Raw genomic sequence first — 72,089 nt, forward strand, 5'->3', positions numbered from 1 at the left:
CAAAGTATTACTTTATTGTGATTCTTGAGGAAAGAGAATCAGCAGCTAGTGAAGATCTCATGGAACAGAAGTTTAGAGACATCCCATATAGCCCCAGAAACCAGTTGTATGTCGGCTGCATCTGCTCTCAACTAGAAAGATATGAAAGAACTGTCTTTGCTTTTGTTTCTATGACTGCATTCACTTGTCACCACAATTTAGATGTGTTTGTATTATCAACAGCTATGTATTATTTCTTCATAACCTTAAGTAAACTGGCTAGTGCATGAGTGAGACACACCCTCAAAGTACAGTATGACTCTCTATATCCATGTAGGTTATGTTTCAAGTCACCACAAGGATGCCTTAAACCAGTATGGTCCAACCTGCAGCTCGCAGACTACATGCTGGCCACAAATTCATTTTTGTTGGCCCTTGCCCTTCTTACTAGAAAATATTTTAATTTGACATTTGGAAAAAATTGTTTACCCTTCTTACTGCTTACAAATATGTAATTCGTTTTCTTTCTGGAATGTCTCTGGCCCTTACATTCCTATACTAAGGTTTTATTGGCCATCAGGTAACTAAAGGTTGGACCACATTGCCTTAAACTGTGGATAGTGGGTTGTAAATTTTAATTATTCTTCACCTATAAGCATACAATAGAATTGCACTGAAGGGTTTAGAGAGCCCACAAACTTTACTAAAATGTATTATTCAGAATAGGGTAAGTGAAACCATGGATATCAAATCCATGCCTAATGGTTGTCCTGAAGAGGCAAAAAGGGGATCGGCTACTCTTGATCTCATCCTAACAAATGTGGAGGACCAGATCAATGCAGTTGATGGGGTCAGATCCTTAGGGGCAAGTGACCATGTGCTCCTGCAGTTTGCGATACAAAGGAAGGCCGAAATGAAGACAAGTCAAACCCGCATTCTGGACTTTAGGAGAGCTGAATTCCAAAAAATGAAGGAAATACTGAGCGGCATTCCATGGACGCCAATGCTAAAAGACAAAAAAGTAGAAACAAATTCTGCCCAGGAATGAAAAACTGAATGGGAGTTTTTCAAAAGGTGAAATAGCCAAGGCACAAATGCAAACAGTGCCAACAAAGAATAAAATTAAGACAAGTGCAAAGAAGCCAGAATGGATGTCCAAAGAACTTATAACTAGTCTAAGACTCCAAAAAGACATGCACAAGAAGTGGAAAAAGGGAGAAATCACCAAAGAAGAATTTAAACAAATAGTCAACTCCTGTAGAGAAAAGGTTCACAAGGCTAAAAGAGCAAAAGGAGCTCAGGCTTGCCAGACACATTAAAAACAATAAAAAAGGCTTCTTTGCTTACATCAGTAGGAAAAGGAAGAACAAGGAGGCGATAGAGCCTCTGCAAGGAGAAGATGGGGAAATTCTGACAGGTGATAGGGAAAAGGCAGAACTATTTAATGCCTTCTTTACCTCAGTCTTTTCACAAAAAGAAAGCCAGCCTCAACATCAGCAACATGGAGTGGATGAAGAATTGGGGGAAATCCAACCCCAAATAGGGAAACAAGTCATTCAGGAATATCTGGCCGCTCTAAATGAATTCAAGTCTCCAGGGCCGGATCAACTACACCCAAGAGTATTGAAGGAACTAGCGGAAGTTATTTCGGAACCACTAGCAATTATTTTTGAGAGTTCTTGGAGAACGGGAGAAGTCCCAGCAGATTGGAGAAGGGAAAAAAGGACGACCCAAACAATTACCATCCGGTCAGCCTCACCTCGATACCAGGTAAGATTTTGGAAAAGATAGTTAAGGAAGTGGTCTGAAAACACTTAGAAACAAATGCGGTCATTGCTAATAGTCAACACGGATTTACCAAAAACAAATCATGCCAGACTAATCTGATCTCTTTTTTGATAGATGTGGGGAATGCCGTGGATGTAGCCTACCTGGATTTCAGTAAGGCCTTCAACAAGGTCCCCCATGACCTTCTGGCAAACAAGCTAGTCAAATGTGGGCTAGGCAAAACTACGGTTAGGTGGATCTGTAATTGGTTAAGCGAACGAACATAAAGGGTGCTCACCAATGCGTCTTCTTCATCTTGGAAAGAAGTCATGAGTGGAGTGCCACAGGGTTCCGTCCTGGGCCCAGCTCTGTTCAACATCTTTATTAACGACGTAGATGAAGAGTTAGAAGGCACAATCATCAAGTTTGCAGACGACACCAAACTGAGAGGGATAGCTAGCACTCCAAAAGACAGGAGCAGAAATCAAAATGATCTTGACAGATTAGCAAGATGGGCCGAAACTAACAAAATGAAGTTCAACAGGGATGAATGCAAGATCCTTCACTTAGGCAGAACAAAAAGGAATGCAAAGATTTAGAATGGGGAACACCTGGCTTGACAGCAGTACATGTGAAAAAGACCTCATGGACAACAAGTTAAACATGAGCCAACAATGTGATGTGGCTGCTAAAAAAGCCAATGGGATTTTGGCCTGCATCAATAGGGGTATAGTGTCTAGATCCAGGGAAGTCATGCTACCCCTCTATTCTGCCTTGGTCAGACCACACCTGGAATACTGTGTCCAATTCTAGGCACCTCAGTTGAAGGGAGATGTTGACAAGCTAGAATGTGTCCAGAGGAGCGCAACTAAAATGATCAAGGGTCTGGAGAACAAGCCCTATGAGGAGCAGCTTAAAGAGCTGGGCATGTTTAGCCTGCAGAAGAAAAGGCTGAGAGGAGACATGATAGCCATGTACAAATATGTGAGGGGAAGTCATAGGGAGGAAGGAACAAGCTTGTTTTCTGCTGTACTGCAGACTAGGACATGGAACAATGGCTTCAAACTACAGGAAAGGAGATTCCACCTGAACATCAGGAAGAACTTCTTCACTGTAAGAGCTGTTCGGCAGTGGAACTCTCTCCCCCAGACTGTGGTGGAGGCTCCTTCTTTGGAGGCTTTTAAACAGAGGCTGGATGGCCATCTGTTGGGGGTATTTTGAATGAGATTTCCCTGCTTCTTGGAGGGGGTTGGACTGGATGCCCCGTGAGGTTTCTTCCAACTCTATGATTCTGTGATTCTGTACTATAATGTTCTGTAGGGATTCTATATGGCTCCTCACCAGTTACTCACTTGTGATATACAAAGGAGCATGTGCAAGTCTTCAAATCATTGTCAGATATTTTTGCTTGCATTTGGGCTATGTATTTCATCTTTTAAATAAAGCAGATCATTTTATAACTCAATCATCCTTAAATCAATAAACTGATAGATGCTTATTAAAAATGCATGTAGCCAGTTGGTCAAGTTTCCCAGAGGACATTGTACATTGTCATCATTTTGATTGACAGCTTTTTCCATTGTTACATTGAAATTCTACTGTTACATAAACCACCCAGATGACAGCCTGTTTTTCTATAAGGCATTAATCTTCTCTTGTTAAAGAATACAGCTGCTAGTGTATTATGGCAGCAGTTCCTAACTCACAAAGATAAAGCTTATCAATTATAAAACTTCTATTTACATCATAACAATTATAGTAAAGAGTTCAATAAATCATACAGTTTTGTGAAACCATGGCTATAAAACAGCATGGACCAGATCCCAAAGTCTCTGTTCAGGTTTAACTAAGTAAATTGTCACATAATTCAATAAACTGGAGTTCAGAAAAATAACAGTGGCAAACAAAAGGCATTGCATTTCATTCTACTTATCAGTATGCATGAGGTAATAAAGCTACTGATTAGCATTAATTCTGGTCTTAGCAAGGGAGAATGAAAATATGTTGATTATTTTTTCATTAACAGAGATGGAGGGAGATCTGTCAGTTTCACTTTCTTATGCATTTGATATTTGTCAACCCCAATTTCTTTCCATCCTGAATATGAAGTGTACAAATGTGCATACATTCTTCAAAAGTAAAGCAAAAGAAAAATCTCCCTGGATTCCCTACTTCATTAGGTACAGCTGTATTCAACATGGTGCAAACCACATTTTACCAATTTACTATATTTGCTAGGCAGCTTCAAGTAATTTCCAACTTATGGTGACTCTACCGCTAACCTCTCACAGGTTTTTCTTGTTCAAAAGAGGTTTGTTATTCCCTTCCTCTGGGGAAGTGATTCTCAACCTGGAGTCCCCAGAAATTTTTGGCCTTCAACTACTAGAAATCCTAACAGCTGGTAAACTGGCTGGGATTTCTGGGAGTTGAGGGCCAAAAACATCTGGGGACCCCAGGTTGAGAACCACTGCTCTGGTCAGTGGTTTTTCATTTAAAATATTTTAACTTTATAATAGGTGTGCAGGGTTTGTGTTTGTCCTGTAGAGACTTGGAAGTCAAAAATGAAGTTGGGACAGCCTGTGTCCACATGGATCATACCCTTCCCACCTTTGCACTAGATAATATCAGGTTAAATGAACAAACAGTACTATTTCATATATATAGGAGTTGCTTAGCTTCAACCCCCAAACCTATCCAGCACTATGGATAGCTGTTTCAAAGACTAGATGGAACTCAATATGGCTACACTTTCCATTTAATATGGAATTCACTCTACTTTAATTGAATCCATGGCAAGATATGAGGCGCTTGAGGCCTGAGGGAATGTGACTGAAGCTAAGTAGCTATGTACCTGGTTAGTGCATGGATGGGAAATCACCTCAGAGCCATTGTGTAAATTGCCTTTGATCTCCATGACGGGAAAAAAGAGAGTGTGATGTCTCAGGGACCCTCGAGTCATGACCCCGCAGCCATTATGGATCAGACTGAAGAGGATATGGGGTTTGTGCCAACTCAGCAAGATTCTGCTCCTTTCCAGATGTCCCCTGTTGACAGTTTTAGCCCACAGTTAATTACGAAAGCCCTTGAAATGGAGCCTGGTTCCCCGGAGAGTGCTCCGTTTGATAGGAGATTGTTTTGGGAAACATCCCGCTCTGAGAAGCAGAATAGGAGGAAAAGAGCGAGATTAGCGGAGAGAGTGAACGCTAATTAAACCATTTCCCTTGAGAGTTTCCAGGTAGGTTTGCATCTGGCAAGTTGTTGTCTTCAGTCCGTTTTCCCTTGGGAAAAAGAGTTCAGGCACCTGGTTTGAGGGAGATTTGAAGTCCCATAAAAGTTCTGCGCGCAGGCTGGCCTTTGCGGTGTCAACGTGTCAGTTGGGAAACCAACACCGTCTCCAGTTCCTGCAGCCCGCTACTCTCTAGTAGACCGGGCATTGTGTCTCGTCTCCCTGCCAAGTCTGGACTGCATTTCAGTTCCACCACGACCAACTTTTCCTTGCCTTGTTATCCTAGCCTCGGACATTGAACCTGGGAATCCTTGAAAGACCTTATTAATTCCCCACTCAAACTGCTTGGAAGTTTGAGTGTGTTTCGGTTATTGGATTTAAAACTTTGAACTCTAATATTGGACATCTAACTTCATATTACTGGACTATATTTGACCTTTCCTAAAAGTACTATTGCTGGACTATATACTCTGCTTATTTTTGTTTGACTCTTTTATTTCTTTAATAAAGATATTAGATTGTTTATTGGCCTCCGTGTCTGGTTCCCTGTGCTCTCGCAGCCTAGAGGCGTCACAGAGAGACACAATGTACTACCAAAGTAAGAAATACTCAGGTGTCATATAGTAGACCAAGGTGTTTGATTATCAAACTTGATATTGTAGTGGTGGCTGGCTTTCATGTCAGTGTGATAGGTTTAGTGTGAACTGTCAAGGAGCTATCCAAAGTCCTTGATCTTTTTGAGGGTTGGATTCAGCATTTGGACAGATTTCAATTAACATTTATCCCACTGTCATAGAAGCTACCAACTAACACTACCAGCTGTGCATTTAAAAAAAGATTTTTCAAGATAAATACCTAAAAACTAAAAAAAAAGTAAAGAGGGGAAATACACCAACTGATGTATTGGATTGGCATGAATTGGGATCATCTGTTGGAGAGGGGAGGTTTGATTTTGGATCCAGTGAATTCACAACAAATGTCCTACTTGCCTTGATAACAGAATGTGGCATTTTCAGATATTCAGATTATAGCAAATCCATCTCAGACACTTCTGTCCACTGACTGAAGCATCACCATATTGTCCTTATTGTCATGGCTGGATATTCCAGAGCAACAAATTTACTCTGGATTTAATCAATCCTTAAAGGAGTAATACAAGGTGTCTGAACCTATTTTGGAGGATTAAGGTTGGCACTTTGGATAGCTCCTTTGAAGTATACTAGAACTTACTACCACTACCCCACCAGTTCCTAACTTCAAGAAGCCTTGATTGTAAGCAATTTTATGTTTGGAATGATAGTGCAAAATGCATATCCATTTAAGAAGTCAGCCTCAGTCTGAAATCAATTACATTCACATTCCCCACCCTCTTTCTTTTCTTAGCAATTTTCTACTTCCACGAATTCTGAGCTTGAGTGATTTCCTTTTATCCTTAAGTGCCTTGATTTACACAGGCTTATTGACAACCACACCTGTTATATACAACCAATGTTCAGAAATATTTATGTGAAAGGAACCTCTATAAATAATATGACAGTTATGTTTTCTGTGTTTACTAGTTAATTTTTATGGGTTTGGGTAATATAAGCACTGTTTATCATTGACTTCCTACATTTGGTTTTTTTGATTTCTATACTTCATTGTACCATTTTATGGCCTCCATTAATGAATCAAAATAAAATGGAGCAATATTATAAAATGCTTCAAATGAACCATCTGCTTTCCCTTAATTACTAAAAAAATTAATATGCATGCATCTGCATTAGGTTCTGAATACCAATATTCAGGCTTATTTATAATAACTAGCTGTTACCATACAAACAAAACAACCAAGGACACAAACAACAACAACAGCACCGACACATATCAAAATAAAGTCACAGGAAAAATTACAGTATCAAGACTGAACCCTTGCTCATGCAAGACAATGAAATCACAGATCTTCTAGATGCCATCATCTCAAAGCAGTCCCAGACTTTGAAGGTCTGGGGGTGTTGAACCCTATCCCCTAGAACTTTAAAATTCCCTTAAATACCCTAAGCTGTTTGGTATTCTTACATGAATATGTTTATTTGTACTATAGATCATGGGCCTATGAAAGTTAGGGGTACAGAGTATCAGAAATATATAGTGTTTGGAGAACTGGACAATGACTCTGGAGACCAGATTTGATTCACCACTTAGCCATGGAAACCCACTGGGTGACCTTGGGTATGTCACTCATTCTCAGCCGGAGAAAACTATAGTTGAAAGTAACTTGAAGGCACACCACAGCAAAAAATTAAAGCATAGTGGACCCTCTGGATGGGATAATAGAAAACCTGATTTTATGTCCTTAGGGAGTAGAACATGTGTCACTGCTGAAAGGTATAATATCCAGCCATCAACACTTACACTGAAGTCCTATCTATTCATAAGTAACTCCTATTAAGTTCACTGGGCCTTTCTTTTAACAAATAAGGGATTATAGGATTGTAGCATTATGCAGGAGAGATTAAAAATCAGCAAGCTGCCTAAATTTGCAGCACATCTACTATACCTTTCCCGTATAATAATACATTTTCCCAAGTTCTTAATATAAATTCATGTCAAGGGAAAAATATCTACATCAAGAGCACAGAGATACCATCAGAAGCAATTCATGAGATAGTGCTAATTTGGAAATTAATTGCAGATAGCAGAAATACCAACTTCATATTTGCATCATGGGAACTTACACAGTCATGGTACCACTCTATGCCTACTCATAATTGTATGCAAAACTACTCAGATTTGCCAATGTTTAGTATCCAAGTTAGTAATATTCTTCCTCCATGAGTGGCGAGATAATATCTTTCTACTGAGACTTTTTCATCTGCTCATATCCATTGGCATCCAATCCTTTGAATACTCCAATCCTATGCTACCACTCAATCCATTCTAAAGTCACAGCAACTGGGATCAGTGGGTGAATTAATTCAGTTTGGCACTGAATTGTCATGACTCAATGCTCTGGAATCATGGAAGTTGTCGTTTTATAAGGTCTTTAGCCCTTTCTGCCATAACATGCTGATGGCTCGTCCATGATTCCATAGAATTGAGCTATGGCAGTTTAAATTGTTGTCAAATGCATTAATTATACAGTGTAGATGCACCCAGTGTTTCTCTATATGTGATGAAGTATTCAATCAGACTCTGCGGAGCAGACACATGTAACAAAACTTGTGAGAAATGAGAACACAGAAAGAAGACAAGTATCATGGGTCTTAGATGTATATGCTTTTAACAGGTTCCAAAGAAAAAATAACCAGAATAATAGGTTCTTATTAAGAGACATTTCTGCTTCACAGCTGTCTTTGAAAATTCTGTCTCTGCTGGTTTTAATTCATTTTCTATTTCCATTCATGATGGTTTGGCTCCATGACCACCCTTAGTAAAAACAGCTAGCATAATTTTGCCAATCTTGCTGTTTTCTGATGGAAAGTTAGTTCTCTACAGGCATTAATCTGTAGACATTTAGATTTCTTCCTTTAGTGTAGTCCACTATTATCTTCCACAACAAAAACCATCTGGTCATGTTGCAATTAGTTCGCTTTTTCATTTGAGCTGTTTGAAGCAAGAAAATAAAGATAAGGTTGGTTTTGCAAAAGAATTATTAACACAGTTAAAAACCAGTGGACTGAATTATAAATTCTAAAAGATAGGGTGACTGCAGCTGAAACAAGATATGTTGACAAAAAGAAAGAAATCTTCTCCGAGGCCTTTAAAATAAGCACAGAGAAAATCAGAATGCTTTGCATTGCTAATCCTAATTTACACATCCAGAAACAATTCCGCAGCAATTTTGAGTAGGTCATACATATTCAGATGCTGTCCATTCCAAATGACAGAACAATTTGAATAATGTGTTTCAAGGAAACAGTTGATTAATGCCATCACAACTACAACAGATTTTTATTGGCCTTCCAAGCAAATCAATGCTCTTTTGGATATTATAGGAAATCTCAGCACAAAGACAACAGGTGTCAAAATCTGTCCCGAGAACAGGGATAAAACAGATTTATTTAAATCTTTTCAAAGCTATCAGTTCCATAGTTACCAGAAAGAACCAAAGCGTATTAAACACATGTCAGCGGGTTGGACATGATAGCCCTTGTAGTCTCATCCAACTCTACAATTCTATGATTATACAATGGGTTTTTAAAAAATGTTTATCTATCTAACTACCTATCTATCCATCAGGACAGCAAGATCTGGCATCAACTATATACGTAATTTGAAGTAATTTTGCCCACAGAAATAACTACTACATCTGGCCAGATTTTGGGCTGTCTGCAATTCTCCAAATTTTGTACTAGTTCTCCAAGATTTATGTTGAACTCAAAAAGCTTGCCACATGCTACAGCAGTCTACAAAGGGCAGTTTGGGGAATCCAGAAGTTTTAAGAGCTACAAAAACATACTATTAACTTTGAACTTCCTTCATTGTTTTCTGTGGATCTCTGGTGTATGGATCTTGCTCATTTTATTAAAACTAAGTCTCTGTTAACATTTCTCAACTAACTGGCCAAAGTAGGAACCTTCAAATTAATGCTGAAATGTTGTTTTAGCTGAAATATGCTTTGCTAGCCAAGTAAAGAAAGAAGGATTTTTACTGTCTTTAACAAACTGAATGGCAAAAACACCCCGAGACAATTAAGTGTAGCCTGTATCCCCCAGAGTAAGATACAAAAAGTAATTATCATGCAGAAAGCAGAAAGAATGTACTTGAATTTCTGTGTCTGCTTAGCCAAAGGCCAGAGCTACCTGGTTTCAATCTGGATTGCTCAGCGACTAGCCCTAATGAAGTGCTCCTGCGTTAAGCTCCACAAAGTGGATCCCTTGTTTTCATTCCAAAGCCATACTTTCCTTGTTGTTCTCATTGCTGTTTTCAGTGAACTGCCACAAACCCAAACCTTCATGCAAAGAAAGTTTCCAGCTGGCACAGTACTATCTGGCTTTTTAAAGGTCATTAATTTTCACTGCACACCATACTTTCCCTCATACTGATTAAGAATGCAAATTTCATTTCCTCTGCTAACAAAATTAAGTGGTCACTCCCATTTCACATTTAGTCAACTTCCTCTTCCATTATCCTCAGTGATAAATTGCCAAGCTGCTATTGTCATTTCTTTGCTTGCTGTGCTACTCACAACAGAAGTTCCTCTGCTATCATATTTGCTTTCTTCAGAGCACTGGAACTTTTCAATTATGACTCCCCTTCCATTAGTATATAATTTTACTTGTACAACAACTTTCTATATTAGACCCAGGTTGAAACAAGTACATATTTTCTATCCTTGTTCTTATGCATTTAGCATTGCACTTGTCCTGCTTTTAAGTGGTCTTATCAGTTTATGAACCTACTGTACACTTTTTCTGCTGAGCAAATGGGGTCTTTGGATCATAATAAAGATTGATTGATAATTCATCTTCTGTTGTCCTACTTTTTCATGTGCTTTAAAAATTTCCAAGTTTCTATCTCCTTTTACTTTCCCCTTCATCTTTGTCTTTCTTCAAATTTTCCAGTTTGTAAATATAACCGCAAACTGAGTACAAATTACAAACATGGTTTATATTCAAGTCATTCAGTAAAAGAAAGAGTAGAGAAGGGAACAGAATCTTGCCCTTTCTAGAAGACTTAGGCAAAAGCCATTTCTCCTAGCTTATGTGTTCTTCCACATTCATAACTTTTGCCATACTGACCACACTCTGATATTGCTTGTCTACACATGTTCCAGTTTTCATCTGTGAAATGGTGGAAGGCATGCAGTGCTTATATTAAGGTGAGGCTTGTTTCGTAATTATACAAATATTACATAAAAGAGTTGAAAAGATCAATTGTAAGCACTGAAATCTGAAAAAAGGTACTCATGTAGTGACTTAGTAGAAGCTAAAATAATAAGAGTCTTCAGTTCTTGCAGATCATAAAGTGGACTCCAAAAGCTGATAGAGAACATGAGTTACTTCAGATATTTATTTTTTATGGATGTCAACTCCCACCATCCCTCCCCACTGGCTCTGCTAGCTAGGAATAGTGGGAAATGAAATCCAAGAGCATGTAGACTACACATTTCCTATGCCTGTTTTGTGTGTGTGTACCTTCAAGTCATTTCCAACTGATGGTGACCCTAAGGTGAACCTGTCACAGGGGTTTCTTGGCAAGATTTGTACAGAGGTGGTTTGCCATTGCCTTCCTCTGAAGCTGTTCCTATAGTTGAGTGGGAAATTAAACTATGGTCTCTTGAACATTACTCAGCCATGCTCTAGGCCAGTGTGGTCCAACCTTTAGTTACCCGAGGGCCAATCAAACTTTAGTATAGGAATGTGAGGGCCAGAGGCATTCCAGAAAGAAAATATTTCTTAAAAACTTAAAGCAGGGTAAACGATTTTTTTTCAAATGTTAAATTAAAACATTTTTTCCAATAAAAAGGGCAAGGGCCAACAAAATTGAATTGGTGGGCCGCACTGCTCAAGGCAATGAAATATGATGGCAATGCATCATGAACACTTATGAGAAATGTTAACCATATAGGGAAGACATGTAGAATTAATGCAGTTTGACATCACTTTAATTGCCATGTTCATTGTCACAGAATCCTAGTTTTACAAGATCTTTAGCTTTCTCTGCCAGAGTGGTTACGTCTTACTAAATGACAATGCCCATGATTCCATAGTATTGAGTCATGACAGTTAAAAGTTCTGTCAAACTGCATTAATTCTACTGTGTAGATGCAGCTTTCGACGAATTTCAGGTCAGTTAGTGTATTCAACTCAGAAGTTCAGAACTTCTGGGGCAGAGTCTTCTTGTAAACATGAGGTCTGACATGATGTGGAAATGTTGCTGCAATAGCATGTCAAATAAATTGAGGTGTTCAGTTCAGGTGACAGGCAACTCTGAGCGTGCTTCTCATTTCTCAGTGGTACTCCTGTGTTTGGGTAATTGCCTGATGTGACAAGAAAGAAAACCATTCGTCATGTGATAAGGGATGATCCTGTTCCTTAAAGTCAAGTTAGTAAACAATGTGGCATGAGCACTGTGATTAATGTCATGTCAGCCTTATGACATATGCAGCCTTCAAGACACCTGTGTGAAATTGCATGTTTTCTATAGCAACGGTTGAAGCAGCTGTCATTAGAATGGCACATGCTGATTTTTTCAGAGGACTTACCACAGTTCTGATGAGACCATAGATAATGGGCAGAATGCTAGCTGCCCCAAATGTCCAATGGCTGGAAAACTTGAAGTATATGTTATACACCCTTCTACATAAAGAAATGTCAGCTCTCAATTCTTCAGGAAGGAGATTCATTTGGAGTTGGCACAGTTCAGGTGGAAAAATTCCTGACACTATGGTTTAAATCAGATTTTCAAGTCACATATTATTTTTTCAGAAAGAAACCAGGATAACAATCTTAACGTATAGAGCTAGAAGATGAAGGTGGCAGCAGCAAGGCCTGAACATTTGGAGCGGAAGTAAAGTAAACTTAAGGTCCATGACTGAAATATTTTATATAGCAAAGCAGGGAAGTAAATCTTCATACATTTCATTCTCAAAGGAAAGGATCAAAAATTACTTTCATATAGGTAAAATTAGCATTATAAGAGGAAAAATTAAATCATTTTGTAAGAATATCCAGGGTTTGTAGGAATGCAAACTGCTATAGTGAGAGTAAGAAAAGGACCCCCCTCCCATTAAAAAAAAGCAATGAGAATTGGATAGTTGACACAGAATTGTTACTGATTATATGAGTGGTTGGAAGAGTATCCTAGAGCAGGGATATCTAACTCAAAATTTTGTTGTAAGTGCATGTGTATATCTTCAAGTAATTTTCAATTTATGGTGACCCGAAAACAATCTGTCATGGGGTTTTGCTGCCAACATTTTTTCATAGAAGCTTTCTTTTATCTCCCTCTGAGGCCAAGAGAGTGTGTCTTTCGCTAGGTCACCCAGTGAGTTTCTATGGCCAAGTGGGTATTCAAATCTGGATTCCCAGTCCTAGTCAAACATTCAAACCACAACACCCATCCTGCCTGTATATAGTATATATAACTCTATATTTAAGTCCTACATATATAGACAGAAAACATTTTGAAATGGTCTCTTTCTAAAGAATGTTGTCTTCCTAAAGGGCACAGTCACCTTAATCCAGCTAAGGTCTTCCTTGTGGTTTGAAAAGTTTAAGTTTTGACTAGAAATCCCAGCCTTCCCTAGGGAGAATCCAAGATGCGATGCTTCTGGAAATAATGTCCATCAATTTAAGACATACTGATGTCAAGGCAATTTCAAAAATTGGAATGGAGCCCAGTAACACTGAAAGGCAAACAATATAATCCATTAATCCCAGAAAACAAAAAGGTGTGGTGATGGATTTCTTTCTTTCATCTGGCAGGCTGAAGTAACACTAATGTGACAAACAGGTCCCTCAGTTAGTTCAATATTATATAAACTGTCTGTATAGTTCTATGCGGCTTCTCTTCAAAGGAGCTAATCTTCAGCCAACACGTAATACATTTGCATAGTAAACGAAAATAAGTCTCACAAAAAGTGATCTAAAGGAGAAGATTTGTTCATGCAAGGAGGCAATTCAGGCGTCAGCAAGAGCACCTTGTACCAGCTCCACATGGTGCTTTAGATATGGCCCTAGCTCTTTGATGATCATAAATGCAAGGCTCTGTGCCAATACATTGCTGCAGAACATGCATTTAATCCATGTTAGTGTTTATTGGATGTATTGCTCATGCAAATGGCAAGCAGAGTTTAGATTGTTAGTCAGCTGACCTAGGAGGATCAGTTCTGGATTAGAAGTTGGTTTTTGTTTATTTCCTTTTTTCTGAGGATTTGCAAAATACAAAATGTCACCTGTAACACACATTTTCAAATACATTTTAAAGTTTGTAGCAGCCTATAGTTTGGCTGGTTAGTTGAAAATACTGCATGATAAGACCCAAAACAATTTCCCAGTTCTGCAATAGAGGTTTGCTCGTGAATTGTTTTCCCTGATGCTATTTGAACATATAATTATTTAAAATAATTTAGGATGCCATTCTTTAAATAGACAGTGACTTCTACAAGGTTGATTTATTCTAGTTCTTCTACAGCAGACATTCCAAAATACTAATCTTCCACATTTTTGGACTTCAGCTCTCAGGAACATTGAAGTCCATAGGTTGTTAAGCCTCCAACCATTGACGCTCATTGAACAAAAAGTGGCCTCTTCTAAGGTTACTTCTTATTCAAAACACTAGAGACTGCTTTTATGTTGAGAGTTGAAGGAGCAGAATAGTATTTCTGTTTTCTCCTTCATAGTTTATGCTTCACATTTTCTCACTTGTCCTGCTGTTTTCCTCTTTTCTGCATGCCTGTGGATCTGCAACCATAGGACCAGGTGTACCACAACATAAGTGAGGTTAGGTTAGGTCACAAGACTATTGAAGAGTGTAAAGTACACCTCCTTGCTCCTTTTTCCCCTTCTCATTCTGAAGGTTGACAAAGTTGTTTCTGGTATCAAGAAGCTTTATTTTTCATTTCCAGGTAAAGATGTTCAAGCTGCATATTTCTTTTGACAGGCAAGCCTCCAAATGCATTGCAAATAGATAGAGTCATGTTTATTTATTTATTTAAGATATTTCTATCCTGCCTTTGTCTACCTTGAAGGAGACTCAAGGCGGCTTTACATATAGGCAGCTATTCGATGTCTTAACAACAATACAAAATTAAAATGGACATTTAAAATAGAATAATATATAATTAAAACAATTACAGCCACTTAAAAACCATGCAATCACAACTGATAACATAATCCACAAGCATAAAGCATAGAATCATAAAATTGGAAGAAATCACAAGGGCCATTCAGTCAACCTCTGTTATGCAGGAACACATGATCAAAGCATAGTAATAATAATAACTTTATTCTTGTATCCCACCCCATCTCCCCGAGGCGGCTAACATGGGGACCAAGCCCAACAAAATACTGTAAAATATAACCATATAAAATACATATCAAGCACAACAAATTCAATACATCAGAGTTAAAAACACAACATCAGAAAAATAAAAGTGTAGCTAGTGACCACGAATGACATAATGGTACTTTAATCTTCAAACTTGGTGAAGAGGGATAAGATTGTAATTGTGCAATATATTTGGAGTACTAATCACATGGACCAGTGATAAAGTGCAAAGAGTAGGCCATAGGTAAAGTTAGGGACTCAGTCGACTGTTCTTTGTTTTCAAATCTTTTCAGAATGACATCAGTGTGGGAGCTAGTCTGATTTCTCTCAGAAGAGAGTTCCAGAGCCGGGGGGCCATGACCGAGAAGGACCTATCTCTTGTCCCCACCAATCGGGTTTGAGACAAAGGTAGAAACAAGAGAAGGGCCTCCCCGGTAGATTGTAAAGTATGTGCAGGTTTGTAATAGGAGATGCAATCACAAAGCATGTTGGACAGATGGCCATCCAGCCTTTGTCTTAAAACCTCCAGAGAAGAAGACTTCACCACAACTCCAATGTAGCACATTCTAATGTACCACATACATACTTTAAACTGTGTTAGCCACGGATATGCAACATGGTTCTCTCTAGATATTTTGGACCAAAACTCCCAAAATTCCTTATCATTGGCCACATTGGCTGAATGCTGATGGAACTTGTAGAAAGCCACCAGGTTATGTGTCTACTGGACTCTGCAGTAGGGCTGTACATAGATCTGTTTTTCAAAATGGGCTCTGGCTCGTACAACTCTTTCAGCCAGTCATAATGTCATGGGTGCTGCCATCCCCATTTGTTTTGGCTGCAACAGACCATGCAGCTGCAAACCACAGCTACATTTGGTTTCATTTGGCTACACGTGGAGCTCAGAGAGGATGCCACACACCCACACAGGGTTTCCTTGTAAGCCCTGCCTGTTGAGCCAATCAGAACTGAAGAAAGCCATGATCTTTCTTTTAGCCAAGCTGGGCCTCCACTTTTCTTTATAAGCGTTTACTTTCTACACACTTAAGAAACTGCAAGCAATGGTGCCCTTCACATGAAGCAAGCTTCAAATGTGGGATAGAGGTATCTTGCCATTTCTAAAGCTGCCATAAAATGAGGATGTAATTTATATGTTTTTTAAAGAATGGCTAATGCTGCTTCAGGTGGTGTGGCCCCCTCTGAAATAAGTGTTTAAAAAGAGTACCTTAGCTTCATTGAAAGGGAGTTGAGGAGAGAGGATGTCAGAAAAGGTAGTTCTTAAATCTGATGCATTAAATCCAGGTGTTATTGAAGGATATAATGGGAAAGAATCCCAGAAATGGTGGTTTCTAAAGTCTGATGCCTTAAACCCAAGTGTTATTGAAGGAGATCTGTTATGAGTCAGACGCCAGCCAATATAAAAAACTCAGTTTATTGCAAAACAACACAAAAGAGCCTAGAAAGTAACCAAAAAGGGCTCAAAACACTTTCTCTTCAGTGTGAAATAACAATGTCCAAAAAGAACTCAAAAAACCTCAACTTGGGATATAATCTGTATTATCCTGGAAAATAATCCGGATTAAAACAAACTATGCCGAAATGGCTGGAAACTCGCTCCACCTAGTTGTTGGAGCTTGTCAAACCCAGGAAAGCAACCAGCAACAACCCGCAGCGACCAGCGGCCACACAGTGCCCCAAAACGTCCTTGAAGCCAATCCGCGTCGTAAAGGAGAAGTCACAGGCATTGAATTCCAGTCCGCGTCGTTAGGAGGAAGTCACAGGCATCAAGTTCCAATCCTCATCGTTAGGGAGAAGTCACAGGCACCGAGTTCCAATCCGCGTTGTTAAGGAGAAGTCCCAATCACCGAATTCCAGTCTAAGGTCAATCACAAAGAGCCAAAGCAACGGAGGCAAGCCGGCAACTAATGCATAAAACCAACACAGGACAATCCAGCGCAAACCCACAGAATGCCATCCCCCGTTGCCACTAAAAAAACCCAAGTTAACACTTACGTCCCAAAGCAGTCTTCCAAACATGTCTTCTGAAACAGAGATCCTGAAAGCGCCCAACAAACACCTTGCCGATTGCAAGGTTACATTAGCAACAAACTTACTTTTATTTACAAGTCCTCCTCTGAGCTTGAGCCAGCTAACACCCTATCCACATCTGAACCCTGTTGCTGCAAATCCTCATCGGAGCTGGAGTCAACCAATGCCCCACCAACCCCTCCTCCAGCTGCTGCCCTTCTACGATCTCTCTAGCCAGTCTACCTTCTATCTAAACCCATAACTCCCCAGGATCCAGCTGTATCTTCGCTGTGCCATCCCTCAAATGTACCACTGCTTGAGGGTTCCTCAAAAATATCCCGGATCTCTTGAACCTTAGTCTAATCCATCTCTTCACTCCCAGAGTCCTGACTCCCATCCCCATAATCCCCTTCAAAACCCTCAAAAGATTCATCATCAGTGGGTTCCATAAGTATTTCCCAGATTCTCTTCCTTTGTTGCTCCTCATCAGAGTCTTGCTCACAAGCAGTCTTCCTGCCTCTTCTAACACAACTAGTAGTATCTCTACTCGAAGGCTCCATCACAACAATATCAGGGGAAAAGATACTAGAAAAGGTAGTTTCTAAAGTCTGATGTCTTAAACCCAGGTCTTATTGAATGATATAATGGGAAAGGATGCCAGAAAGGGTGGTTTCTTACATCTGATGCTTTAACCCAGGTCTAGTTGAAGGATATGAGGAGAAACGATCCTGGAAAAAGTGATGGAAAGGGGAGCCTGGGAAGTTCCCCCATTGCCACCAGTGGGCCAGATCTTCCCAGAGCAAAAAAAAAAAAAAAAAAAAGATTTATCAGCTGCCAGATCAAAAAACAGATTTTTGCCCGCACGAATTCAGGAAATTCCCGAAAAACAGAACTGGGTTTAACCAAATTGTACATCCCTACTATGCAGCCTCTTAACAAAAAAGGAAATTTGTAATAGCTACAAAAAATTCTTCCATACGAAATGTGTTGCAATCTGAAGAATCCTCTGAGAAAGCAATGGTTTGACCCATGTCAAACTGTTGGAAATCTGTAGTGTGTATACCTGCTAGAGTAGCAGTTCTCAACCTTTGATCCTCTATATGTTCAGGACTTCAAATCCCAGCAGTCCCAGCTAGCTTGGCTGACCGTTAGGAATTTTGGGACCTGAGCTCAAGAAATACCCCAAGGACCCAAACCACTGGGCTACAGAGTTAATTCTTTTCTGACAATATATAGGTTTATTGAGCCCTATATCTATTATCCCTTTATAAATAGTTTTGATATCCTGCCTGCCTGCCTGCCTTGTATGTGCTGCTGTGATTGTTAAAGGCACACTTGTTTAAAAAACAAAATCCAATCTGAAAAAGGATAGAAATGTACCAATGAGTTATAGCATTTCCCCCTGCCCTCAGATGAACATTTGTCCCCAACCTTGTCCCACAGTTTGCTTTGTGACAAATTTATTAGGCAAGCAAAAAACATGGAACAAAATTTAATTTAAGTGGCTCTGTTGGGTTGGTAAAGAATTTTGTGTGCACAGCAGAAATTGTTTGTTTGATGTTATTGTTGCAAGAATTTCTTGAGCCGTTTTCAGCATCTCATCGATTACTTGCAACAAACCTTCTGGGTAATTTTCCATCTGTCACAAATGACTCTCAAAAGAGTCAGCAGCTCCCATCCCCTGGTGGCCTTAATTTATTTCCTTTTTGTGGTTATGCATCCTCTCATGTAATTGAGTTGTCCAGATCTCCTTAATTTGCTACCTCCTTAGAAAAATGACATTTCATTTCGGTGCCTGAGCTATCCCAGCTGAGTCTCTGATACCAGTATAGAGATGATATTGATTCAAAGTCTCCTCTGGAGAAAAGGTTCTTCTTTACTTCTATATTTCATTTATATTGAATCTTTCTCTCAGGACTGAAATGCAAGATGATTTCCAACCAAATTAAAAGGAAATTTCATACTAAAATGCAAATTAGATTAATTATATTATTTAAAGACAAATTGAATCCGATTCATTAAAGCCACACTATTAATAAAGATGAAATGAAATCAATCAAATTAGAACTGAACTTGAATAACAAACAGAAACTTAGAAATGTCCAACACACCTTTTTTAAAACCATGGCAGATTTAAATAAAGGAAGTTGATTGTTACAGGCCTGTGTATATTCAAAAAGTTCCATGAATTGGTGAAAAAACAAGAATAGCATAACATACCTTGGAAGGAGTTTCACTGGGAGTGCCCACTGAGAAGGCCATCTCTTGTGTCTATCTCTGAATACAATTTCCACACATCTCGAAGCCAAGGTAGGCTTAAATGGGATCATACCATGCCTGAATGAAAGCTGCACAGGGCATTATGGATCACACAAAACTTTGACATGTACCTGAAAATATACAGGTAGCTAGTGTTGTGGTCACAGCATGAGACTTATAACCTTTCTTTAATCAATCCTGGTAAATGGTCTTGCTGCGACATTTTTGAATTTATTGCAGTTTTTGATCACACTTCAAAGGCAGCCCAATGCAATATATGTTCTGTAATCCAGACATGCTATAGCTAAGATCACTAGGAATGGGTTCAACTAGCGTTCAGGCTAAATGTACTGCTGCATTGTCCAAATGTACTCCTGGCTATTACCAAAACTTGGGAATCTTAAATTCAGGAGTAAATCCAGGAGTACTACCAAACCATATCTTCAGTAGGAGTGTAGTGCCACTCAACACAGACTGAATATCTATTCCCTTATTTGCATGTTGACTGACCAGGAGCACCTCAATCATGTAAAATAGAAGGCCTCATCACAAAGGCCAGACAAAGCATCCTGCTTTGCCTGGCATCTGGGAGAAAAGAGAGAGGCTCGACGTGCGCCTCTCTTTTGGCGACACTTTTGCCATCACATGGGAAAAGCATTGCCCTCCCAGCGAGGCCCTGTGCTGGCTCCACTGGAGCCAACACAACACAGGAAGCCTTTCATGTTGGGGGAAGAGCACCTGGTGATGCTTTCACCCTGGTTGGGAGAAGGGCCTCCACCAAAAGTCACACAACATTGTGTGATGTCCAGCATGGGGTTCCATCCATTAGACAGAGTGAAAGTGTCTTAGGATGCTAAATTCACCCCATCTTTTGAGGTCATAAGTTTAAAGTTGTTCACCATCATCCAATTCATTACTGAATCTGGTTAAGAACTAAAATAGAGTCTTTAGATTTAGTTGGAAAAAGGAAAATAGAGTCTGGTGTCCTTTGCCTGTTGGTGGAGCAGAATCCTAAAACATCAGACCACTGTTGGTTTCATGCCTATACTATTGGGAGATAAACTGAGAGCTGAAAGAATTAATAGGTTAACAACTGAGTTGATGAAAAGGGCTCCCTCAGCATCATCTTTTGAGCTTGCTATTCCAAGAAGGGACAGTGCCACTGTAAAACAATGCCCCTTTGCAGTCTCATCTCACAGAGACAGTCCAGAAGAGTATCATGGGTGTTAGTACTGACGACCATTTACAGAGTCAAAAGAACAAACCAGCTTTTATGAGTGTGCACTGGGAATTTCAAGATACCATTCTCTGTTCTCCCCTGGAGAATTGTCTTCCTCGGCTGAAGAAGACTTGCAGCAGACAAGTACTTCTCTTGCAGTTCAGTGTGATGAACAGTCAAGTCTTCCTTCAATTCTGCAGGAAGTATGGAGAGAGGCCTCCAAGTCCTTATGAGCAAAGATGGATTGTTTAATGTAAACTCTCAGACTGTGAAAGGCTGTGTGCTCACATCTGTATGTGCGCTCACATCTGTATGATGTGCTCCCTGAAAACAGGGAATGGGCTGAGCTGAGCTGAGCTGAGCTGAGCTGAGACTTGATAAAAGAAGGCTAGTGTCTCCCTGGCTGGCACTGAAAGCACGTTCAGTCCTCCTTATGACCTGCTGTTATACACCATAGATTTATGATTCTCAGAATTCTCATTGACTTCTCTACTTGAACATTTCTGATTTATGGTTTCTTGACTTCCATAGGTTGATTATTGTAGATTTCCTTCCTCAGCTTCTGATCTCTTGGTAAAGCTGGACACACAGATTTCTTTAATATCAGGGGCTTCTGTGGGAACGAGGGACAGAGCCTTCTCGGTAGTGGCTCCCCGGCTATGGAATGTTGTCCCCAGTAGTATCCAACAAGCCTCGACACTCCTAAGTTTTTGGAAAGCAGTCAAGACATGGCTGTGTACTCAAGCGTTTGAGGAATAAATATCTGAGATGATATGGCCGAATCAAGACGTATGCGAAAGGTGTCAGCGGATGAATCTAATTACTCATGCATTTTAATATTTTATAATTCATGTTTTAATAGAGTTAATATAACTTTTAATTGATTTTGGTATTGTTATTGTTTATTGAACTGCTGTTGTTTATTGAATGTGTTTTTGGGGCGATGGAATTGCTGACTATCGTAAGCCACCCTGTGTCCCTACGGGTGAGAAGGGCGGGGTAGAAATGATGTAAATAAAATAAATAAATAAATAAAATATGTTTTAATGTATTTTTACTATGATTTTTAATACTGTTTATATTTCATCCTGTTTTAATGTTTGCATATTTGTAAATTGTATGCTATACTTTTATGTCAAGCTGCTTTGAGTCTCCTCTGGGAGAGATAAAGCGGGGTATAATAATAATAATAATAATAATAATAATAATAATAATAATATGCTACCCGGTGGCGAAGTGCGTTAAACTGTTGAGCTGCTGACCTTGCAGACCAAAAGGTCCCAGGTTCAAACCCCAGGAGCGGCGTGAGCAGCCTCTGTTAGCTCCAGCTCCTGCCAACCTAGCAGTTTGAAAACATGCCAATGTGAGTAGATCAATAGGTACCGCTCCGGCGGGAAGGTAACGGTGCTCCATGCAGTCATGCCGGCCACATGACCTTGGAGGTGTCTACGGACAACGCCGGCTCTTCAGCTTAGAAATGGAGATGAGCACCAACCCCCAGAGTCAGACATGACTGGACTTAACTTTACCTATTTACCTCTGAATCAAATATGGAAACTTCAGTTACATGGCAGTCATATTGTCTACTGGTGTGTCTGGGAGTGATCATATTACACCTATATTCAAATCACCTCACTGGTTGCCAATTACATTTCAGGCCAGATACATTTCAGGCCAGATCTTCATCCTGTACATTTCGGTCTTCTGGGGAACATTTATTTCTGCCAGCCAGGACCAGGGTGGCAATTGTTAACCAAATGACTTTTTCTTTATCTACCACCAACTTGATTTGACAGCTGGATACACTGAGTTTTAAAACAGCATTAAATACCCATCTCTTCCAGCAGGCCTATCCAGATGGTTTTTAAATTATGAGTTCTTAAATTATGAATGGGTTGTTTTTAATGCATATGCTTTTTTAAACTGATGTTATGCTCATTTAACTGATTATATATTTTTAATTGGTGCTGTTTTTAATCGCGTTACATGTTTATTTGTTGCTGCATTTTAATCAATAGGGAGAACTGGGCAAGGAATAAGAGAAGGGGGAGATGTAGTGTGTATCCTTATGCCAGTATTATATATGTTTGCATACAATTATGTTTTGACGTGACTTCTGACTAGTGGAAAACCAAACTGTTTGCATATCCCATTTGTATGGTATATTCTCCAAATCCCTCTTAAATACAGCCCAGGAGCTTAACCAAATACTCTAGAAAGACATAACTGTATGCTTAAAAAGTCATCCTGACAGGGAATAAATTATTAGATTCTCAAAGCATTCTACTGGTGCAACATCACAGAAATCAATGGCACAACTACAAATGACACCACCTGGAGAGTCAAGATGTTGCATGCCTGCACTGTAAGATTAACAGATAGAACTTTAAAACAGCCATGTTTGCTACAAAGTTTGATAAAGCCTGTGACCTTAAATGATCTTATGTTGAGGAGAGTTGCATTAAACTTAAAAGAGACTTTCCAATAAAATGCACGTGCAATGAATATAAAACACCAAGTTCTAAATCCAGTTGGCTATCCCAACAAGAGAACAGTCACTGAATCAATGGATTTCATGAGATGACTTTCTAGAGTTCTGTGATTCAATGGATCCATTATGGTTGAGCTAAATAATGGACTGAGACTTTTTTGTTTTTCATTTAATTTTTGTTTCCAATTTAATTAAAGCAGCATAGTATAGTGGTTCGGACATTGGACTATGACTCTGAAGACAAGGTTTGAGTTAACTGTTTGGCTGGGAAACTCATTGGGTGACTAGTAACAACACTAAGTTTTCAGAAACATAAAATTTATGAATATTAACAAGATGGAAAGTCTATAATACAGAACAAGACAATGCATCATATTACAGAATGAGGGTATATGAGTCAAATCTCTCACTTTTTCTTCAATATGTCTTTCCACAATCAAAAAAATCCTGTGTTGCTATGAATAAAACAATACTTTACAGGATAGGATCTGGGGGGAAAGCAAAAACATGTGATACTGCTAAAATGTAATACTGCTAAATGCAAAGGTATACTTTTTGGATAAAATAAACCAATTATATAAATATCTTATTGGGATGTCATCCAGCCATTACTGCTTCAGAAATAAATTGGGCATCATTATGGGGAGTTCTTTCAAAACATGAATTCAATGCATTAGGATCAAATAAATGCAATACTGTGCATGAGGGATTTTTATGTAAGATGTATACATTGTTGTTTTTTCTTGAACAAACCTTAAAATGCCACAATTGGCTTGAATATGGTGTCTAGAAAGATGAAGGTAATGGCTGTTGTTGCTTTTGAAGATGATAATGATATTGACTGAGTATTAAAATAATATTTTGAAAATAATAATAATGCTTTCTTTAAATCCTGCTCCCTCTCCCCAAAGAGACTCGAAGCAGCTTACAACAAAGAAAATAGAAACACGTAATAATAAATGCAGACACTGTCAAAAATAACTCAATAACAATAAAATAAGCACAGCAAATAAAAAACATAGTACATATAACTAAAAAAGGGAAATGATAATCAAATAATTATAAAATATAGTGTAATTTAAAACAGTTTAAAACCCAGGACCTACTTTAGTTTGTAAAACGATAGGATCTAATTAGAGTTTGATCACTTAAGATCTCCATCAATGTATATTACACATTAGCCATTGTCGAAGACCTGTTTCCAGAGCCATGTCTTGAATTCTTTCCTGAAAATCGTCAGTGTGGGAGCCAGTCTGGCCGTTTATAGCCCATATTTTGAATCCACATGTCCATCACATTGGCTTTATGACAGATTATATGCATCAACATTTCCTGGCTTATTAGTTGAATACATATTAATACATTTCATAACAGTAGTGTTCTTCTCATTCAGCACTTTACTGAATAAGATCCTAAAATGAGTTCTGGCATTGCAAGCCATCTGGACCATCTACAAATGTCACTCTCAACTTTTGGAAAGATTCCATCATCACTGCCTTGGAAAAAATCCTGCAAATCTTTTGAAAAGACATGCAGACAAACATCAGCATTCTGGAAGAAGCAAAGACCACCAGCACTGAAGCTATGATCCTCCACCATCAACTTCGCTGGACCAGTCACATTGTTCAAATGTCTAATCACCGTCTCCCAAAGCAGTTACTATACTATCAAGGACAGCAAAAGAGATTGAAAGATGGGCTTAACGATAACCTTAAAAACTGTGGCATAGACATCAAGAACTGGGAAGCCCTGGTCCTCGAATGTTCTAACTGAAGGTCAACTGTTACCAACAGTGTTGTAGAATTCGAAGAGGCATTAATAGAGGGCAAAAGGGAGAAATGTGTCAAGAGAAAGGAACGTCAAGCCAATCCTTGTTGGGACTACCTTTCATCTGGAAATCAATGTCTTTATTGCAAAAGAACATATGGATCAAGAATAAGTCTCTACAGTCATCTATGGACCCACTGCCAGTACCCTACAATTGGAAGGCAATCATACTCGGCCATGAGTGATAGCCTATGATGATGATATTCAATGTATGGTCTTAGTAACATATCCACATGATCTAAAATTCTGGGCTCTAGATCACATAGGAAGGGTTCCAGGATGATGTTCTCATATTCCGATTATCATCACTCTGTGAAGAAAGCATTGAAGAAGTAGGCTGGGATATTATTATTATTATTATTATTATTATTATTAAACTTTATTTGTACCCTGCTAGCATCTCCCGAAGGACTCGATGCGGCTTACAAAGGCCAAGGCCTCAACACACAATATAACAATACAAAACAAAAGGCAAATTAAAAACAATTACAACAGTATAAACAACAAGCAATAAACAATACGCTAAAACACAATAAAACTGGGCCGGGCCAGAGTAATGGGTACAAGATTAAAAGTGCTGATGTGACAGGTGATATATAAGGCTTATAGGGCAAGTGCCGAGTGCTATATACGATCTTAGTTCTAATAAAGTGCTTATGGGACTTGGTGTTGGAGATTTCCTATTAATCTGGGAAGGCACATTGGAACAGCCAGGTCTTCAAGTTCTTTCTGAAGACTGCCAATGTAGGGGCCTGTCTGAGATCCTTGGGGAGGGTGTTCCAGAGTTGGGGGGCCACCACAAAGAAGGCCCTGTCTCGTGTCCCCACCAACCGCGCTTGCGACACAGGCGGGATCACGAGCAGGGCCTCTCCAGATGACCGAAGTGAACGCGTGGGTTCGTAGACGGAGATGTGGTCACGGAGGTAGGATGGTCCCAAACCGTTCAGGGCTTTGTAGGTAAGCACCTGCACCTTAAATTGGGCTCGGAAAGTAAATGGCAGCCAGTGGAGCTCCTTGAACAGGAGGGTTGACCTCTCTCTGTAAGGGGCCCCAGTTAACATCCTGGCTGCCGCTCGTTGGACCAGTTGGAACTTCCGAGCCGTTTTCAAGGGCAGCCCCACGTAGAGCACATTACAGTAGTCCAGTCTGGAGGTGACCAAGGCATGGACCACCCCGGCCAGATCAGCCTTCGCGAGGTACGGTCACAGTTGGCACACGAGTCTCAATTGTGCGAAGGCCCTCCCAGACACCGCCGACGCCTGGGCCTCGAGCATAAGCGATGAATCCAAGAGGACTCCCAAACTGCGGACCTGTGGCTTCAGGGGGAGTGTAACCCCGTCCAGCACAGGTTGCCACTCTATACCCCGGTCAGGTTTACGATCGACCAGGATGACCTCTGTCTTGTCGGGATTGATCTTCAGCTTGTTCCTCCTCATCCAGATGGACACAGCGGCCAGGCACTCGTCCAGCACCCGAGAGGCCTCCTTGGAATTAGGTGGAAAGGAGTAGTAGAGTTGTGCGTCATCTGCATAGAGGTGACACCCAACTCCAAAACTCTGGATGACCTCTCCCAGCGGTTTCATGTAGATGTTAAAGAGCATGGGAGACAGAATAGAGCCTTGCGGGACCCCACAGCTCAAAGGTCAGGGGTCCGAGCAGGCGTCTCCCAGCTTCACCATCTGGAATCGACCCTCCAGGAAGGATCGGAGCCATGACAAAACCGTGCCCCCGAGACCCATCCCAGAGAGTCGTCCCAGAAGGATACCATGATCGATGGTATCGAAAGCCGCTGAGATGTCCAAGAGAACCAACAGGGTCACACTCCCCCTGTCCAGCTCTCTACGGAGGTAATCCACCAAGGCGACCAAGGCTGTCTCGGTGCCGTGACCAGGCCTGAAACCAGACTGTGACTGATCTAGGTAGTTGATGTCATCTAGAAAGCCCAGGAGCTGGGAGGCAACCACCCGCTCCAGCACCTTACCCAAGAAAGGGAGGTTGGAGATTGGTCCGAAATTGTTCAGCACCGTGGAGTCAAGGGAAACTCTTTTAAGGAGTGGATGAACCACAGCTTGTTTCAGGTAAGATGGAAAACCCCCCTGCTCCAACGATGCATTAATGATCAACACAAACCAATCAACCAGCCCCTCCCTGGCCGATTTAATTAGCCAAGACGGGCAAGGGTCCAGAACCGACGTGGTTGCCCTCACAGCCCCAAGGACCTCCACCATGGTCTCAGGAAGAACAAGCCTAAAAGAATCCCATAAAATTGGACAAGCAGATGCCTCAATCACCTCCCCTGGCACTGTGGTGGAATTGGAGTCGAGCTCAAGGCGTATCTGAGCGACTTTGTCTGCAAAATGGTGTGCGAAATCGCGACACCGAGTTGCTGGGTCGTCAAAAGTCTCCTCCACCACAGGTGGCTGAAGGAGTTCCCCAACAACCCGAAACAACTCCGATGATCTATTTGCTGCAGATGCTATACGGGTAGTCATATAGGACTACTTGGCTGCCCGTATAGCCACGGTATACGCCCTAAGAAAGGCTGTAGCCCATGCTCGGTCGGACACATCCCGAGAACTCCTCCAAGTGCGCTCTAGCCCCCTCCTCATATGCTTCATCACAGCCAGCTCCCCAGTGAACCAGGGAGACGGCTTGTCATGACGCAACGTGATGGGGCGTTCGGGAGCAATTGTATCTATCGCCCTGGTCACTTCCCTGTTATAGAGATCGATCAAGACGTCGACAGGATCGCCAGGCTCCATGGCAGGAAGAACCCCAAGATTCTCTTACTTCATGTGCTCAGGTGAATGTGAATAGTGCTAGAGCTACAAGATAATTAATTTGAGCTAAACAAGAATACATAGTATGCCAAATAAATCAATTGTGTGAGTGGAGAACAGCAATGCTGATTTCTTCCTGTGAGATGCCATCATTTCTGGGAATAAAACCAAACTCTGCAAGTGCTGTTGTTAACATTTGCTTTTCTTTACAGTGCAGCCAGAGTTCCCACAAAGTAACAACTGGTTGTAAGCATCAGGCATATTTTACTTGGCAAGTGTGTTAAGATTGTTAAAAAAGAGAGTAAATTAAAAAAGTTAATCTCTTCAGTGCTGGCTTAGTAACACTAATGGCACCCCCAAGAGCTAGAATATTAGTTCTGTAACATTGTGTGCTGAGGAGTTTTTCTGCTCTATTGTTAACCTTCCCAACTGGTTTGCCTTATTTCTCTTTTATGTTCAAGTGCTAGCTGAAAGGAAGTTTTGTTATTCCTCTTTCCAGAACAGGAGGAGCAGTCCCATCCCAAAGACCCACCAAAGTCATTGAGGTTTTCAGTAAACTCATTGTACAATATAGTTTTGTATTATTACCTAATTGTGTTTTTCAGGATTTGTGGCAGTGCCTACACTTTTGGTATAATAACTTTCTTGTGAATGTTCATGTATATAATTTCCATTCCAACTTAATCAGATGATGCTGCCAAGGTAGATGAAACGGGGATGACTGTGTGAACTTGTTGTAAGCCATCTGTGTAGATACCATGGGAACAACATGCTGACTCAGCAGGATTCCTCCATGTTCTCATAAAATATATCTGCGACATTCCTTCTAGTTCCTCTTCCTTACTTGAAGAGTTTCAGGAGTGATGGTCTTGAACCAGATTCCTTAGGAAGTTTGCTCAAGTCATGCCTGTCATATTGAAACTTCATCTGTCCTCAGAGGAAAAGAAGAGGATGTGACCACCTGAACGTGTTTCTTGTTTTAAATGATTTTAAGGTGCCTGTCATTCTTTCCTTCATCCAATATTTTCCACAACTACGTAGCATGAATGGGACTGATTTCATCTTTTACAATGAATAACTCATTTTCAGTAATTATTCAACTTTGTTAAATAGTCATGAATATTCCAGTGAACTACTTCTGCTATGATGACATTCTAGAACATAGGAGTAGAAGTCACTGACATTTCCTTTCACATGTTTTCCAAGTGTGATGTTCCTCTAAACATGATTATGTGGAATATACCCTGCAGAACCCGTCCAAGAAAGTTTGATTTGGTTTCAGGTTTGGGAACAGAGTTTACTTCTAATATAAAAAGGAGGTCACAAGCAAGCAGCAGAAACACATGGCTTCTGTCTTCCATGTATGTCATGTATCACCAAAGCTAAAATGTTCATTTGAGATGCTGTAGTTAAAAATGTCAAAATCTGATCTTCTGTCAGCCAGTCACTTGACAGCAGATGTTATAACTAATTTAAAGACATCTACCTAAATGAGAATGCTGTAAGGCAGCATCAATTTTTCATGCTAATGCACTTCAATACATTTAAATAGGCTTTCTTGCCATTCATCTACTGATGTGAGTGGTGGAAGGGCTAAATAAAACCAGTAGTTAACATAAAGGTTAAACAAGACACCGCTAGAAGGACATGAGTTGAAAAGCACTTCAGACAGCAAAACGTGTGAAGTTTGAAAGATTGGTTCACGACATCCTTCCCATGGCTGCATGAGTATCAAGGGTACATAGAGAAGTGTCTATGCCTACTATTCTTCAGATTACAAGTTCTAGTTTTCTAGTTCACAGAAGGGATGACCAAGTCTTAATGAATATATAGCTATCATTTTCTGTGTCGAAGCTACAAAGCTTTTGTGAGAAGGCTTTCAAGCTAAATTGTGGATATGACAGCTGATTTGATTGTTGGAAGTAATCTTGGCTTTCAATGCGGGTATTTCAGATTTGGGCAGCCATGAAGTTTGACAGTCATGAAGAATTGTATATTCAGATATTTTTCCCTATTTCACAGACAGATATTTTACTTCTTCCAGTGAATGAAGCAAACCCCTAAAGCACAGCACTATCAAATATTTCCTAAGTCTAAAATGCACCAGTTAATGCACTAGGTGCGCTTACTTTCTGACAGCTACACTAACATATTGTAATGTAAGTGTCCTTGGATACTCATAGAACAAAAAAACAAGTGACAATATGATAGGTTTCATACATCATGCTGGAGACTAGAATGGCAAATGTACTTCATGTACAAATTATGTACCATATAGTGATAGATTTAAGGGAATCCTTCCTCATGCTGGACTCCTTTATCATCACAACAATCCTCTGAGCTAGTTTTGGTTGAGAATGGCTGTGTAAGGATTTGAACATGGACCTTCTTCTCAGTCTTAATCCAGCACCCCAATAACTATACTCCACTACATTCTCCCTCACACTCTAACATGCTTAACATCTAACATCCTTAAGCAATTAAATGCTACCATGTTTCCCCGAAAATAAGACCGTGTCTTATATTAATTTTTGCTCCCAAAGATGCTCTAGGTCTTATTTTCAGGGGATGTCTTATTTTTCCATGAAGAAGAATTCACATTTATTGTTGAACAAAAAAAAAAGACCATTTATACTGTACAGTAGTTGTCATCACAAACCAGCATAACCAGACAAACTGTGAATCCTATCAAGAATCTCTTGTTGCTACCATTATTTCCATGTACAACACTCTATGGTACGTACATTTACCGATCCTGCATGCTCTGGTGTTCTGTTCGGCGGGCATGCTTCCAAACAAAAACTTTGCCAGGTCTTACTTTCGGGGGAGGCCTTATATTGAGCAATTCAGCAAAACCTCTACTAGGTCTTATTTTCTTGGGATGTCTTATTTTAGGGGAAACAGGGTATCTTGGACTGAATTTGGTGTGGGCATTTACACTGATATTTTGGAAACACCAGTTGCTGATTAACTTGATCGTGTGATTCCCTTTCCTAGGTCAGAATGTCAGGACCATTCTTCCCTGTACATAACTTAGATGAGTTACTAGAAATTTTTATCAGATCCTGAATTAGTGAAATTCAGGGTCAATGAGACTACTAAGATCCAAGGAGAGAGGTATATATTCTAGAGCATTTTGATATAGCAAGGCTTGAGAAGTTACTTTGGCAATCCTCCCTTCACTATTTTGATAGCTTTCAATGCTCATCATGATATATTAAATATCTCTTTCTTTCCAAATGGCTCTAAACCTGTTAGGTGCATCCTACTGGTGTGATATAAAACACAAAGCCAAGCAGGTGTTCACAAGTGGTAAAAGATCTCTGTTTTTCTTAAGACATTTTCTCTATTTTGTATATTCCATTTAGTGTGCATTGTTTTGGAATTGGTCACTGGAAAGTAAACATAAAGTATAATTTGCAAGCCTGATCACTGAAGCATATATCTCTGTGAAATAGGCTAATGGTAATAAATCTATATTCCTTGTGATTTCTAGTTCAATCCTAGATGATCAATTTTTTGCCTGGTTACTTGAGAAGAAGGTTTGAAAAAAAATCCTGTATATTTCTATCACCAGCTTCCAGTTTCCACTGGTCAAAGTTTGATGAATTGATGAAATGTTGCAGTTTTCAGGAATTGGACTGAGTGAGGACTATGCAGCCCTATTACATAGTTACGGATTTCCAGATACTGTCTCTGACCCCGTTATCCACAGAGTAAGACAAATATCACACAAAAGTTGGCGAGTGAGAATTATATGTCAGTTCAATTTTCATAAGAATCAATCTTATAAATATTTTATCAATCTTAGTAAATATTTTTATATACAAGATGGAACGAACCTGTGATTTCTTTCTTTTTTTTTCAAGCATGCCTAAGTGCATGGAAGATAGACTTTGAACTTTTAGTGTTTTACTAAGTTCTGTATTTGGCCTATTAATCTCGGGAAGAATTTCAATGAAGTTTGGTTTTGAAAAATGAAGGGGGAAAAAAGGAAAAAAATCCATTTGTAATAGGAAAAAAATCTAGAGATTAAAAAAAATGAAGGGGAAATTAAACTGACAATTTTTCCATCTTGATGTCTCCTTTGTAGTTTTTTTCCGTCTACACACACAGAGAAGAAAGCATAGTTAGTGTTATAAAAGTATCTGACAATTATTAGTTGAGATTGGTTCCTAGTATGATTATAAAATCTATATTAGAATTAGACTTAAAGAATACCGCATTGCTAGGGAAACAGACCATGCAATTATTCATTCAGCTACAATGTAGAAACTATAGTGCAACATATCCTCAGAAATCATGAAATCAAGAGCCATCAGGAATTCATTCTGATTCATAAACCATCTTAATGAATCTTCCACCCCTACAAAAGCTCTGAGTCCCAGGAAGTCTAAACTTGACAAAGATGTGATATGTTCATGACAATGGAACAATACAAAGCTTCTCTGTTCCCAGTTCATCATCAACCCTTATTTGCAGAAAACAAAGATCTAGAGTGTGCACATTAGCATATGTGAGCCAGATACCATTTGGAATAGACCCATGGTTGTCATGATAGACATGAAGTCCTAGCTCAGAAAGGAGACTGTTGAGTAGAAGGGTTTGTAGTACACCAACAGACTCTTAATTTGTCCCAACCTTTAAATATACTCACACAAACCCTAAAGACCAAGGAACAGTCTACAGATAGTAATATAATAAATATTAATTATATATTATTTATTACATGTAATAGTTCTGGTAATATGACAGTATAGTGGTGTGGTGCAATATGCTGGTATATAGTGCTAGTGTTGTGCTGTGCTAGTGATATAATACACTGTATGTAAATATTATTTGTAAGCCGCTCTGAGTCCCCTTCGGAGTGAGAAGGGCAGGATAAAAAATTAGTAAATAAATAAATAATAGACTACTTTAACACCACCCCCAGGTCTCACCTGTTGCTATACAGAGAATCTTGATGGATAAAACTGAGAGATTACCTACACTTTCAGTTTCACCCAACCATTTCTCTGTAATACACGCCAAGTCAACATGTTTATCCAGGATCCCGAATGACAGCTGCTTTCTTATTCACCGAGCTGGCATGAACAATTAACGATACCAGCATCAGAGAGTGGTAAGTATACTGTTGCATCAAATGCAAATAAGGATAAAGTTGGACTTTGAAGGAAACCCAACTGATTTAAATTTTGCCCATGTAAGAGAAGAAAGTGAACCATGGGATTAGAAACTTTAATGAGAAAGTTCAAAGTTCTGACCTTGACCTCCAATGCGATTAACAAGATTCTGCAAAGTCTCTGGATTCTGCAGAGTCTCCAAATTGCATTAGCTGTATTAGTGAGCTTTGATTCTGATCCTGATTAATGACAACTTCATCACAGGCGAGACAAAAGGTGGCACCTATTATCCTTACTTTGAGACACGTTCAGTGTGATCTGTAGGGCAAAAGTTCTGAGAGTGGGCAGCTAGTAATTCCCTTTCATCGCAGCTGGATTTCATGATTAGCTATGTAATTTTTGCATACACACACACACATATAAATCAAGCCTACCTTCTAAAATTTAAGATATTCCATGCACAATAACCATGCCAAATCCCAATGGGTAAGAAAAAAAAAGCTGCTTTGGTATCCAGTGTATCCAAAACTGATCTTACACATTTTTACTTGATGGCAAGATCCAAGAATTCAAATACTTATACATAGTTAAGAATACACCGAATTATAATCTTACTTTTGGGGGAAAAATCTCTGTTTGTGAAGGTGCGTTTTAATATGGGAGAGGTTCTGAGAAATCCTATCCTAGTTGTTTCCAAATTTCTGTTTCCTGATTAAATGGTGAAATTGGCTCATCTTTTCTGTTAAGGTCTGATCTGGAATCAGCAGCTGAAAAAAGAATTTTCCTCTTCAGACTAGCATACTCTAAAATTATCCAGATTTGGCAGACACACTCCTGCTCAATCCTCTGTTATCTCACTTTTTCAGTTTCTCTCCTATCTTCCTATTTTTGGTTTTTTGTTCTCAGCTTACTGCCATTGGTACAAATTGAATTCACCATGCAAAAATAGTTTGTGCTCTATTATTAAAGCAGGGTGAGGTGAGTGAATCTTGCCTTTCTCAGATGGAATTTTAAAAAGCAAACTTCTTCAACCTCTCCTAGGTCTCTTCTACACTGCCATATAAAATCTAGATTATCTGCTTATGAACTGGATATGGCAGTGTAGACTCATATAATCCAGTTCAAAGCAGATAATGTGGATTATCTGCTTTGATTTTATGGCAGTGTAGAAGGGGCTCCAGTGTGTGTGTGTTTGTCCTTGTTAATGCTTTTTGCCATCTTGATCACACTCTGATTTTGTTTGGGCACATGTGTCCTGATTTCTATGTGTGAAATAGAATTGGACTGGAATAGACATGTAACAAAGACAGAAAAATGTGTTCCCAAGTTCAGGAGAGAGGAAAGTATAGATTCAGGAAATTACAGACCAGTCAGCTTGATGTCAATGCTTTCAAAAACTCTAGAGCTTTTCATTGAGTGGTCAGTCTGTAAACATGGATTACATAGTAGTCAATATGCTTTTTCAGCTCTAAATTATGCTAGACCAAAATTATATCCTTTCTTGACAGACTTAGTAATTTAATAGATCAATGGGAATGCTGCAGACATAGCATATCTTGATTTTGTCTTTCACAATATTTTTCTTGACAATCTGATGACAAAATGGCAAAATGTAGATCAGACAAAACCAAATTATCTGACTAAATTAAAGTACTTATCAGATGGCAGTACTGAGAGGCATTGTTAAGTTAAGTAAAGAGAGGCATCAGGAGCTGATCGTACTTTCCAGTCCTTCCTCACTCATTTTCATTTGTTCTTCTCTCATCAGACTTTTAGCGCTTCCCCTAGGCACCCGCTATCTTCCTCATCACACATAGGCAATAATTCTCTGCCCCCAGCTTTTTTTCTTCTTCATGCAAATCTGCCAGAATCCCTTTCCATGGGATGCAATAGCTATGCATCTAAACCCACTGGACCCTTGAGACAGGGGTGCTGTTTTAAACCATTGTGTTTCATGAAATCCAATTGTTCTGCATCTAAACCCATTGGACCCTTGAACAGGGATGCTGTTTTAAACCACTTCTTTCTATAGGAAGAAGTAATCATGCATTTCTATAAACGGGGATGACAGCTCTCTGCTAAATATAATAATTGGAACAAACCAGCAAAGGAAAACTGTCTGTTCTCTGTTCTACAATGCCCTTATTGCGCTATATATGTCATTAATAATTTTTAAAATGTGAAGGGAAGGGGTTATTATTAGAGTAGGGCCCGAATCCTGTTACATCTGTTTCTTTCATGGTTTTGTACTGTTTCGTGCATTCAGATTGCACGGGAAGGTATAACCCCACGGGAACAAAAGAAACAGTGACACGAAAGGAAGAGGGGAACGGTAGCCATTTAGTTGGCTGATTTTCGATGTTTGGCTGTAGGCCCTGGCTCTCAGGGCCTTCAGCCTAGCATCGGGTGCTTGATGCTCATAGGACCTGACTGCTGGGCCTACGAGCAACGAGCGCTCAATGTCCTGTAGGTCCGGCTCACAGGGCCTACAGTCAAGCACCGAACGCTTGATTGTAGGCCCTGCAAACTAGGCCTATGAGCCATTGAGTGCTCTATGTCTTCTAGGCCCGGCTCGCAGGTCCTACAATCGAGTGCTGAGCACTCGATGATCTTAAGCCCTACTTGCTGGGCCTACGGTCGAACGTTTAATGGTTGGCCCAGCAGCCAAGAACTACAAGCCATCGAGCGCTCAATGCTGTAGGCTCGAGTGCTTGATGGCTCATAGGCCCTGTCTGCTGAGCTTATCATCAAGCTCTTGACTGTAGGCCCAGTAGGCAGGGCCTTCAAGCATCAAGTACTCAATGCTCGTAGGTCCTGGCTGATGGGCCTACCATCGAGTGCTCAACAGTAGGCCCTGCAAGCCAGGCTTATGAGCCATCAAGAGCTTGATGGCTCGTAGGCCCGGCTCACATGGCCTGAAGCTTTGCCACTCAAGGCCTTTAAAAAAATATTTCCGGACCTTGGATGGAAAAGCCCATTCTTATAGGCACCTGTTTTCATAAGCAGTGGATGGAAACAGAAATGGGGCCATGTGAATGGAACAAACAGAAATAGTAAGTTTAATTCCATACAAATGCACAAGCCTAGTTATTATGCACTTCTGTGGTGGAGCCCCCGATGGTGTAGTGGGTTAAAGCCTTGTGACTTGAAGGTTGGGTTGCTGACCTGAAGGCTGCCAGGTTCGAATCCAACCTGGGAAGAGCAAGGATGAGATCCCTCTATCAGCTCCAGCTCCATGCAGGGACATGAGAGAAGCCTCCCACAAGGATGGTAAAAACATCCAAAGCATCTGGGCATCCCCTGGGCAACATCCTTGCAGACGGCTAATTCTCTCACACCAGAAGAGACTTGCAGTTTCTCAAGTCGCTCCTGACACACAAAAATGCACTTCTGTAAAGGGGGATGACAGCTCACAGCTAAGGACCAACCATCGGAATGCACCTTTTCACCATGGCAAGCGCTGAAACAGAACAGAGACTGTCATGGACCCCATTACATGTTGTTTTGAGCCAAAATAATGGATCATTAGTCCTATTTTGGTTAAATTCATAATTTCTCCCTGTAATTACAGATCTGCTCAGTTTCATGATTGCTCTGTAGTTCTGTGATGAGGGAGCAGGAGTGATGACTGGAAGTCATCTGATGGCAGTTGTGACTCCCAGTAAATTTATGGTGGTGATAAGGTAGAAAGTTGTGTCAAACTGCACAAATTCTACAAAGTGGCTGCACCTTTAGGCAAGCCATTATTTTCTTTTTGGAAGATGAAAAATAATTTCTGTGTAAGTTCCCTAACATAATGAAGCCCATTAAATGTATGTACCTTAGTCCTATTTTTTGTTATAAAATTAACACCTAGGGAGGAATTGTGTGTCAGCTTGATCTCACTTACATTGCACATTTTGGTCTCTCTCTACACGTAAAAACTGGTCCATGAAGAGGAAAACTCTTTTATGTCTGCAGGTTTTCCACACTACACACAACATAAACTGTTCCTGTTGGTGGTACCATTTAGGATTAAATGTCCAATCATTTTTTTTTAGTAATTTCATGGCCAACTGTTCTAGGGCACAATAACTTTGGATATTGAAAAATGTTGCCTCTCTGTGTTTTGATCAGAAAACACATTTATCTGGAGTGTGTGGTAGTATTACATTCATTAACAACAACAACAACAACAACAACAACAACAACAAAACAACAACTTTATTTATATTCCATCCTTTCTTCCCAAGGGGGCCATTGCCACACTATTCCCTTTATTTATCTCTTTATAGCAGGGGTTCTCAAACTGTGCTCCAAGGAACCCTTGAAGCTCTGCAGGTGATAGTGAGGGGCTCTGCAATGCCATCTCCTCTTTCCTCCTTTCTGCCGCCGCCTCTTTCCTCCTCCTGAGAAATGCAGAGAAATTCGAGTTTTGAGCTGCCAGTAACAAAAGCAGCAGTAGCAGTAGCAACAGCAGCAGCAGCAACAACATCAACATCATCCTGGGGCACAAACCCTTTCTCCACCACCTCCTGACTCTTTTTCACCACCAACCCCCCCCCCCCCCCGCTTTCTTTAATTCTAAAACCTTTTTTCCCTTCCACCACTCAGGGGGTACTTTGTGTTTTTCCTGCATGGCAGAAGGAGGTTGAACTGGATGACCTCAGGAGTTTTCCACTGAAATACTGTTAAGTTTATGTTGGTTAAAATTGTTCTTCATTTGAAATATTGTATTGTCCCTTCTTTCCTTTTCTTTCTTTTTTCTTTCTTTCTTTCTTTCTTTCTTTCTTTCTTTCTTTCTTTCTTTCTTTCTTTTTTTCAGTGTGTGAATTACTTCACATAAACACTCTCCATCCATCTGCCACTAGCTCAGCCTGGTCCAGCCCATGCCTGATATATACACATTACATATAAAATAACATATAGGATAGTATATACACATTTCTTGGGGCTCCACAAGAAACTTTTGCTTCAAAAAGGGCTCCACAGTTGAAAAGGTTTGAGAACCCCAACTCTATAGCAATATTACATACATTGTGTACTGTCAGGAGAATAGTATGTTTCCCTATCTTGGGGACTGGAATATATATTAACTATAGAACATTATTTTGTTTTCATATTTTTGGCATATATTGGTTAGATCTAAAAATATTTTTTCTCTGCAGCTTAAGTAGTTTTAGTGGTATGCCATCTGTTCCTGGTTATTGGTTTCTCCCAAATGTTCTGAGTGCAGCTTCCATTTTACTTTCTAAAATTCATCTTCAAATGATTGTTCCTTGAATTATGTCATCTTTTCTTCTCTTTTACATTGTTCTTTAATGTATTGTTGTGTTTTTTTTAACTTGGTCATGTAATGCTTTCCCCTGCTGGTGAGCATCCCCAATCTAATTTCCCTTAGATTTCTTGATTCTTGTTCAAGAGGTTCTCGTTCTCATTTTCTGTTTCTCTGCATTGACTCTTATAGCAGTTCTCCTTGTGTTTGTGCAGAAGACATTGAGCAAGTGCATTCAAGGTTTTTATTTATTGGTTAGTTGATTTTTAACATTAACAATCTAATATTCAATTACAGTCACAAATTCAATCAAATAAACAGAAGAAAGGAAGAGAGAGAGAGAGTTAAAATACAGAAGGGTTCTGACCTCCCCACCCCGAGACCTGACTGCAATGAAGAGAAAAGGTTAAAAGAGGAAAAAACATCATTCTATCATTAATTTTCCAGCAAAACCATCCTAATACAATTAGGAATAACTAACTATATATTAGTACTTCAATACATTTCTTACTGTTCATAGAATTATAGAATAATAGGGTTGGAAGAGACCACATGGGCCATCTAGTCCAATCCCCTGCCATGCAGGAAAAGCACAATCAAACCAGCCTTGACAGATGGCTATCCAGCATCTGTTTAAAAGCTTTCAAGGAAGGAGCTTCCACCACACTCCAAGGAAGAGAGTTGCACTGTTGAACAGCTCCCATGATCAGGAAGTTTTTCTTAATGTTCAGGTCGAATTTCCTTTCCTGTATTTTGAACACATTGCTCCATTGAGTCCTAGTCTTCGGGAAAGCAGAAAGCAAGCCTGCTCCCTCTTTCTTATGCTTTTAAAAATAATCCATAAACAATTTCAGATTGGTTTATCCTTCAAAACGCACACACATTTTGCAATTTGGGCCAATGCAGCAACCTTAACAATTTGTTCTTTCATTGCTGATGCTTCGTTCCATCTCCAAGTCTGAGTAAACAACATAATTGCTGCTGTCATATATTGGAGAAGTATTCCATATTTACTATCTCAAGTTTTTTTCCCCACCATACACAACATAAACATTTCTGGTAACATTATAAAATCAATCTTAAATTTTCCTTGGATTAATATATTAATTACAGACTAATAACTTTTTGCCTTCTTTTAAGTTCACTGCATATTTTCCTTAAATAGGTTATTCTGGAACAAAGAAGTTTGAAAAAAGATGTTCCAGGGCCCTTCCAGACAGTCCCCAAAATGCAGGACCTGTCGGGCTTTTACCTGAGGCATCCAAACGACACTGCTTTGTGAATGGCCATCGTAACATTGCTGCATATCTGTAAACTTCCATGTAATTATCGTAGTCTTTACCCCTTGCATTTCATATCTTTACAACATCATTCCATAGAACCCCTATGTGCATATAAACCAGTCAGGATAATAACTTCATGCATTTGTTTAAGTGGACCATGGCAATGGCTGAGCCTTCTCATGTTTGAATCAGAACTAGGGAGCAGAGAAGCTGCTTTACACACAAAAGATGCCAAATCCAATCCCTTGAATCCTTTCAGGTATCAAAAAAAATTCTATCAGAAACTCCGAAGAGTTGCTGTCACTTTTGACAGAATTGAACAAGATCAGAGGAGAGTGTAATGGATCTGACTTACCTGGGATAGTTGATATATGCCCTACTTCGAAGGGTTAGTGTGAGAGCAGCCACTACCCTGTTTCCCCTAAAATAAGACATCCCCAGAAAATAAGACCCAGTAGAAGTTTCGCTGAATTGCTAAATATAAGGCCTCCCCCGAAAGTAAGACCTAGCAAAGTTTTTGTTTGGAAGCATGCCCGCCAAACAGAACACCAGAGCATGCAGGATCAGTAAATGTACGTACCATAGATTGTTGTACATGGAAATAATGGTAGTAACAAGAAATTCTTGATAGGATTCACAGTTTGTCTGATTATGCTGGTTTGTGATGACAACTACTGTACAGTATATAATAAATGTTCTTTTTTTTTGTTCAACAATAAATGTGAATTCTTTTTCATGGAAAAATAAGACATCCCCTGAAAATAAGACCTAGAGCATCTTTGGGAGCAAAAATTAATATAAGACACTGTCTTATTTACGGGGAAACACGGTATGTAGAAAACCAGGAAATTAGGCAACCATTTTGTAGCTCTCATTGTGCAGCAGAGCCTGGGGGAGGAGCTGACTAGTAGCTATTTGCATAGGAGTGGCCGAATTGGCCAGATGCAAATGAGCAGGTGTTGAGCTTCGAGAGAGGGGCGGAGCCATAAATGGCAGTTGGAGGCCAACTGAACATTCCATTTCAGTTAGCTGGGGACAGCTAAGGCAGAGAGTTGGTACCAGGGAGTTCAGTCGGATCAGGCAGGGAATTTATATAGTGCAGTTAGTTTAAGGAGATTATAAATTGAAGTTTAGTCAGGATTTCAGAGTCCAGTTTAGATTTTAGAAGTCAGTTTTTAGGAGTAATATTATTAAAGCCTTTTGGGAAGGATATTTGATCCCCCCCCCCCCCCACCAGTCCATCCTTTATAAAGGGCAACTTTTGTTTTGTTGATAAAACCAGCCATTAATTTCTAGGCATAATAGAATGTTTTTCATCATATGAAGCTGGGGGTGGGGACTTGAGTCCAGCATTTTAATAGATCTGTCTGCAGATACAGATTGAGCATTCTTTATCCAAAATGCTTGGGACCAAAGAGTTTTTTTTTAATTTTGGTTGATTTCTTTTAAATTTTTGAATATCTGTGTTTGCCTATGTGTATTTAATGAAATAGCTTGGAGGTGGGACCTATGCCTAAACATGAAAATAATTTATATTGTATATACACTTGATACACATAGCCTGCAGGTCACTTTATACACAATATTGTTTTGTCTACTTATTTTCAAGAGATACTCTATTGCTGAAAGAAGAATGTTATCTTTAGAAAGACCCTAAGGATGTTAGGGTTGATGGTGAGCTAGATGCAGAAATCTACATTTAGGTTTTTTTTTGTTTTTTTTGTTTTTGTTTTTGTTTTTAAAAGTGAAGCTGTAGCCCTTACATTTGAAATTTCTAAAGAAAGAGGAGTGGCTATTTTAAAGGCTAGATATTAATTGTCATTTTTCCATGGGCCATGCAAAATAATGGATGAGGTGCTTAATGTATGTCAGCTGAAATATTTGAATTTGCTGGTACAACACCTGATTTGGACAGATAGTTTTATCCATTTAAAACAGTTAGACTATTACTGGCTCCAGATAATCTATAAGAAAGAATGGTAAAATGTTAGGAAGAGAGATAATCTGAGGACCTGCTTAGGGATAGGTGACAATGGGAATCTTCTAATGTCTTCCAGACAACTCAGGAAAAGAAATGTATAATACTTCTGAGTGCCTTAAGGTGCTCTACAAGAATGAAACCCATTTTGTCACATAACTGGAGCAAGTGAGGCCACATTTATTTGCCAGAAATTTAATGAAAGCATGATAAACAAACAGCAGCTGAATATATTCCATTAGTTTTCTCCATACATCTGCCGGAGAAGAGTTATGCCTAGAAGTGTTTCTTGAAATAATACAACATTGGGTGAGTTTGTTAAATTTGAAACTATAAAATAATGTTATGAAATGAGCAGGCAGTGTTGTCAAATTCATTCCTGATGCACTTATGATTAGTGATTAATCTGACCTACAGTTTCCCTCAGTAATGAAGGACCTCATTCACAGTTGCATATTAATGTGAAAGGAGTTATCCGAGATTTAATTATGTGATGTGATAGATCACATACAAATAATTACACTTTAGTTCCTTGCGGTGCCACAGTGTACAACAAGCCTACATACATTATTTTCTGAAAGAGCATGTTTTCATCCTGACAAATGGCTTCCCTGTATCGGAAATTTTCATTAACACAAGCTAATGATTGATATGGTTGCTTTCCAGTGGTACGTCTATTCTCCATTCCCAGAGAGAAATATTTGCACAACAGAACTTTGCCTTCAGAAAACTACTTCTGAAATTGTCATTCATGGGATAATGATGTTTTATTGCTTGAGGTTCTAAAACAATAATTGCTAATGAAAACTAGGTTTGCTTACCAGCATCATCTCAGTGGCTCAGCAGGTTCTGTTGTGTGGAAGTCCTGTGTCAAGTGGGAAGAGTCATGTTGTAGGTACTTTCCAACCCAGTATTGTTCCACCCCCGAATGTGACACTGGAACATCATGTAACAAGGGTTACAACCTTCTAGGGCAGGGCAAATATATTTTCTGTCTATGGCATTTGAATATTTTGATGCTTCATTTTATTTGCAAACTAATTAATTAAATTTTACAGAACCACAGGCTTTTAGATTTAGAAGATCATCTAGTTAAAACCTTTGCTAGCGCAGTAATCTACCACTAGAGCATTCCTTTAAAGTGACCAGCCAAATTCTGTTTAAAAGTATCCACCTAGGGATGGAAAAATATTTTTTATTATTCCAGATTGAAAAGGGAAGAAAAATAGGCCAGTGAGAACAAAAAGTAATGGAAAACACCTTCCGTATAAATCTTGCCAAGGAAAACCCATGGTAATTTAACCATAGGGCCACCATTAGTCAGAAGTGAATTGAAGGTGCTCAACAACTTTAAAATACCTTGATGTGTGCATTAATGAGTGATTCTTCTGCATTGAAAAACCACAATTTTGCACTTTTTGCTTGAGGCAGAATTTTATTTTATTTTATTTTGAACACAAAAACATAGCATAATTAGTTCACAACATTTTGAGCTATTTTACTGGAGAATATTGCAAAGGAATATTCAGTTTTGTTATCTTCCTGTGCGAGAATGAAATGGCACAAGATTTACACTCCTATGTCCACCATCTTCAAAGGTAATCCATCGTACTGTCAAATGGTTCTTGCTATCAAGAAGTTTTTCCTCATGTTTAATCAAAATCTGCTCTCTTGTAACTTGAATTCATTGGCTTGGACAATACCCTCAGGAACAGAAGAAAACAAGCTTGCTCAATCTTCCACATGACAATTCTTCAGATAGTAGAAGATGGCTATCAAATTGCTTTTCAGTTTGCTCTTCTGGAGGCTAAACATACTCAGCTCTTTTAGTCATTCCTCATAGATTTTGAATTAATTTATCCTCTTAGTTCCCTTGCTCTGGTCATATTCAGAGGTTGTAATACAATGTATCTCAAAATATGTATTACGATTAAAAGAGGCCTTTACATAATGTGAATAGTGAGGCATTTTCTGACTAAAATGGGAATTCCACTGCATTGGGAGATGTTAAAATGCTTCAGATCCAATTATTCATTTGTGTGGAACCAAATGTGTTCTGCCCAACCACTCAAAACCCAGACAACATAAGGAAAATTTAAAATCAAATTAATTAAATAAAAATGAAACAAAATGTGATCATTGTATTATGGACCATTACATGATCCCCATGCAGGAATATCAGTTTCCTTGAAATGGAGCCAAGCTATTCCCAACCAGAGTACATCATTTTTGCTTTGCTGCATTTAGATTTTCCAAAAAAATTGCCTGATATATTACATTGGCTAAGCAGAAAGTTACTTCTTAGGAAAGGATATTTAACCAGGAATTCCATGAGATGAAGCCATAGCAGTTGAAGTGGAATCATAGAATACATCTACATTGTAAAATCAATGCACTTTGACACCATACAATATAATGGGAGTCCTGGAATTTCATGGCTCCATTATACTATGAAATATACTAATTTGCTTAGTTGCTCTCAGAGCTGTTGTGAGACTAAAATAGGAAGAATGAGGGTGCATCTACACTGCAGAATTAATGCAATTTGACACTACTTTAACTGTCATGGCTCAATGCTAAGGAATCTTGGGATTTGTAGTTTGGTGAAACACCAGCAATTTTTACCTCCGAAGGTTAAAGACCTTCTAAAAATACAACTCCCATGATTCCATAGCATTGACTCATGGCAGTTAAAGTGATGTCAAATGTCATTAATTATATGTTAACAATTCCTCATTTATTATGTCCTAAGGTAATTAATGGCTCAAAAAGACCTACAATCAAACACATTTAAACTTTATATTTTTAAGGAAATGTACTGAAAAATATTTATTTCATGAAGATTGTAGATAGCACAGAATAAATGTATGGCCATAAAAAAAAAACGGTTTGGGTTCAGGTTACCTACATGATTGCCTTCTCCCATATAATCTGCTCCGTAGGACACTTAGGTCCTCAAAAAAGGAGCTGTTATGTGATATCCCACAAGGTGCAATTCTATCCCCAATGCTCTTTAATAGTTACATGAAGCCACTGGGAAAGATCATCCATAGGCATGGGGTGGGGTGTTATAAGTATGCTGATGATACCCAAATATATTTCTCCATGCCTTCAAAAACAGCTTCAACTAAGGATAGAGGGAGCCAGCAAAGACAGTCTCCATCTTGTCTCCTTGCTCCAGCTGAAGGCCCCTCCCATCATCTCCAACGGACGCTCTGATGCCAGAGCAGAGAGGGAGCCAGCAAAGACAGTCTCCATCTTGTCTCCTTGCTCCAGCTGAAGGCCCCTCCCACCATCTCCAACGGACGCTCTGATGCCAGAGCAGAGAGGGAGCCAGCAAAGACAGTCTCCATCTTGTCTCCTTGCTCCAGCTGAAGGCCCCTCCCACCATCTCCAACGGATGCTCTGATGCCAGAGCAGAGAGGGAGCCATCAAAGACAGTCTCCATCTTGTCTCCTTGCTCCAGCTGAAGGCCCCTCCCACCATCTCCAACGGACGCTCTGATGCCAGAGCAGAGAGGGAGCCAGCAAAGACAGTCTCCATCTTGTCTCCTTGCTCCAGCTGAAGGCCCCTCCCACCATCTCCAACGGACGCTCTGATACCAGAGCAGAGAGGGAGCCAGCAAAGACAGTCTCCATTTTGTCTCCTTGCTCCAGCTGAAGGCCCCTCCCACCATCTCCAACGGACACTCTGATACCAGAGCAGAGAGGGAGCCATCAAAGACAGTCTCCATCTTGTCTCCTTGCTCCAGCTGAAGGCCCCTCCTACCATCTCCAACGGACGCTCTGATGCCAGAGCAGAGAGGGAGCCAGCAAAGACAGTCTCCATCTTGTCTCCTTGCTCCAGCTGAAGGCCCCTCCCACCATCTCCAACGGACGCTCTGATGCCAGAGCAGAGAGGGAGCCAGCAAAGACAGTCTCCATCTTGTCTCCTTGTTCCAGCTGAAGGCCCCTCCTACCATCTCCAACGGACGCTCTGATGCCAGAGCAGAGAGGGAGCCAGCAAAGACAGTCTCCATCTTGTCTCCTTGCTCCAGCTGAAGGCCCCTCCTACCAGTAACATGCTTTGTGTGTGTGTGTGTGTGTGTTTGTGTGTGTATATATATATGTGTGTGTGTGTGTATGTGTATGCGCATGCACACACACACACACACGCACACACATGAATATATATAATATTAATATTAATAATAATATGTTGTAATACAATGTAATAATAATTATAATTCACTATTATAATTGTATATTTATATTACATGCAATATTACTAATAATATTGCAATATAGTTGTATTATATAATATATTGTATGTATATATACTTGTAAACCGCCCTGAGTCCCCTTCGGGGTGAGAAGGGCGGTATATAAATGTCGCAAATAAATAAATAATAAATTGTCTCCTCTGAATTAATGCCTAGAGGAGGTAATGAGCTGGATGAGGAAAAACAGATTGAAACTGAATTCAGATAAAACAGGTGCTTATCATCCTCATCTGAGGGTGGAGGTGTGTCATCCAATCCTGGATGGGGTTACACTCCCCCTGAAAGACTGTATTAGCAGCTCAGGAGTACTCCAAATGTCAGCACAGGTAGATGCGATGGTCAGGAGTCCTATCAGCTTCAGCTGATACACCAGCTATGCCTCTTCCTAGATTTGGAGGACCTGAAGATGATAGTGCATGCACTGGTAACCTCAAGGTTGGACTTCAGCACTGTGCTTTACATTGGGCTACCTTTGTCTCAAGTTTGGAAACTCCAGATGGTGCAGAATACGGCAGCCAGATTGGTTACAGGAACATCTAGGAGTGAGCATATCACACCTATCCTAAATTTACTCCACTGGCTGCCAATTAATTTCCAGGCAAAGTACAAGGTGTTGGTTTGGGTCCAGGTTAACTAGGATCACTTTTTCCCATACAATATGTCCCAAACACTTAGGTCCTCTGGGGGGCAGTTACTCCAACCAGCCAGAATCCAACTGGCAACCATTACCCAGAGGACCTTTTCATTGGCCATACCAAGACTGTGGGACGACCTGGCAGAAGAGCTCCAATAGCTAAATGAACTGTCAGAATTTTAAAACCATCTAAAGACCTATCTTTTCCAGCAGACCTACCCAGCCAGTTTTTAAGCATGAATTTTAAACTCGTGTCCTTTGTTCAGTCTCTGTTTTGTGTATTTTAATATTTTATGTATTTTATATGTAGTTTGAATATGTATCTTTTATAGAAATACATTTTAATATATGTATTTATGGTATTTTTATAATGTTTAGTATTTTAATTATTCTGTAACCCGTCTTGGGCCATGAGGAGAGGGGAGCAAGAAATAAAATTTTATTATTATTATTATTATTATTATTATTATTATTATTATTATTATTATTATTATTACCACCTCGTACCACCTCTGCAAGGTGGCTACTCCAACCTGCCAGAACCCAACAGGCAACTGTCACCCAAAGAACCTTATCATTGACCACACCAAAAATGTGGAATTACCTGCTATAAGAGCTCTGACTGTTAATGAGTTGTCAGAATTTAAAACACAGTTAAAGACACATCTCTTCCTACAGGCCTATCCAGTCAACTTTGAACTATGGGTTTTGGATTTTCATTCTATTTCTGATGTATTTTGATCTATGTACCATGTGGTTTGGTGTATGTATTTTATTGTGGTTTGTGGTTTGACTTATGTAACTATTTTGTTGTATGTATTTTATGTTGATGAGTTTTGAATGTGTTGTACCCACCTGAAGCCATGAGGCCGGGGGGGGGGGGGGGGTAACAAATAAATTATATGATGGTGATGATGATGATGATGATGATGATGATGATGATGATGATGGAAAATGATGGGCTGTGATTATTCCAAAGTTGTTGTTTCCAGTAGCCCCAGTTAGCACACCTAATGGTGACAGAGGTTAAGACCTGCAGACCAAATTTCTATGCAAAGTCCAAATACTACTGCCAATTTATAGGCTGGAATCCAACATACCATTTCTGGACAAGAGCAGGTATGTTAATGGTGTTCTGTACTTTTCTCCAATGCAATTTTATTCTTGTGGTCCCTATGTTACTGTTTGTGCCACTGATTGCAAGATAGCTGGGAGCTATTTTTATCTGGTGCGAATTTCTGAACTTGTTTGTCATATTTGCGACATCATTTGTAGCAGCCTCTATTGGAATTCCATTATTAGATGAAAGCCACAGAACTGTGGCACATCTATTCCTGAACATTTGAGAATTCTCTCATATGTGTATGCAGACAGAAATTTCAAATCAAATGTAATATTATGTCATAAAATTATGGCTACTCCTCTAAGTATTGTAATTCCTTGACCATACTATTCATACTTTCAAATACTTTCAATTTTTTGTTTCAATAAGGAAATGTTTATTATTATTATTATTATTATTATTATTATTATTATTATTATTATTATGTTTATTTATACCCCGCTTTTTCTCTCAACAAGGAGACTCAAAACGGTTTACATTAAAAGCATTTCAATACAATTAAAAATATACAAATATGAAAACATAAATAAATATTAGTATTTAAAATGCAGTTAAAATTCATGTTGTCAAACAAAAACCTGTAAGTCTATTAGTTCCCTTCTTGTCTCAAAAGGCCTGTTTCATCTGGTTCCACATATTCATGCCAGATTGGATTTATAAAATCTTAACTGGAAGAGTTAAATCTTTGAACAGTTTTATAATGCAATAATGAATTTGAACTTGCAATGCTTGTGTCAGCCTTTTACCTGCTTTTAGGTCTATCTTTGGAGTAACTGAAAACATGGTGGGTGTTTCCCCCCTATTCCAGGGTGGATCAGCAACAACAGAATGAAATTCAATTGCTTGCTGAAACACACTTGAGTTCTACTGATATATTTTTAGAAATGCCTCTACAAAGCCACTTGTCTTAGTCACTTGACACCCCTGCTCAAAATAAGATTGCAATCTTATATCCACTTTCCTGGAGAGAAAGCCACACTATGCTTGATAGTACTTATTTCTGAGAAGATATGGACCAACACTATGAGAAAACAATGCTACAAATCTATGCAAAAACAACTTTTACCTCTGGCCAAGTATGTTGGTAAGGAAACATAGCTATTAGCTACATCTGAGTAGTACAGCACCAAATAGACAGCATTTCTCAGTAAGTAAGATATTAGGGAAAGAAGGTGTGTTTCATTCACATCTATGATTATAGGGAAAGTGATTTTGGGAGAAGAGAAGCTGGAAACTAGATAAGGAAAAGAAGTAATCTTGGCAGCATATGCATGCAAAGTATTTGGGCCAGCTGATAGGCAACACTCAACAGAGTCTAAAAATTGGATTAATTCAAAAATTATTCAGGGAAGAAGTGGCTTGAGGAGGTAGGACTACGACAAGCCAAAAGCCTTGGAAAATAGCTGCAATAATACAGATCATGGCAAGTTAAAGCAGCAATACAACAAAAAAGTTAGTTTATAGGCTCACATTGGTTGAAATCTGTTGTAGAGACTTTTCTTATCTTTATAATAACAGCCAATTTACTGAGCACAGGAAATCCTATTGTGCAGAAGGCCTACATTTACTTTACAGTGTACATTTGTTCCTCTGTATTCTCAGAATCTACACCTATGGATTCAAGCATTCATGGATTGAAAATAGTTTTTAAAAATTCCAAAAAGCAAATTTGATGTTGTCAATTTATATAGGAAGCATCATTTTACTACACCACCATACATGAACATTCATTGATTTTGATTTACACAGGAGTCCTGGAACTAAATCCCAGCAGATACCAAGGGTCCACTGTACTGAACTGCAGATGATTTGTAAATATGCAACATATGTTTAGAAAGTATTACTAATCTATTTGTTTAGAGTCGAGTCAAGGGCCCACTGTAAATATTGTGAAATACATTGTGTTTCATGATTTTTGGTGCTCAGTTAAAGGGCAGTGTTGAAAAGCCATGCATGGTGATGTGACAGAGTGAAGAGATTCAAAAAGGCAACAGACTAATCCAGAATGCCTGATGGAAAGATCAAAATGTCCAGTGACATATTAATCACAGTCTTCTAAATCCAAAGGCTTGACATTACAGGGTCAAGACAATTAAATGAGTGGTGACGCATGAAGCAAGATGAAAACAAAATACACCTGGGTGAAGGGAAGCTAAGAACAACTCACAGGATCTCAGGGAAGAAAGGAGATATTTATTTACTAACCTTTAGAAAAAAAAACTCTATGAAAGTGAATGAAGGTCTGAAATGGGAATGAGATTTTTAAAAAAGCTCATTTGCTAACAAAGAAGATAGAGAGGATCAAGCATTCTTTGCTTGAACCTTGGGAGCACTTTTTATCACTATCTAACTTGAACTCATCACATCAGCTATTGCAATCTAGTTTGAATGTCAGCAAACTCCGCACACATTACATTTTTTAAGAATCCCCAAAAAGCCAGCTTCTTTCTTCCTCTCTGCCTTCTCCTTTTGCTTTTCGTATGATCTTGCCTACTACAGAAGAATTCTGAACAATTCAAACACTCCCAAACCACTTTGTGACTAATGTGTTGTCGAAGGCTTTCATGGTCGGAATCACTGGGTTGTTGTGAGTCTTCCAGGCTGTATGGCCATGTTTTAGAAGCATGGCCATACAGCCTGGAAGACTCAGAACAACCCACTCTGTGACTTTTGGAATGACATGGGTTTCTTTATTTTATATTCTACGTTTCTTCTAGCAAGAGATCCAAAGTGACATCCAAGGTTTTAAAAGCACTCATATAATCTGGTTTGAAGCAGTTAATCTGCATTCAGAAACTAGATTACATGGTCAGTGTAGAGGGTTTTTAGAACACAGGGAAAGCCATATAGGGGAGATATGATTTTTCAGTTATTCTGGACCAAAGCTTTAAAGGCCATAGCCAGTGCTCTGAATTCTGCCTGGAAATGGATCAACACTGGTATATTTCTTTCAGCAAGAAGGCTAAATGGTGCTAATAACTTCTCCTAATCAACAGCCTGTATGTAGCATTTCCAACCAATTTCTGAAACAGCCCAAAGCTATAGTCTTAACATGGATTCCGTGATTTTATGGTCAAAGTTCCTCTAAAGGATAAAAAGTATTCTCACAATGACTGCACTATCCTCCAGAAACAATGTATGGGAGCACCATTGAAATAAATGGCAGTTTCACAAATGTTCAATTCCTTTCAGTGGGGCTTGGACCACAAAACCTGTCAAAGTGCAAATAGGATTGCAATGTCGTCACACTCTCACTCAAGCCACTCTCTATCTTTGAAGTTCTTGAAAACAAGCTTGCGTGGACATCTTTCAGGAGTGTTTTATAACCTTGTCACATGGCTGCCAGAGTTGCTTTGGTTTGTTGGGGGGCATGGGGAACCGGGCATCCCACGTTCCGCATTATTCAGCTCTATTTCCAGGTGGTCCCATGGGAAGAAGCATGGAGCATGAGTGGTGTGTGTGGCATCCCCCCATGTATTCCAATTGCAACACAGGAAGCCTCCCATGTTGTTGTTGTGGCAGCATGTGCCAGCTCCACCCCCCCCCTTTTCCCCCCACAGAGCCACACCAGCTTTGTATGATGGAAGTAACAGGTTCTGTGGGTGACCTGGACTAAACCAACTGAATGTAGCCCTTTGTGATGAGGTCTATAGTTTATATGCCTGCATAGCAGAGGGCTGGAATAAATTACTTTTGTGTCTTTTCATTTCTAAGATTCTATGATCAAGCAACCTCCAACTTACCAGGTGTTCTTGATTTCCAACTCCCATAATTCCTGAACCCTGGCCATCTTCTTTTCCTCTTCTGCCCTATCTTCCTGACATTTATGTCCACATTTTTTCAATATTTGGGATCAGGGCAGTACAAGAGGGAGGTGGTCTTGTCACATTTTTGACCACACTTCCCTCAAAAAGGTTACAAGCAACTTACTCCAAAAGGAATGTGTCAAAACACCAATAGTCCTCCTATCATCTCTAAAATGACAAGACAAGCCTTCATCCTTCTGTCACTACCAAACTGGCTTCCTCAGAAGTTCAATTTATATTCCCATTCCGAAAAGGACTAGGATGCCAGAAGGAGACTTCAGGTTCATATCTCAATCCTGCTACTCTTTCATTTTGAAGTATATAATAACACATCAAAGTAGAAATACAGGCAGTCCTCAAATTATGAACTAGATAGGTTCTGTAGGTGTGTTCTTAAGTTGGATTTGTGTGTAAGTCAGAACAGGTACATTTTAAGTGTAACTACAGCAAAAAATATACATATTTTAGCTTTGAATAGCATAGGGAAAGGTGAACCCCTGTGGTGGTTTTGTTTTGTTTTGTTTTGCTGTCTGTACCTCTGTTCAGAAGATTTCACCTCACTTTCTGTCCCTGTGATAATTGGATTTTGAAAAAATTGACTTGTTGTGGAAATAAGAATTGGAGATAAAGCTTCAGCTGAGACACCTTTTCCCCATGATAACTCTTTCAGGGGTTAATATCCTGTCTGAGGGGCTGATTTCTCTAACTCTGTTGTCTCACTCCTATTCTTAACTATGAGTAGTTTGTAACTTGGATGTTTGTATCTTGGGGACTGCCTGTATAGGCAATGACTGGAGAGCAGAGAAGTGTGTGTGTGATGTGCATGTGGCCCCATCTATACCACCATTACCATGCAGGTTGAACTGCATTATATGGAAGTGTAGACTCATATAATCCAGTTCAATGCTGTACAATCTGCATCATATAAATTTACACCGATCATATAATGCAGTTCATATTGCATTATAGGGCAGTGTAGATGGGTCCTATCTTCCAGTATATCTTACCGAGGTAGGGGGGAAGTCAGGATGGCAAGGGGGAAACAGGTCCCCATACTCATGGCCAATGCTGGGATCGCCACAATCCGTGGCAATATTGGGCGATTCCGGGGGCGCGTGTGAAGGAGTCATTAGTATGATATCCATATGTTGAGGGACTCTATTTTCTCCAGAGCAACTTTATTTCTTTCATAACACAGGGAATAGTGAGTCTGTGCTATTCATTGCTTAAAGGCAGCCCAATCTTACAAAAAAATATGCCCCCCAGTGTGCGTAATGTTAGTGAAAGTCCAGGTTATCAATCAGAGAAAAACCGATGAGCCCTTATAATCTTGGCAGCTGCTCGGGTTTGTTCTCCTCCTGAGATTGCACGATATGTACTAAAATTTAACAGACAGCCTGTTTTTTTATTAGTTCCTACATGGAAAGAAAGACAATAGTGTAAAAAACACACATTTGAAATACTTAGTGATTATGCATCCCTTTATTTTATGGGAGTTAAAAAAATATTGACTGTTTAAAACCAAGAAGATTTACACTAGTAGATTTACACCCATAGTTATAACTCTGTACTACTATGTGTTGGTATGAGAAAGAAAGGGAAATTTGTTAACTCAACTGATAGGTATTTTGTCTTTGCCATTGTCATTTAATTTTTTACCTTGTATTACATTTCAAATTAAATGTTGTTGCGCCCAAAGGGCTCTCCCAGGGCCTGGTTTCTCCAAGTGACCTTAAATATTTAGAAACCTGGGCACATATTTGATGTTGCCTAGTTAGTTTTTAATGCTTAACTATGTCTCCTGGCCTGTCCCCCACCAAATTGCTTTACCAGTCAGCAACTACTCAGAAATGGCATCTGTTCAGCTAGTGATTGTAGTATAGGAAGATGATGTTTCCACCCTTTTCCAACCAACAAGCGAGACTTCATCAATCAGAAATAGGACCCCATTTCACAGTCTAACTCGCTAGTGGAAAGGGGATGGAGACCTGAACACAATCTCTTGTTGTGGCTGCTGCTGTTAAAGCAGGCTGGGATGGCATTTGTGATCATGGCACTATTGTCACAATCGTGATTACAATCAGTCCTCCACATCGGCTAGTTTGACTTTTGCTTATTCATGAATATGATTTAAATGTTCTCTCCAGGAATCTCTAGGTCTTCCAGTATAACTCTTAACTCACCTTCCAGCAGAAAAAGAGCACAGAGTCACACTGAGGACCTGGAGATTCACAGAGAGTTTATGCATTGCTCAACTTACCCAGCAAGGGCTGTTGTGGTGTTGGACGCCCTCTGGCCTATCATGGTGCCTCATGGTGCTTCTTCCTCTTGCTACCTGGCCAGCTGGCCAATTGGCGGCGGGCCTGATCCCGCCTTCTGATTGGCCAGGCCTGGTAAGGGTTGGCCAAAGCAGCCAATTTATGGCTGCCCGGAGGGCCAGAGCAGGCATCAGGCCTGCTTTTTGCTGTTCCATCCCACCCACCCTACATATTTATTATGTTTGTTGTTTCAGTTATCCGTTTTGTCACAACTTCAGGTTGGCATGTGGCATGGGCCCTGTATCTGGATTGCTTACTCCCCTCCCCTCATGGGTGAGAGGGGGGGCGTCTGGTGGTCACCTGGGGTGCTGAGGTAACATTGGCCCAGTATGGTTCCAGTATCACCCTGGCGTGGATAGCGGGATCAGTCAGCAGCAGTCTGCCCAATCCATGATCCAGAATCCATGCATGGCGACCAACCCTTGTTCTTGTAACCAATAAATGAGCTGTGGCCAGGTTTATATCCCAACCCTTTGTTTGTGTCATTTCTTGTTCTGCCAGACGGAGGCATGTCACCCATGCACACGTAAATCTCAGAGATAAATACAATAGCTGTTTTTTATTTGTATTTTTTCACTTTCACAGGGATTGTGTGCCCCTAACCTCAGCGAATGTGGAGGGCTAACTGTACAGAGTATCCTTGAATATAAAGCAATTACAGATCCAGAACTCTAGGTAACGAATTTGTAACTGCAATGCAGAGGCCAACCCTGGGTTTTGACCAGTCTGGTTTTTGTGGGAGGAAACCATTTCTTTGGTTGGAAAAAAAGTTAACAAATGACAAAGGAAAGTCCATGACAACATTGTGTTTCTATCTCTTTGTGTTGTATTGCCTGCTTTATAGAAACATTGTCTGTTTTATTCAGGTCCTGCTTGGCTACTGTCTACTGAAAATTCTTTCTAAAAAGAACTTTTTATCATAAAGGTCTGCTACACTGAAAATGAAAATGGCTTTCTAAACAGAAAAAAATGTTACTTGAGATGCTTTCCTCAACATTTAAGTTGTCATATTTTTTCTACTAGGTTTAAAAGACTTCTGGCTGCAAAGGAACCAATTTGAGGCACACATCTGAAAGTGAGGGGTAAATATTCATCTTACTGAGAAGAGGCTTATATGCACAACCCTTATTAATGTTAATGAGATTTTCATGGAAGATCGTCTGCCAAGATGAAAATTTACTCCCAATTAGAGAATAAAAAGAGTATGAGAAGATGTTCAAAGTCCCTTCTCGGAGGGAGGAATGCTGACCCTGAAGATTTTTTTCCCTCTTTTAGTGTAAAACGACAAATTGGGTAAAGATGTTGAAATATACAGAAAGCACACTTTCCTGGGGTAGCTTTGACATTATGAATTTTTACAAGCATGAAAGGGCTGCGAACATACAGGTTGCAAGTAAATATGTAGCCATGCAGTGAAAAAGAATATAGGATGAGTATCCTTTATCCAAAATGCTAGGAACCAGAAGTGTTTGGGATTAAAGATTTGTGGGATTTTGGAATACCTGTATTTGCATATACATACATTATATGACATATCTTGGAGACAGGCTCAAAGTCTAAACATAAAATGTATTATTCTCACATATAACTTATACATATTCCCTAAAGATAATTTAATAGATAATATTTTAATAATTTCATGCATTAAACAAAATTTGTATACATTGTGAACCATCAGAAAGCAAAGGGTCACTATTTTCTATTTTCTATTTCAGAATACAGGGTATGGAATGCTCAACTCATATCAGATTTGCAGTTCAAGTCTATGCATATCTGCTCAGAAGTAAGCCCTACCAACTACAATGCAAATTTTCCCAATTACATATATATAAGATCACAACCTAAGTAAACGCAAACATATTCCTGATGTTAGTTGTGTTAAACTTAAATTATATTAAGATAATCTGCTTTGCTCTAAATCTGGATCTTACCCAGTGATACATGTATTAAATTAGTGTGTTTAGGATTGCTCCACAGGCCAATAGATAGCTAGTAGGGCTCTTTGATCAATGAAAAAAGTTTCAAAACTCATTGCAACATTAGGAGGTACCGGCATTTCATTTCTTAAGTGTTTCTAAAGTATCGTTAGTGAACATTTTGTTACTTTTTTGTTATCATAATCATGCAAGTGGGGAAACTTCAGGGGCTCCCTTCTCCCTCATTTTTACAGATATTGGGGTGAAACTTGTTACAATAGTAGAACGTAATTACCACTGTTATCCCATCAAGCATCAGAACGTTTCACTTATCCATGGAGTTTTGGGGAATTTTCAAAGTTTTTATAAACAACATCTTTTTTACAAGAGCTATATCCTTGAATGTTCTATACAATGATACAAGATAACAGGAGATCATTATCTCTCCCCCCCCCCTCCCAACTTTCAGGAATATTCATGCACCTACTGATTTTAGGGATTTTTTTAATGTTTTGAAAAAAATGTTTTTTAAAAAAGCCACAGCAGCTATTTCACTGAATGTCTCTGATAATAACAAATAGAACTTTCATTTAGGGATTTCTTACCAGCCCAGCACAGAGATTTACTTACTAGAAGTATCAGTTAGTCCTCCTCTTTGCAGATTCAGCAATTTAACTCTGACTGGCTGCTGCTATGGATGGACAAATTTCTCCCATACCCTGATTGGGGCTTTTTTGATGCTGAGCAGAATTCTGGGAAATGCAGTTTAGGGTAGAGCCCAGGGCTCCTTGCCTTTCTCGGGTAGGGTAGGGCCTAGGGCTCCTCGCCTTTCTCGGTTTCTTTCCCTGTGAACTGCTTCTCCCTACTGCTTCCCTCTCCTAATGGTGAGAGGCCATTAATTTAAAGAGGAAAGGCAGCCTTTTGGACTTTGCTTTGCTTCCTTACACTGAAAATGAAACTGACTTTGGGAGGCTTCCAAGATTTACAAAATTCAAACGAAAAAGTATTGGGTAAGTTTTGATTTTTAAGCTTTTGGTGCGGGCCAAGCCCACTTGTCAGATATCACAATGTAAGTATGAATTTAACTAATTTGATCTGACATACGACTAATGATAATTTTCCACAGCCCAAATAGCTAGATAGATTGTTAATGTATTGAAATCCTTTCTGCCCTCCCTCTTAAACTTGAGGTAGTTCACAAAATCAATAAAATAAATACAACACAAACATTATAAAGTATAAGCAAACAGTTATTTCAAGATATAGATTGCCCAGGCCTTTGGCTTGAAATGTTATTCTCTCTGTGTATTTTGTGTATTATATCAGTGGAAAAGTAAACATTAATCTGTTTATGGATGCCTTATCATTACTAAGTCTTTTAAAAAGTAAGACATTTTTCTAAGAAATGCCCGCACTTCCAAAACAGAGGCAGGTGGCTGCAAGAACATTAAAATTGAAGCTTTGTGATGCTGTTATTCACAGCTATAATTTTGCCCTAATGTATGCTCTTGAGGTTGCTGCTGTTTAATTGAACATTGTTGATGGGGTTTAACACTTCTTTCTTTTGTCTTATTGTATCATAGAATCATAGAATCATAGAATAGTAGAGTTGGAAGAGACCACATGGGCCATCCAGTCCAACCCCCTGCTAAGAAGCAGGAAATCCATTGTAGGTAGGTTTCAAATTCCAAGTCATCTTGGGAGAACAAAACAATGAATAAATACTGTCCTGCTTTTGGGGGGGAAATCAACTTAACCGAAGGAGATTCCAACAGCAAGCACATACAAAAACAAAACCACATGCATTATAAACAAGAAGGAAAATAACAAAAGCCTCAAAGGATATAAATAGAAGTGCCTTCATAAAACCAGCTTAAAATCCTACTTGTTAGTTTCCCTAACTACACTAATGCAGTGCCAGCTGATGGATGCTCTATTATTGAAATAGTGAATCTCTTTCCAGGGTGCTGAAAACCTTTCCCTCAAATAGCTAAGACTAAAACCCTGGATATCTTTATTGCCTTGCTGTTGTATACTACTGACCACCAGCCACCACTGCCCAAATGAACTATGACCTCTATCAGCTGGAGTGATTCTTCAACAGTTATGGGATGTCTTGCTGAAGTTACTCAAACCTTGTGAAAATATGCATATGAACCAGATACACTAATGGTAATATTGAAAAGTGATATAGGAGGACAAGTTGACTTTTTGGTATGTATATATTGGATCATAAAGAGCTTCTAGCAACATCCTGAACTGAGCAAAGGACCCTAATGAGAGGGCAGTAATAATGGAAGAAAAAAACTTTCAAATGGGCTCTTTTGGGTTCCCTATAATCTAAATCGCAATATAAATCTCCAGGAACACTAATTTAAGAGATCAGAAACTTTCTTCCATATTTTGTGAAGATAATTTCCCAGCTACTTTTACCATTATGGGCTGTTGGGAGCTGGGAACTGCAGTTCACCAACATCTGTTCCCATGCAAATAACATAGGCCAACCCTTCCATTAGATAATGAGATTATGATACAGGCCTAAATCCCATTGTTATTCTGATTAGAGTTGGCCTATTAAATCCACGGAATGTACCTTGGTTGATTCACCATCTAACAATTGACTCAATGAGTCTACTAATCAAAGGGATTCCTGCAATAGTGAACTAATTCAGACCAATGATACCCAACATACTTGTCATAAACTCTCTGGGGGTGCACACAGACAACCCTTTAAAAGCACCATCTCCCAAGTTTTCACATAGGATGTCCAAACATAAAAACGAATTCATTCACCACAAAGCAGGAAAACCTAGATTTGTAGCATATTAATTTGATAGTGGGTTAAATCCATGCTTTCTTGAATGACGTGGGTCAAACCCACTATGGCCGTTGTCTGGCCTGCCCCCTGAGGAGGCAGTCCGGGCAGCTCTCTCATGTTTTCCAGGCTGGTTCAGCCTGAAAAACCGCAAGTGCACCAACCCCCTCACCATCATGCCCCCCCCAAAGCCTTTATAAATTAAAGTAACTTACCAGGCTGACATTTCCCTGCTGTCAGCCCTCTCCTGGCGCATAGCAATGATGTGTTAGGAGAAGGGGGGGAATCGCTCCTGCCCCCTTCTCCTGGTGTATCATTGTTATGCGCCAGGAGAGGACCGGCAGCAGGGAAATCTTATAGTAAGAACACATCCTTGCAATGTGTAGACATACATACACCAAATTCTATGATACTGTGGTTGATGCTTTACATTGTTGTTGTTGTTGTTTTTGTTGTTGTTGTTGTTGTTGTTTTATTCCCTATTTCCCCCAATATTGAGACACAAACCAACTCACGATGCAAAGGAAAACTTATAAACATACAATTTTACAATTATCAATATCAATATACAGTAATAAAATATTTCAAATGCAGTAAAAGAATAAAATGCAATTGGAAAGATAATTTTAAAAACAATACAGCACACCCTAGTTTGTTCTTTAAAAACTTTCTCTTGATGGAAGGACAAGTATCTCTGGAAAGAGAGTTCCGAGATCTAGGGGCAGCCATTGAGAAAAAATGTCATGTTGAATGACTTGACAAGAGCCCATCTCCTGTGACATCACAAATGATCTCTGCTTTTGCCTTGAGACTCTCAAGGCATCGAAGAGTCTTGACTTTGTTGAGTAATTTCAAAAACTGCAAGAACCACAGATTCAGGGCCTAGTGTGCCTAGCTCCAAAGATCAAATGAGATATGAACGGGTTAAAGGAAAAAGGATTTATTCACTTGGCCAAAGTGAATGCCAGTGGATTCTACACTCTAAAGACTGACATGAAGCACAGAAAACATACAGAAGCATTTATAAAAGATTGACAGCATTTCAAAACAAAGGAGTATTGCTGCTCCAAGTGCTGATTACTCCAGCTTAGGACCCGCTAGGATCTGCACACTGTTTGACTCTGGTGTGCTATCTGGAACTGCAGCTGATTGGTTTCCAGGTTTGGTGGGAAGTTTTAATAAACTATCATTGCTGACATTTTGTGGCTGTTTTCTTGGTTTGCCTCTCATGGAATGTGCAAATGAAAGAATGTTGGTTGGGAGTAAACAATGGGTGGCCAGAGGATAGCATGGTCTGTATGGGTTCCCATGGATTAGGTCTGGTTGAACAATGAGTAACTTCTGTGACTTTCATTCTGGATCTGTTGTTAAGTTCACAGCAGGACCAGCCAGAGGAAATATGAAGGGGTAAGCAAAAAAAAAAACTTTTGCGCGCCCCCCACGCCATGGGAGGCGTGGCCGTGTGACACGGGAGGCGTGGCTAGACCTGGCCCCGCCTCCCATGCTGCATGCCCTGACCCTGCCTCCCGCGTCACGCGGCCACACCTCCCGTGGCAGGTGGCACGGGAGGCGGGGCCAGGGCGCATAGCGTGGGAGGCGGGGCCAGCTCTGGCCCCGCCTCTCACGCCGCACGCCCTGGCCCAGCCAGGCTGCAGCGGGAGTCCTTCCAGGCTGCGGCAAAGACGGGCTGGGCCTCCGCTGCGGCCAGGAAGGATTCCCTCCACAGCCTGGCTGGGCCAGGGTGCACAGCATGGGAGGCGGGGCCAAACCTGGCCCCACCTCCCACGCTGCATGCCCTGGCCCCACCTTTCACACTGCGCCCTGCCTCCCGGGGGCTCAATAGTGCCCCAGGAACATGGCGCCCTGTGGTTAGCATCCTGTGGTTGGCGTCCTGTGTTGGGCCGGGCCTGGTTCACAGTCTTTGTGAAGGGATTATGCCTGGGGAAAATAATGAGATTTGTCCTAGTGTATGTGTATATGCTTAATGCAACTTGGTGATTCGAGGTTGAATGTTATCTGAGACTAGGTTTCTGGGGGAACAGTCACACACAGGCTCCGGGTATCAGAGCTCATGGGGTCTGCGTTAAGGTTCTGGGGTGTTGATCACAACCTGGCCAGCCCAAGTTCCCATATGTTGGAAGACTGAGGTTTATAAACCACACAACCATTTGGACCCCATAAACTAAATTGCTGCCTCCTCTCTAGTAGAAAATGCTACCCCATTGTGAATGCTCAAACAAGATCATACCGTCAGTGGAGTTCGTTTTTGTACATGGAACAGAGAGTAGGCACTATCTTGAAGTGAAAGGATATTTATTTTTAGGCCCTGTCCAAGAAGCATGGGAAAGTTACCAGCTAACTGCTCCATAAGAAGTTAACCTCTCATTTCCCAATGCTGTTGCTTGCTAACAGGAATTTATCTGTCTTCAGTCATGCATTATTTTGAATTTTATTTTTCAGTCAACAGCTGCTAAGTTTCAGTCTTACCATAATGCTACCAAGGGCACTGTACTCACCTGCAGTACAGATGATTTTCTCCCAATACCCCCTTTGTGAGAATCCTAATTATGCTGCCATGCCTACCTCCAAGCGCCAGCTGCTTGATGAGTAAAAGTCAATATGCAAATAATACATTCACAGCAGCATTTGGCTCTCATATAGGAACCCAAGCAGACAAACACCAACCTTTTCCCTAATGAGAATGTTATTTCTGGTAATCATTACTGCTAGATGGGTGCTGCTGACAGTTCGGCTTCATGCTGTTAGTAGAGAAGAAGGTTAGTTATTTCACTACAGTCCTTGTCTTAGTGAACTGAATTTTTAAATATTCATGGGAAAATGCAAAATCTGAGACTAATTAGGTAGTGGTGCTAGAATTACATATGGCTAGTGCTCCTTACATATGTATTTATCTACCTGGATAACTTTTATAACACTTTGCCTCAGCTGCTTCTTCAAAATTGAGTGAGGTTCACTTCTCATATGACAGTTGGAGAAAAAGTAACTTCTCTTACAAGAGGGATACCTTCTGGGACTGACAAATGGGCTTCTTACTATTGACTCCTTAGTATATTTTTCTGGCTGTTTTATGATTCCTACTTCCCTGAGGGCAGTGAAAATTTCCAGGATTCTTTAGAGGAGACAGCACTGGCAAGACTTACAATACTTTTCTAATACTTCCTTCATTTAAAAATATAAAAAATAATGGGTGACACTTCTTACTAGGCTGCTGATATGCCAGCAAGAGTAACTCTAGCAGAATCTCTTCTCTCTTAGGGTGCACGAACACCAACGGAGAGCAGCAGTAATATTATAAGAGCAGTAATATTGCCTTCTATTCAGAAAATGCTATAGTTGAGACTTAGAGTGGTTCTACACAGCCATTTCAACTTACTCAGGATGTGGATTAAAGAGACCCAGTTCACTGCAGAGCACCTGCAGAAGTATCACGGGAACTAGTTGGAGTCTGGTATGGTGGCCACATAGATTTGTTGATTGCAGATGGATCTGAAACTGCTGTCTGGTTGGGACCAGTGCTAGAGCAAGGCAGGCCACAACAGCAAAGTGGCGGAAAGCAGGAATTCCCGTGGGAATGCTGCGGTTTCCTCTCTGGGGTGGTGAAGGCATTTGTTTAACTTTTGGGGAACTGTGTTTCCAGGTTTTTCAAATATGTCAGCACTACCCCTAACCTGACTAGTGTTCTACATTTTAATGAGTTTTTTTTTTGTAATATTCTGGCTGGATTCATACTGCAGTGTGCATTGGGGGTGTACATTATGTGGACACCTAAACCTTGAGATGGCTTCAAACTGCATTTTAATGTCTGTGTGGAACTGCCCTTATCTCCAAAATTTCTCATGTGGTAGTTTTGTGTAGAAAACAGCATTTTTTGCAGAAAAAGCCATTTTTCATGTATTAGAAATATAGGCTAGAATTCACTTGGACAATTGTGGGTGTGTAACCTCAAATTACACATTCATGATTGTTTTATTTTCATGATCCCTATGGATTTAAGGAATATGTTGGGACCATGGAAGTCCCCCTATCCTCACTTATTCAGCAGCAGTTGTTGTAATCAACAGGGCCTATTCCTTTCCTGATCAAGAAGCAAATGACTGGTATTCCCATCCATTGCTTGTACAAGTGATCTCAAGCACAAGGGAGAATAGAGACAGGGACCCTACTACTGCCTGTTGCAATGCAGATCACTCACAGAAAACACGCATCAATTATTGCCTGAATTAAGGAAAAGTGTATCTTCTCTTTAGCACCAAATTCTGCTCTTGGCAAGATGCTGAAATGCTGCTCTTTAAATATCCTTAATGACTTTGGTGTCATTTTTGCTGAAGTGTGCACTTTTTAATTGCAGTATTTATCAGGAGTGTTGGTTCTAAATGGAGATGCTGGTCAGTCAATTGCATGGAAAACTACAAGTAGAGAATAAAGGGACATGAAAAGGCTCTGGCAATGAGCATCATTCAGCTTAGCAACCCAGCAATCAATAATTCACAGAATCCCGTTCTGACACATTAATTGGAAATTAAGTAGTGATACAGAGGTAATGGAGGGTCACATTCAACACAAAAGGTCAACTGCACACATCCCACCCAGAATAAAGAGGAAAGATTCATGGAGTGGATTAACTAAGACCACAACATTATTAGAAATATATTGAAGGAGATCTGCAGAAGGAACCTCAGCAGCTGTGTGATCACAGGATACAGCAAGAATTTGTCAAGAGGTCATACTGCAAGAATTGGAGGAGGGCAAATGTGGTCCCTATCTTCAAGAAGGGAAAAAAGAACGACCCAAACAATTACCATCCGGTCAGCCTCACATCGATACCAGGCAAGATTCTGGAAAAGATCATTAAGGAAGTGGTCTGCAAACACTTAGAAACAAACGCAGTCATTGCTAATAGTTAACACGGATTTACCAAAAACAAGTCATGCCAGACTAATCTGATCTCTTTTTTCGATAGAGTTACGAGTTGGGTCGATACAGGGAATGCCGTGGATGTAGCGTACCTAGATTTCAGTAAGGCCTTCGACAAAGTCCCTCATGACCTTCTGGCAAACAAACTAGTAAAATGTGAGCTAGACAAAACTACGGTTAGGTGGATCTGTAATTGGCTAAGCAAACGAACCCAAAGGGTGCTCACCAATGCGTCTTTTTCATCTTGGAAAGAAGTCACGAGTGGAGTGCTGCAGGGTTCCGTCCTGGGCCCGGTTCTGTTCAACATCTTTATTAACAACTTAGACGAAGGGTTAGAAGGCACGATCATCAAGTTTGCAGACGACACAAAACTGGGAGGGATAGCCAACACTCCAGAAGACAGGAGCAGAATTTAAAACGATCTTGACAGACTACAGAGATGGGCCGAAACTAACAAAATGAAGTTCAACAGGGACAAATGCAAGATACTTCATTTCGGCAGAAAAAATTGAATGCAAAGATACAGAATGGGGTACGCCTGGCTAGACAGCAGTACATGTGAAAAAGATCTTGGAGTCCTTGTGGACAACAAGTTAAACATGAGCCAGCAATGTGATGCAGCTGCTAAGAAAGCCAATGGGATTCTGGCCTTCATCAATAGGGGTATAGCGTCTAGATCCAGGGAAGTCATGCTCCCCCTCTATTCTGCCTTGGTCAGACCACATCTGGAATACTGTGTCCAATTTTGGGCACCGCAGTTGAAGGGAGATGTTGACAGGCTGGAATGTGTCCAGAGGAGGGCAACTAAAATGATCAAAGTTCTGGAGAACAAGCCCTATGAGGAGTGGCTTAAAGAGCTGGGCATGTTTAGCCTGCAGAAGAGAAGGCTGAGAGGAGACATGATAGCCATGTACAAATATGTGAGGGGAAGTCATAGGGAGGAGGGAGAAAGTTTGTTTTCTGCTGCCCTGCAGACTAGAACGCAGAACAATGGCTTCGAACTATAGGAAAGTAGATTCCACCTGAACATCAGGAAGAACTTCCTCACTGTGAGGGCTGTTCGGCAATGGAACTCTCTCCCCTAGACTGTGGTGGAGGCTCCTTCTTTTGAAGCTTTTAAACAGAGGCTGGATGGCCATCTGTCGGGGGTGCTTTGAATGCGATTTCCTGCTTCTTGGCAGGGGGTTGGGCTGGATAGCCCATGAGGTCTCTTCCAACTCTACGATTCTATGATTCTATGATTCTAATTCGTACAAAGTGTGAGCACATAGAACTGTTTGAGGAATCATCCACACATACAACATTATTTCATTTTATAGAGCAGTTTATCTGTTCTATGTGAGAGATGGACTATGCTGCATGTTTAACTTTTAAGGTGTATTTTTAAAAGTTTTAACATTCTGCTTTAAATATAATTGGTTAGTACAGTGTTCCCTAACTTATTGCAAGGGTTACGTTCCAGGATCACCCGCAACATGTGAAAATCCGCGAAGTAGGGACACTATATACATTATTTTAGTAGTTAAACCCTATTTTAAGTCTTTATCAATCAATCGTGTGTTGATCCCCTCCTTCTCCTCCCGTTACCACTTGGGCTCCTTTTCTCTTCCTTCAGTTACTTCTTCCTCCCTTCCTTAGGCTGTAAATTGTAATTTTTTATGATTTATAATATTTTTTTAGTGTTTACTGAAAAACCGCAAAACAGCAAATCCAAGAAAAGCGAAGTTGTGAGGGAACACTGTACTGTTTGTTTGTTTGTTTTACATTAGCACCCATAATTTTTAGCTGCACTTTTTGTTTTATGTAAACTACTTGGAGAGCTGTAATCTGGGGAAATTGAACCAGAGTTCTCTAGCAAAGAATCCTAAACCCCTCCTCAAACTACAAATCTGATGAGTCCACAGGATGGAGCCATGAGTCTTAAAGTGGGGTTAAATTGCAATAATTGTGAATTATAGAACTTCCTTAACAAACAAATAAACAAAAAAGCTTTCTGTCATTTGAAATGACCCCATAGAAACTGCAACTATAGATCAAGATACTGCATTTTCTCCAGAGGGTAAGAACACTGTTGTTCACTGTATCTACAGATTCTGCATCCATGGAATAAATCAACCACGGCTCAAAAATACTCAAGAAAGGAAAGCTTGTTTTTACCATTTCATATAATGTAAACCATTTTAAAACATCATTGTACATAACACTAAGGACCCTTCCACACAGTCATATAACCCAGAATATCAAGGCAGAAAATCCCATAATATCTTCTTTGAACTGTGTTATCTGAGTCCACACTGCCATATATTCCCGTTCAAAGCAGATAAGGTGGGGTTTTGTTCAGCTGTGTGGAAGGGGCCAAAGTAACAGAACTTTTGTTCCTAGGTTATACATGTCATGTCCTAACTGGTTCTTTCATAAAAACATGGGGAAAGTTTATTAAACTGAAAATTTTTTGCTTTTGCAGGATATCTTGCAGCACATTTTGCTATACTTGAATGAATATCTCATCTAGTTTCAACCAAATCAACATAGTTTGTGGCAGCCACAAAATGAAGTTTCTGGAGTATAAAAACTACTTTCAAAGTAAGTAATGCACAATTAAACAGGAAATAACACTTTCTGACCAGGGAGAGATTTTTTTTCAATTTTTGTTACAAAGTGTAAGAGACTTCTGTGTCCACAGATTTTGGTATCCACAGGTGGGGCCTGGAAACAAATGCTACCAGATACCTAGTATCAGTGTATTCAGATACAGTAGAGTCTCGCTTATCCAACCTTCATTTATCCAGTGTTATGGATTATCCAACACAGTTTTTCCCCCACCCACATCTACAGCTGTTTCTCTAGGCAGCAAGGAACTTATTACGGATTTAACCTCCGACAAGGTTGTTACTGTAAGTTTATTTTATGCAATTTTATCTTTATTTATAGTCAATTTTTTAGTAGTCAATGTTTTTGTAGTCAATGTTTTCAATACATTGTGATGTTTTGGTGCTAAATTCGTGAATACAGTAATTACTACATGACATTACCATGTATTGAACTGCTTTTTCTGTCAATTTGTTGTGAAACATTATGTTTTGGTGCTTAATTTGTAAAATCTTAACGTAATTTTCTTTTCCTTGATCCCTCCTTATTATCCAACCTTTTCGCTTATCCAACATTCTGCCTGCCTGTTTATGTTGGATAAGCAAGACTCTACTGTACTACAATTAAACATAATTCCATACAACAGATATCTAGATGCCACACTAACAGATTCTTTACATAGAGAGATTCATTGACATTGTATCCCTTGGATTTTCTCCGAAGCTGTGATTTGCCCACACTGAATGGAGTGGGGCGTACACCTTGAGATGGAATAGACCCCATTGGCCAGCCTTTATCTTTCGACTGGTTCAGACTCCCTGGTATTCCTTGACCATTCTGTGCACTGAGAGAGAGAGAGAAAAAAAACTTACAAAGAGGAAACTAAAGTTTTTAAGCCCCTATGCAATCCAGGCTTTTTGGCAGTCTAACAGCAAACATGCATCCATAAGTCTGTCCTTTTCAACCCATGTTCATCTAAGGCAGGCCGAATGTTGCCACCTCTTAATATAATCTCTCAAGCAAAGAAAGGAGATGCATCTTTTTAAAACAAATTCTTCAAATCTGCAGAAGATGGGCAAAGTGCCCTAATGACTGTCAGCAGCTCAGAGCTGAACTCCAACTTCCCATTCCAATGGTATTTCTTTAATATATACACTATAAAACTAAAGCCAAGCAGCAGGCATGCGAGTCGGCTGTGTCACTAGCCAAATATTTCAAAGAATCACCCCAGGGACATTTCTTTCCCAGAACACATGTTTCAAAATTAAAGAATTTAAGGTGTATCAAACTGTAACTGGAGAGCAAGAATTGTCTGACTTGGTTGGTGCTCTTTCAACTGTTCTTTTTGTGCACACGGATAAAATGCATACACATTTATATAATATTATTAATGTACAACTCAAAATCCATGCTAATTTAAGCAACTTTTAATTAGTTCTGATAGTTTCCAAATTACTGGCTCATTTGAAAAAAATAATACAGTGGGCCCTTGGTATCAGCTGAGGTTTCTTTGAGGGGGATAGCGGAATCTGTGGATATGGAGGACTGACGGTATATACAAAACAATCATACCGAGTTTGTAATAGACAACGAGAACTACATTATTTCTCATGGCTTTTAGTCTTGCAAGTGGGCTTTTTAAAATTAGGTGTAATCTTTTTTTTCAACAATGTTGGCTTTTAAAACTAATGTAGAAAGAAAAAAGAAATACCCCTTTCAGAAATCTGTTTTCAAAATAATGGTTGCATATTTTTGCTGATGTTCTTGTTCTTATTTTTATAGATATTGTTATAATGATTGTACATTGCTTTCACAACTCTAATGGGCAGACAAAGAAGCTTTTAAGCCAGAATCCTGCTTCAGTAATATGCTAACAAAAAGCTATGCAAAATGTTGGACTCACTAAGCAGCTGTTAATGTGGCCCCTGGTTCAGTTGAGCCTTCCACAAACACAAAAACACCCTGCCTTTCATATTGATATACAGAATGAGGAGCTAATGAACTGTTGCCCAGCAAGTGAGTTCAAATCCTAGCCTCTTAGGGCTTGATCAGACGCATTGCAGAAAGCAGGTGGGATTGTCTTGTTAACAAAGAGTATCAACCCCTTCCCTTTTAAAATATTGTTGTGTTTTGCAAATCCCATCAGACACTTTACGTCCTCCAACCTTCTCCCATTCTTTCCCTGTGCTGCATTCTGAACCATCACACAAGCAAATGAAGTCTCTGCCCACTCCATATTCTTTTTTAAAAATCAGAGAAAAAATTGAAATTGCAGAAAAACAAAGTTTAAAAGCTAGCTACAGAGCAATCTCGAAAACCAAGATTACTAGGAACCTTATCCTACTTTGGGGGTGGGATAAAGGAGCAACTGAAGAATTTTAACCGCCTTTGCCATGAGCTGTCCTTCCCATGCCTTCCTGCCCTGGATTAGACCAGCATCATTTTCAACACCTTTGCCACTACCTGTCTTTCTATGCCTTCCTGCCCTGGATTAGGCCAGTGTAATTTCAACCCCCTTTGCCATGAGGAGAAAGTAGAAAAAGAATTGGTTATCTGGGATATTTTGAAAGTAGTTAAAGTGGGATTAATTAGAATGCCCCTGCCAATTTGGGATAGTTGGAGGACATGCTCTTCCCCACCAGGAGAAGAAAGGAGGGGAAACATGACAAATTGCCCCTCCAGAGTACCAGGCTAACTGTGAGCACATTTTGTCCTGGCAAGCAAAGTAGGCAATAATAAGACTTCCAGATTTTGACATTGTTTGTCACCATTTAGCACATACTCAATGAATGAAAACAGTAATGAAGTACAGGCTGAGAATGCTTGGCTTTTCTTTGATGCAGCAGAGCTTAAAAAGCTATTTTTAATGTGAATACATATAACATGAGGCTGAAGCTATCTATAACCAAGCTGTAGCATGATGATGTTGGAGAGAAAAGAGTATCATGCTAACACTTTTCGGTTCTGTATAGCTTCAGTATGTTTTCATATTCATTTCTCTTAAAATAACTTTACAGCTTCTGTAATGCAGTTCCTACATGACATTTCCCATTTAGATGGTAATATTTCCTTGCAAGATTGCTTGAAATTCTAATTAAAAGCTAAAAACTACATCTCAGTGGCATAAGATCTTTGGTTAAAGATTGGTGTGTTAATGCACTGAACCTGTGCAATCAGAAGCAAGCACCACTGTGTTTAATGGTACTTATTCCCAAGCAACTGTACATAGGATTGTAGTCATGCTGATCCTATTAAATGGTACATATCTATTAATACATCCCATCATTATATCCTGACCATCTCAAAATTATCTTCTACATCACTAAAATCCACAACACCACTCCATGTTTTTGAGAGGTATAAAACTGCATAGGAAAACACACAAACAGTGGCCCCTTCCACACAGCTGAATAAAATCCCACATTTTCTCCCATATTTTCTGGAATATATGGCATTATGGACTCAGACAACCCAGTTCAAAGCAGATATTGTGGGATTTTCTGCCTTTCTGCCTATATGGCTCTGTGGAAGGGCCCAATGTGAGTTCCTTATTTAAACCATGGCCTAGAACCTATTGGTGATATATGTTAGAGTAACCATTTGCCAAGATATGTTTCACAAGTATGTTATCGTGAAATGATATACTGAAATAAAGTGTGAGAGAACAACTATCTAGAGGAAATAAAATTGACAACCTAACTACTAAGGCAGGTTCCTCAGTTGTTTTACTTTATTTATTCATGTGTGTTGGTGTTATTTCTCTGTGATTATGCCTTCTAAGTGTATCTTAAAATCCAACATATTTTTGACCTTACTGTATCCATGCTAGAATGGGTGCATTATGACAACATATAGATATATTTTAGAAGTTATCCAAACGTGCAAAATTCTTTCATGTTAGAAACCGGTCAGTCTGTGACTTTACCTAAGCCATAAGTGGAGATAAAACACTTGCTTTTTAGACTGATACAGAAAATATTCACACCAGTAAACACTTGAATTACAAGAGGAATTAAAAATCAGTTAATTCTGAGTAATTCAGTAATATCGCCAAAGAAATGTTATCAAGGGCATAAATGACATTATGCTACTATCAAAATACAGAATAGAGATGAAACCAGAATTTTATTTGTCAGGACTATTAGATGATAGACATGAAAAGAAATATGGGAAAAATACAGTATATGATTATAATAGCAAGCATACTGCATGTACAAAAATGGAAAGACAAGGTGATCCCATGAACAGAATATTGACTGTTGAAGAAGGATGATTTAGATGAAATGGGCCAAGTAAAACATTTTAAGGATGATACAATACAGAAATGAAAACAAAATTCAGCAACCAGTTGTGATGTACTTAAGAAAAAAATAGAGAAGATAATCAGTCACAGTGTTTGAGGAATATTGAAAGTCATGCTATTTTAGAGTGATAAGAGTGAAAACATTTGCATAAGAAGTTGGTTTAATAGGCAAATCATGTCTTCATCTGTGGGTGGAGGAGGAAGGTTGGAAGCCTGTTTAACCACTGTTTCTTTTTCCATATTATTTTCTTTGTTTCTTATTTAGTATATGTTAAGGTAGTTTATTAGAATTAATCCCTATATGGATGTAGCAAAAATCTTTTGTTGTTGTTAGTGTTTAATGATTACATTTTAAAAAAAAACAAAATAAGATAGATAAGATAAGAACATTTTTAAAACATTGAACAAGGATACAAGATATTTAAAGGCTGTCATCTGTACCAGTCTTCAGGATGTACATCTACTATTCAAGCTCATTTGAAACTAATAGCTCATATTAATTTATATGCAAAGGATGTCTTGCCTTCTGCAGGTTTTTCCTAATGACCTCTATCTTCATGCATCTGTTAATGAAAGGGTACTCACAAGAACGCAAACATATCACTGGGTAGCATTGACTGAACTCTTGTCAAGGAGGTGATCATAAAAGAGTTGATCATTAAGTAGAGTGATTCATAAGAAATTCATTCATTCAGATTTTTTTTAAAAAAATGTATTGAGGTATATATGACAGGGTTAGGGACTTACCTTGATTTAATTTATGGGATTGTTATGAGGATTAAGGAATGAGGATAATATCACCCAGGAATACAAAGAGTATTTTGTTGTTCAAGAAAAAGTGAGAGAAAACTGTCAACTTCCATGAGTTTTTCACATTTTGAGAAATCTTTGCAAAACAAAAACAACACCTCGCTTACACACTTTTTTCACACTTTATTTTGTCAAAAGATTGGAGTGGGGTGGGGTTTCAAATCTTGGGCAACAAAACAATTTATTTTGTACAAAATCCACTCTGAGCTAGTCTAGGACTATGAGAACAAGACTGAAGCCAGAAATATTTCCTAATCCTTTGGCTACATGCATTTACCTTTATATGCATAGGTAAATGCCTGTAAATGCTTTTATCAAACCACACTGTGAATTGAGATAAGAATGTTGATATTTAACTGTCTGCTGAAGACAATGGCCACATACTTTTTATTGTCATCTATAATCATGAACGACAGTATTTGAATCATGAGGTGTCTGAGCCACAGGGCCATTATATAGCATACCCCCTCCTCTGCTAAAAGATTAGGAACCCTTGAAGTGTGGGTCAAATACTTACAACTCATAGTGTATGGAGTACCAGAGAAGAAAGTGAACTTGAACATATCTGTTATCAAATGTTTGAGAAGGCGAGTGAGTGCTCTCCACAAGGAGGCCTTCCTGGCAACAACACTGACTTAATTCTGGTACTGGTACATTCAATGGTGTGTTATACTTGAATAAATATGGTAATTATATGCCACTCTGTGGTCCAGGAAGAGATGATAGAGAGAGAGAGAGAGAGAGAGAGAGAGAGAGAGAGAGAGAGAGAGAGAGAGAGAGAGTAGATTGTTACTGGAGGGGGAATGGGAAAATGACAAAGAAAAATTGCACAGTGCCTTCCTGCCCATTTGTTTATGTCTGCATCTAGCCATACCACCTAGGGGCTGTTTACATCATTAGATGTCCTAGTTTTCCAAAGACTAAAGTTTTATCCTTACTATACAGTTATATCAATTTCATATCACCTTCAACCAAGTGCATGCTTGTCGGCTAAAGCTAATTCCACAGGATCTGTCTGAGAACGACTGTCCTGAATGATTTTGACATGTGGACTAAGAGAAGATGTCAGCTTTCTGTTACTTTTATGATCCTTAGTCTGTTTATCTATTTTTCTCTGCCTTTTAGGCTCCTGTGCTTTGTCCTGAATGGTAAAAAAGAGATTTAAAAACATTCTTTTGACCTTCGTGTTTGTGCTTACTTGTTTCTCTGACAATTTCTCAACCTTTGCCCAAAAAGTTCTAATAGATTTATGTTTGCCTTCTGGGGGTTTTTTGCCTTTTTAAAGTGTCCCCTTCCAGTGCCTGACCTCTTTTTATGAGACTTTTGATTATAATTTAAATTGCGTACATCTGTCTTGTTTCCTTAGTAGCTAACAAGCCAGCCTCCTTAA

This window comes from Anolis carolinensis, chromosome 3, assembly GCF_035594765.1.
Source record: "Anolis carolinensis isolate JA03-04 chromosome 3, rAnoCar3.1.pri, whole genome shotgun sequence".
Lineage (NCBI taxonomy): Eukaryota > Metazoa > Chordata > Lepidosauria > Squamata > Dactyloidae > Anolis > Anolis carolinensis.